General features: G+C 49.2%; 4 protein-coding genes and 1 pseudogene across 6 annotated transcripts; 1 reads left to right on the top strand and 4 right to left on the bottom strand.

Annotated features, from left to right (window-relative positions):
* Positions 1-9,713: 9,713 nt before the first annotated feature.
* LOC129041659 (nascent polypeptide-associated complex subunit alpha, muscle-specific form-like) lies at positions 9,714-16,067 on the top strand. Its single transcript, XM_063668473.1, is given in 5 exon segments — positions 9,714-11,521; positions 11,749-11,806; positions 11,899-13,358; positions 13,360-14,433; positions 15,752-16,067. Coding segments are annotated over 3 exon segments (1,608 nt in total). The 5' UTR covers positions 9,714-11,521; positions 11,749-11,806; positions 11,899-13,140.
* A 2,356-nt stretch (positions 16,068-18,423) lies between these two features.
* On the bottom strand, positions 18,424-20,598 carry LOC129041658 (protein capicua homolog; annotated as a pseudogene).
* A 4,086-nt stretch (positions 20,599-24,684) lies between these two features.
* LOC129040098 (small ubiquitin-related modifier 2) lies at positions 24,685-25,381 on the bottom strand. Its single transcript, XM_063667965.1, has one exon. It carries the CDS (start codon positions 25,249-25,251, stop codon positions 24,964-24,966), a length of 288 nt encoding a protein of 95 aa, XP_063524035.1. The 5' UTR covers positions 25,252-25,381; the 3' UTR covers positions 24,685-24,963.
* A 2,830-nt stretch (positions 25,382-28,211) lies between these two features.
* Positions 28,212-43,139, bottom strand: LOC129041657 (zinc finger protein 282-like). 2 transcript variants are annotated; one of them, XM_063667963.1, is made up of 6 exons: positions 43,074-43,139; positions 37,655-38,007; positions 35,551-35,654; positions 32,094-32,210; positions 30,666-31,205; positions 28,212-28,330 (listed from the first exon to the last, which is right to left on the bottom strand). In XM_063667963.1, the coding sequence occupies exons 2-6, from the start codon at positions 37,996-37,998 to the stop codon at positions 28,275-28,277; spliced, it is 1,161 nt and encodes a 386-aa protein (XP_063524033.1). In that variant the 5' UTR covers positions 37,999-38,007; positions 43,074-43,139; the 3' UTR covers positions 28,212-28,274. The 2 variants fall into 2 exon arrangements, with proteins under 2 accessions (XP_063524033.1, XP_063524032.1); XM_063667962.1 differs by lacking the exon at positions 43,074-43,139 and adding an exon at positions 40,043-40,269.
* Positions 40,550-68,421, bottom strand: ZNF783 (zinc finger protein 783). Of its 2 annotated transcripts, none has more exons than XM_054493980.2 (6): positions 67,514-68,421; positions 62,770-63,162; positions 62,555-62,681; positions 62,278-62,403; positions 46,314-46,442; positions 40,550-43,997 (listed from the first exon to the last, which is right to left on the bottom strand). In XM_054493980.2, the coding sequence occupies exons 1-6, from the start codon at positions 67,535-67,537 to the stop codon at positions 43,159-43,161; spliced, it is 1,638 nt and encodes a 545-aa protein (XP_054349955.1). In that variant the 5' UTR covers positions 67,538-68,421; the 3' UTR covers positions 40,550-43,158. The 2 variants fall into 2 exon arrangements, with proteins under 2 accessions (XP_054349955.1, XP_063524031.1); XM_063667961.1 differs by lacking the exon at positions 67,514-68,421 and adding an exon at positions 65,123-65,656 and having other exon boundaries at positions 40,552-43,997.
* Positions 68,422-69,781: the final 1,360 nt, after the last annotated feature.

The following is a 69,781-nucleotide window of genomic DNA, read 5'->3' as shown; positions in this document are numbered from 1 at the left end:
GAATAACACACACTCCCTAATCTCCACCCATTCATGGGAGGAGCACCTCACCTGCCATGCTCCTGAGAATCTGGGGAGTCAAAGAAGTCTTCCATGAGGAGGTGATGCCAAAGCGGACAAGTGACAGAGGAGTCAAAGCTAGCTAGGAAGAGAGTAGAGGTTTAAGGGGAAGCGTATTATAAGCAGAGGATGTCACCCACTTCAGAGACTCCCAGAGGAGAAAGAGTGTGCGTTCAAGGGGCAGATGAGGCTCAGTTGGACTCCACAGCAGATGAAATGGAGAGGAGCAAGCAGTGAGGCTGCCTTGCAAGGCAGGGCAGAGCAGGGGCTGTTAAGGAGTTTGGACTTAATCCCTGAGGCAAGGAGAAGTGATGTAAATGGGGGAGTAACATGATGAGATTCATGGATTAGAGACATGGCTCAGGCTGCTGTAGAGAAGGCACCAGGGAGAGCAGATGGCTCAATGGGTATGCAGGAGACCTCTCACTGAGTTTAGGGAGAGGTTTTTAAAACAGAAGAAGTTTGAGTAATTTAAATGATGATGGGAAGGAGCTAAAAGTGGGGGATAGGTTAAAGATACAGGAAAGTGGGAGGAAGAACTGAGGAAGAAGTGAGGTTCCGAGAGGGCAGGAGAAGAGGAGATTCCCATAGGGGGATTAACACTTTCTTTTCTTTTTTCTTTCTAAGACAGGGTCTCACTCTGTCGCCCAGGCTGGAGTGCAGTGGCACAATCTTGGCTCACTGTAGTGTAGACTTCCCAGGCTCAAGGGATTCTCCCACCCCAGACTCCCAAGTAGCTGGAACTACGGGTATGCACCACCACCACACCTGGCTAATGTTTCTTTTTTTGGTAGACACAGAGTCTCACTATTTTGCGCTGATTGGTCTCCAACTCCTGGCCTCAAGCGATCCTCCTGCCTAGGCTTCCCAAATTGCTGGGATTACAGGCATGAGCCACAATGCCTGGCCTCTGCTAGTTCTGTATTCTCTAGAGTTGTCTTTACTTTGTGCTAGTGTGTCCCTCATTGTGCTGATCCTCTGTAAAAATTAATACCTTTTTTTTTTTTCGAGATGGAGTTTCACTCTTGCTGCCCAGGCTGGAGTGCAATGGCGCTATCTCGGCTCAGCGCAACCTCCACCTGCCGGGTTCAAGCGATTCTCCTGCCTCAGCCTCCCGAGTAGTTGGGATTACAGGCATGTGCCATCATGCCCAGCTAATTTTGTATTTTTAGTAGAGATGGGGTTTCTCCATGCTGGTCAGGCTGGTCTCGAACTCCTGACCTCAGGTGATCTGTCTGCCTTGGCCTCCCAAAGTGCTGGGATTACAGGCATGAGCCATTGTGCCTGGCCAAAATTAATACTTTTTACATTAAATTTACATATATATACATTTTTTCTTTTTGATGCCGGGTCTCACACTGTCACCCAGGCTGGAGTACAGTGGCAGAACCTCTGCTCACTGCAGCCTCCACCTGCCAGGCTCAAGCAATTCTCCTGCCTCAGCCTCCCGAGTAGCTGGGATCACAGGTAAGTGCCACCACACCCAGCTGATGTTTGTGTTTTTTGTAGAGACGAGGTTTCGCCATGTTTCCCAGACTGTTCTCCAACTCCTGAGCTCAGAGCAGTCCACCCACCTTGGCCTCCCAAAGTGCTGGGATTACAGGTATGAGCCACCTTGCTCATTCTAGTTTAAACTTTTGAGTGGTTTGTGTCTCCTGATTGGACTCCTACAAATACAGAATTGATGCTAGGAAGGGTACCAGGAGATAGACGCACACAGATGGGATTTGGGAATAGGTTTGGTTATCCAAGGAGCAGTGCTGAGCTCCTTGCTAATGGGATATGGGACGCTGGTGATTTCCAGGAAGTGACCTCACAATGACTCAAGCTACCACATACTGTTGATTGTGACATGCCAGTTGAAGCATATGTCCTGCGAGCTTAGGGGTGCTACAAGTTGACCACTGCAAGCAGTAAAGATGACTCTGAAGAATGGCATGGGATGGATCCTTTCGAATGCGCTTGAGCAGCGGTCTCCAACCACAGGGCCACAGAGCTGGAGGTGAGCAGCAGGCGAGTGAAGGGAAACTTCATCTGTATTTCTAGCCCCTCCCGTCACTTGCATGACCACCTGAGCTCCATGTCCTGTCAGATCAGCAGCAGCATTAGATTCTCACAGGAACACAAACTCTGTTGTGAAGCGTGTGTGCGAGGGATCTAGGTTGTGTACTCCTTATGAGAATCTAATGCCTGATATTCCGTTACTGTCTCCCATCACCCCAGATGGACAGTCTAGTTGCAGGAAAACAAGCTCAGAGATCCCACTGAGTCTACGTTATAGTGAGTTGTAGAATCATTTCATTATATATCACTATGTAGTCATAATAGAAATAAAGTGCACAATATATGTAATGCACTTGAATCATCCTGAAATTATTCCCTCACTCCCAGTCTGTGGAAAACTTGTCTTCCACACATTCACTCTGTTTTTTGGTAGAGGCAGGGTCTTAATACATTGCCCAGGCTGATCTCAAACTCCTGGCCTCAAGTAATATACCTCTCTCAGCCTCCCAAAGTGCTGAGATTACAGGCATAAGCCACCAGTCTCAACCAAGACTTTCTTAAAGCAAATAAAAATTAAGTGAGATTACTTGAGCCCAGGTGGTCAAGGCTGCAGTGAGCCTGATTGCACCACTGCACTCCAGCCTAGGTGACAGAATGAGACTGTCTCAAAAAATGAAATAAAATAAAATACAAATTAACCCTTTATGACATTCCCAGTAACTTTCCCTCCTAAGTGTTCCCCACAAGTCTTTGAATTCTGTTTAATTTTCACATAACATTTAAGACGTTTAAGGACTTATGTCTGTCTGTGTCATCCCTTTATGTCAAAAGATGTCTTTTTGTCACTTCCAGCTGGATCTACCATGAAAGACTTCTGAATCCAGGAAGAGAGACTGACTGGGCAACATGTTATTCAGGTACAAAAAGATTTGGACTGTAACTCAAAAATGATCAAATAATGGTGCATGCATCAAGTGCAATGGGAAGCTCTTCTGGAGAGTGAGAGAAGCTTCCGGTTAAGGTGACATTGAAGCCAAGTCCCGAAAGATGAGGAAGAGTTGTATGAGAGTGGGGAGGGAAGGGGGAGGTGCAGGGATGGGGAATGGGCTGGGATGGGATGGAGCAAACTGCCCGGGAAGGGAAACCAGCACTGTACAGACCTGAACAACAAAGATGGCATATTTTGTTCAGGGAATGGTGAATTAAGTGTGGCAGGAATGCTTTGTAGAGACAGTAATTTGCTTGTATGGAATTTTGCCTGAGAGACCTCATTGCAGTTTCTGATTTTTTGATGTCATCATCCATCACTGTCCTTGTCAAATAGTTTGGAATAGGTATAATGATCACAATAAACCCAAGCATAATATTTCGTTAATTCTCACAGAATCACAGGTAGCTGCCACAGTTATCCCCATTTTATGAATGGAGTGATGAAGCCTTAGGAATAATGAATGATTTGCCCAAGCTCACCTGGATATTAAGACTGAGTCAAATGTTGGGTCTGGTCTGACTTTAATGTTTGCTTTGTTCATGAGCACCACGTATTGCCTCTCCTATGCAGTTAAGCAGGTAGACAGGTGACAGAAGAGCCCATGTTTGTCTCTACTCACACACTTCCGACTGAATGTATGTATGGAGTTTCTACACCAAAATCTTCAGTGCTCTGGATGTTAACTGGGTGTCCCATGACTTTATTCTGACACTACCTGGAGTTAGCACAGACCCCACAAGTTAGGGGCTCAGTCCCACGAGACCATCCTGACTTCACATGCCAATGGCAAGTCCTAAGTTGTCACCTATACTTTTGACCAACCTGTTACAAATCGGGGGTTCCCATAACTGTCTTCTTGGGTTTAATAGTTTGCTAGAACAGTTTACGGAACTCAGAAAAACAGTTTATTTTCTTTTTTTCTGAGAGAGAGGGTCTTATTTTGTTGCCCGGGCTGGTGTGCCATGGTGCAGTCATAGCTCATTGCAGCCTTGATTGTCTAGGCTCCAGTGGTTCTCCCACCTCAGCCTCCCTAGTAGCTGAGGCTACATGCCTGCACCACCACATCTGGCTAGTTTCTTTTATTTTTTGTATAGATGGGGTCTTGTTGTGTTGGCCAGGCTGGCCACAAATTCCTGGTCTCAAGTGATCCTCCCACCTCAGCCTCTAAAAGTGCTGGGATTACAGATGTGAGCCACCACATCTGGCCAGTTCATTTCCTATTACTGGTTCATTGTGAAGGATACATCTCAGAAACAGTCAATGAAAGAGACGTGCATGCTGGATGCAGTGGCTCATGCCTGTAATCTCAGCACTTTGGGAGGCCAAGGTGGGAGGATCGCTTAAACTCAGGAGTTTGAGACCAGCCTGGGCAACATGGTGAAAACCTGTCTCTATAAAAACTAAAAAAATAATAATAACCGGTGTGGTGTTGTGCACCTAGAGTTCCAACTACTGGGGAAGCTGAGATGAGAGGATGCCTTGAGCTGGGGACTGGGGAGGCTTAGGTTACAGTAAGCTGAGATTGTGCCACTGCACTCTAGCTTGGACAAAAGAGCCTGATCCTGTCTCAAAAAAAAGAAAGATACCCAGGGCAAGTTAAGTTCGGAGGGGCACAGAGCTCCCATGCCCTCTGTTGAACATGCAACCCTCCCAGCATCTCCTGTGTCCAGCAACCCTGAAAGCTCTGCAAACCCCGTTCAGGGTGTTTATGGAGGCTTTATTATGCAAGCATGATTGATAAAATCTTTGGCTGTTGTTGATTAAGTCAGTCTCCAGCCCCTCTTCCTCCTGGAGTTCAGTGCATGAGGCTGAAAGTTCCAAGCCTCTTACCATGTGGTTGCATGGTAATCAGCCCTCCTCTTGAAGAAATTTAGGAGCTTGCAGTCACCCAGTCATCTCAACAACATCCCCAAACGCATTCTTACCATGCTGGAGATCCCAAAGTTCTTAGAGGCTCTTGTGTTAGAAACCTGGGACCAAGACCAAATATTAAAACAAAAGATGTTCCTGTCACATCTATCACTGAGGTCTTTGTAAGAGCTTTAGAAGCTCTGTGCCAGGAACCAGGGACAGAGATTAAATATATATTTCTTTTCTTTTTTTTGAGACAGAATCTCCCTGTGTCATCCAGGCTGGAGTGCAGTGATGTGATCATAGCTCACTATAGCTTTGGCCTTCTGAGATCAAGCGATCCTCCCATCTCAACCTCCCAAGTAGCTAGGACTACATATGCATGTCACCCATGCCCAGCTCATTTTCGTAGAGTCAGAGCTTCACCATGGTGGCCAGGTTGGCCGTGTTGGCCAGATGGGGTCTTCTTTTGTTGCCCAGACTGGCCGCAAATTCCTGGGCTCAAGTGATCCTCCCACCTCGTCCTTGTAGAGATGGGATTTAGTTATGTCGTCCAGGCTGCTCTCAAACTCCTGGGCTAAATCGATTGTCTCACCTCAGCCTCTCAAGTAGCTGGGACTACAGGCGCATACCACCATGTCGGGCTAATATTTATTTTTATTTTTTTCTAGAGGTGGGGGTCTCACTATGTTGTTCATGCTAGTTTCAAACTTCGGGCCTCAAGTGTTCCTCCTGCCTTGACCTCCCAAAGTGTTGGGATTCTGGGTGGGAGCCACCATGCCCAGCAATCACAAGGGTCTTTATAAAAGAAAGAGAGTAGGAGATTCAGAATTGGAGCAGGAGATGTGGTGATGAAAGCAGAGGTAAGAGAGGGAGACTTGAAGATGCTTCACTTCTGGCTTTGAAGATGGAGTCAGGGGCCATGATCCAAGGAATGGGGGTGGCTTCTAGAAGCTGGAAAAGCCAAGGGAACACTTTAGAGTCTCCAGAAGGAATGCAGCCCTGCTGACACCTTGACTTTAGCCTGAATAGACCTAGTTTGGGTTTCTGGCCCCTAGAACCGTAAGATGGTAGATTTGTGGTGTTTTAAGCCACTAAATGTGGGAAACTGCAAACTACGTTGCAGCAGCAAGAAGAAATGAACATGAAGCCAGGCATGATGGTTCATGCCGGTAATCCCAGCACTTTAGGAATTTAGGCAGGAGGATCACTTGAGGCCAGGAGTTCAAGACCAGTGTGGGCAACATAGTAAGACCTTGTCTCTACAAAAAATGAAAGAATTGGCCAGGCATGGTGGCTCACGCCTGTAATCCCAGCACTTTGGGAGGCCGAAGCGGGCAGATTACTTGAGGTCAGGAGTTCGAGACCAGCCTGGCCAACATTGTGAAACCCTGGCTCTACTAAAAATACAAAAATTAGCTGGGCGTGGTGGCACGCACCTGTAATCCCAGCTACTTGGAAGGCTGAGGCAGGAGAATCACTTGAATCTGGGAGGTGGAGGTTGCAGTGAGCCGGGATCGCACCATTACACTACAGCCTGGGCAAGAAGAGTGAAAAACTCTGTCTCAAAATAAAATAAAATAAAATACTAAAAAATTTAGCCAGGCATGATGGCATGAACCTGGAGTCCCAGCTACTCGGGAGGCTGAGGTGGGACGATCGCTTGAGCCTGGAAATTTGAGGGTGCAGTGAGCTGTGATTGCGCCACTGCACTCCAGCCTTGGTGACAGTGAGATCTTGAAAAAAAGAAAGAAGAAAGTAAAGAAAGAAGAAATGAGCATGGTGGGCATGGGGACAGATGGCAATGTTAAATAGAATGGTCAGGGGTGGCCTCCTAAGTGAAAATTGAGTAAAGACTTGAAGGAGGGGAAGGAGCTGGCCAAGGTGCTGAGGGAAGAGGCCTGTAGGCAGAAACAATAGAATAAAGTGTCTGAGGTGTGTCTGAGGCTCTGGAAGGAGGCACATGGAGCAGACGGAGAGAGGGAGAGAATTAGGGGAGGGGGTCAGGGAGTTACTGGGTGGGGATCTGTACAGATCACATAAGCCCCGGGAGGTTATTGCTGGGGCTTTGGCTTTTACTCTGACTCAGATGGGAACTGCGGGAGGGTTCTGAGCAGAGAGGCGACGTGATCTGCCTCCTGATTTAAAAGCATTCTCTGGCTGCTGAGTTGAGAAAGACTATGGGAAGATGTGGGTAGAAGCATGGGGGCCAAGCTTTGGCAACATCCAGGCGGGAGATGATGGTGGTCCTGACCAGGTCATGTGGTGTTGAGAGATGGTCAGAGGGGAGAGGCAGGGGAGGAGGCCAGGGAGTTGCTGGGTGGGGATCTTTAGTACATGTCGAAGACAGTCAACAGGATTTCCTGACAGACTGGATATGGGGTGTGAGAGAAGGCAGGGGTCAAGGTTGAGTTTGATTGTTACTGAAATTATGAAGTAATTTTAAAAAACACTACTGCCTTTCCCAATCCTACCAAGTATGGGATGCTAGATTAAAGAAATCTCTTCGGGCTCATTGCAGTGGCTCATGCCTGTAGTCCCAGCTGTTTGGTAAGCCGAGGTGGGAGTATCTTTTAAGGGCAGATGTTCAAGACCAGCCTGGACAACACAGCAAGATCTGCTCTTTACAAAAATATTTTTCAAAATTAAATACATGTAGCTAGGCATGGTGATGTGTGCTTGTAGTTTCAGCTACTCAGGAGGCTGAAGTGGGCAGATCTCTTGAGGTCAGGAGTTTGAGGCCAGCTTGGGCAACACAGCAAGACCCCTCACTCTACAAAAAAATTTAAAAAATAACCAGGCATGGTGGCACTCAACTGTACTACCAGCTACTGGGGAGCTGAGGCAGGAAGATGGCTTGAGCCCAGGAGGTCGAGGCTGCAGTGAGCTGTAAGTGCACAGCTGCACTCCAGTCTGGGTGACAGAGCAGGACCTGTCTCACAATACAAATAAAAATACAAGTAAAATAATGAAAGCTCAAGTCAGAGCCTTTTGGCTCTGCAGCCCTTGCAACCCCTCAGCCGCGCAGTGGGGTTTGCGTCGCTGGGAATGAGGAGACCCCTGCCCGGTGTTGTTGCCTGACTAATCAGTGTTTTAAAACATATATTAATCGGGGTCGGTGCGGTGGCTCACACCTGTAATCCCAGCACTTAGGGAGACCCAGGCGGGTGGATCACCTGAGGTCAAGAGTTCACGACCAGCCTTGCCAACATGGCGAAACTCCTTCTCTACTAAGAAAATACAATAATTAGCTGGACATGGTAGTGGGCCCCTGTAATCCCAGCTACTTGGGAGGCTGAGGTAGGAGAATCACTTGAACCTGCGGGGCGGAGGTTGCAATGAGCTGAGATTGCACCACTTCACTCCAGCCTGGGCAAAAGAACAAGACTTTGTCTCAAAGAAAAAAAAAAAAGTATTATATCAACATGTAATGGTTTTATTATTAATATGTAATGAATATTAAATATTTTTAAAATCTTGTATTATATCAACATGTAATGGCTTTAATATGTGATGAATAATATTCAAAAACTTGTGTCTTATTTTCTAGTTTTAATATAATTATCTACAGAAAGAAATAGTCTTAGAGATCTTCAGTAAAGTTAAAAAATGTAAAGGGATGTTAGACCCCAAAAGATTGAGAATTTCTAGTTTAGAAATATTCAGAGTAAGCCACATACTACTTGCTACTTGAACTATTTTTTTTCTTTGTTTTTTATTTTAGGAGATGGGGTCTCACCCTGTCACCCAGGCTTGAGTACAGTAGTGCTATCACAGCTCGCTGCCGCCTTAAACTCCTGGGCTAAGGATCCTCCTACCTGAGCCTCCTGAGTAGCTGGGACTGTAGGTATACATGACGATACTTGGCTAATTTTTAAATTGTTTTGTAGACATGGGGTCTCACTTTGTTGGCCAGGCTGGTGTCAAACTCATGGCCTCAAGTGACCCTTCCACCCCTGCCTCCCATCCTAGAGGTATGTGCCACCACAGGGAGCACTTGTTCAATTTTCTAAAAAAAAAATTTCTAAAGTAAGGCTGTGGGATGATGGCAGGAAGATCAAAGAAAAACAGAAGAATAAGTTAAAATGACTTATTCACACATATTCTTTTGACAGCAAGAAGAACTTTTAGTATATACATTCCTCACAAACAAACAAAAGGCAGATAAACAATGTTGTATAGGAACTTCAACACACACCGTACAATATTCCCACTTTGCTGACATAAGTTACGGAAATTTCGTGGTTTACTTGAGTGTCGCTACCAGTATTTTGCTTCTCTGATGATTTTTATCAACTTCCTCGTCTGTTAACTTCTCTCCAAGGTATGTCATATCATGCCATACTGCTGCTGCACGAACATGGCCAGTGTCTTCCTGTTAAACATGTAGAATGCTTTCCTAATTTCTCTTTTTACCCTCTGTCTTTGTGTTTTGCATTTTTCTTACTTTTATTGTCAGAAACTCCAGAAAGTCAATCGTACTAATTTATCACCATTTGCTTTATTAATGTATACTTTGCTTATATGGAATTTTGCCCAACAGACCTCATTACAATTTCTAACCTGTTTTATTTTGGTTTTTTTTTCTGAGACAGGGTCTCCCTCTGTTGTCCAAGGCTGGAGTGTAGTAGTGCTATCACAGCTGACTGCTGCCTCAACCTTCCAGGCTGAAGCGATCCTCCCATCTCAACCTCCCACGTGGCTGAGACTATAGGTGCTTGCCACTATGCCCAACTAATATTTGGAATTTTCCTATACGTGGATTCCAGAGGGGTGACAGCGAAACGTGAGTAAGCATGGATTTTGGTATATGCAGAGATGGGGGGCTGGAGCTAATTCTGTATACTGAGGGACGACTGTATATGTTTTTACAATTATGCTGTAGGATACATACTGTTGCATAGCCTTGAAAATAATAATTTTTAATTGAGTGGAATAATAATAATATTGATAAAACTAGCAGCTGGCCAGGTGTGGTGGCTCACACTGGTAATCGCAACACTTTGGGAGGCTGAGGCAGGAGGATGGCTTGAGGCCAAGAGTTTGTGATAGGCTTTGGAAACAAAGGGAGTCACCATCCCTACAGAAAAATACATGAATTAGCCTAGTGTGGTGGCATGTTCCTGTAGTCCCAGCTACTTGGGAGGCTGAGGTGGGAGGATCACTTGAGCCCAGGGAGGCTGAGACTGCAGTGAGTCATGATCAGGCCTCTGCACTCCAGCCTGAGTGACAGAGTGAGACCCTGTGTCAAAACAACAAAAAAGTAGCAGCTAACATCAACTGACCTTTTACCAGGTGCCTATTAATACCATAGTTTAATTTCTTATAACTGTTTCTTATTTCACTGACCAACTCTGTCTTCAGTTACTCCCAGATGTTTACTGTGTTTGTACAGATGACCTTTTGTTTAGATTGAATTGTCTCCCCAGAAGTAAGATTACTGTGAGTCATGGTGAATGGACATTCTCATTACCCTTGATGTAAATTGACAAGGTTTTGGGTGCCTCCCAGCTATAATCTTAGCACTTTGGGAGGCTAAGACAGGAGGACTGCTTGAGGCCAAGAGTTGGAGGAGGCAGTATGGCAGTATGGTGAGACCCTGTCTCTATTATTTTAAAAAATTGACAAGCTTTACCCTGGAAGGCTTATACACAATTTAAACACCCCTCATAGTATAAGAAAGTGCCCACTTCACTGCACTTTTGCCAGCACAGGGTATTATAATTTAGTAAGTCATTTTTTGTTTGATTATTTTAAATAGATAAAAGACCTCATATTACTTTACTTGTCACATTTCAACACCTTTCCTTAGCTCATTAGCTGTATTTCTTTTCTGTCTGTAAATGGTTGTTGTTGTTTTGTTCTTTGAGACAGGGTCTTGCTCTGTCACCAGGCTGGACTGTAGTGGCATAATCATGCCTCACTGCAGCCTTGACCTCCCAGGCTCAAACTTCAGCATTCCGAGTAGCTGGGACTACAAGTGTGCACTACCACTCCCAGCTAATTTTTTTCTTTTCTTGGATAGAGACAGGGTCTCACTGTGTTGTCCAGACCGGTCTCTAGCTCCTGGCCTTAAGCAATCCTCCTGCATTAGCTTCTCAAATTGCTGGAATTTCAGGCATGAGCCACCATGCCTGGCCTGGGCTAGTCCTATATTCTCTAGAGTTCTCTTTACTTTGTGCTAGCCAATCTCTCATTATGCTATTCACCTGTTATAATGAATAATTCTCTGTATTAAATTTTACCACTTTAAACTTTTGAGTGGTTTATGCTTCCTGATTGGACTCTGACTAATATGCTAGGAAGGGTCCCAGGAGATAAACCCACACAGATGGGATTTGGGCATAGGTTTGGTTTCCCAGGGGGCAGTGCCGAGCTCTTTGCCAGTGAGAAATGGAATGCTGGTGATTTCCAGGAAGTGACCTCACAATGACTCAAGCTACCACTTACTGTTGATTGTGACAAAATGCCAGCTGAGGCACATGCCTTGGGAGCTAAGTGGTTGCTGCACTTGACCACTATGAAGACTGGTGTGGGAAGGGTTGTTCTGGATGCATTTGAGCAGGGGTCCCCAACCCCTGAGCCATGGAGCCGTAAGGAGCCACACAGCAGGAGGTGAGTGGTGTCGAGTGAGGGAGTGAGGGAAGCTTCGTCTGTATTTACAGCCACTCCCCTTTGCTCACATTCCCGCCTGAGCTCCACCTTCTCAGATCAGCAGCAGCATTAGATTCTCATAGGAGAACGCACCCTGTTGTGAACCGTGCATGTGAGGGATCTAGGTTGCGTTGTCCTTATGAGAATCTAATACCTATTGATCTGTCACTTTCTCCCATCACGCTCAGGTGGGACCATCTAGTTGCAGGAAAACAAGCTTAACACGCCCACTGATTCTACATTATGGTGAGTTCTATAATTATTTTATTATATATTATAGTGTAATAATGGAAATAAAGTGCCTAATAAATGTAACGTGCTTAAATCTTTTGGCCCAGCTCCTACCTCCTGGCAGCCTCTCCAGGCCCAGAACTTTCTCCAGTCAGCCTCTACAGACCAAGCTCATGACTCACAATGGCCTATTTAGGCCCATACCCTACCTCACGGCAGTCTCCGCAGATGAGGCTACTGCCTCACAACAGCCTCCACGGGCACAGCTCCATCGTTACAATGGCCTCTTTAGACCCAGCTCCTGCCTCCCAGCCTTCTCTCTAGGCCCTGAACTTTCTCAAGTCGACCTCACCAGGCCCAGCTCCTGCCACTCATTGGCCTCCCAAGGGCCAGCTTTTGCCTCACGGCCACCTTCCAAGACCCAGCTCCTGTTGTACAGTGGCCTCTCGAGGCCCATCTTGTGACTCCCGGCAGCCTGTACAGGCCCAGCTCCTGCCTTACAACAGCCTCTTTAGTCCCAGCTCCTGCCTCTTTGCAGGAGGCCCAAATGTCCTCAAGTCCAGGCCATAAAATCCAGGGCCAAAATGTCCACAAGTCGGCCTCTCAAGGCCCAGCTCCTGGCTTTTGTTGGCGTCTCCAGGCCCAGCTTCTGCCCCCACGTGGCCTCTACAGGCCGTGCTCTTTCTTCTGACTGTGTGTGGAGGTCCAACTCCTGCCTCAGAACAACCTCTTCTGGCTCAGCTCCCGCCCAGCTCCTAGTGGCCTTTGTAGGCCCCAAACTGCCTCAAGTCAAGCTTTCCAGGCCCACCTTCTGCCTCCCAATGGCCTGGACAGGCCCAGCTCCTGCGTGACAATGGCCTCTCCAGGCCCAGCTTTTGCCTCACAGAGGCCTTCCCCAAACAAGGTCCTACCTGCCTCCCAGCAGCCTCAACAGGCCCAGATCCTGCCTCACACTAATTTCATTAGGCTCAGCTCATGCCTCACGGTGGCCTCTTCAGGCCCAGCTCCTGCCCTCCGACAGGCTGTCCGTGCCCGAAACTTCCTCAAGTTGGCCTCTCCAGGCACAGCTCCTGCCTAACATTGGCCTCTTTAGGCACAGCTCATGCCTTGGTGACCTCTCCAGGCCCAGCTCCTGCATCCCAGCAGCTTCTCTAGACCGAGAACTTTCTCAAGTCTGCCATTCCAGGCCCAACTCGTGCCTTCCGTCAGCCTCTACAGGCTCAACCTCTGCCTCACAGCAGATTTTCCCGGCCCAGCACGTGCCTCACCGCAACCCCCTAGGCCAAGCTCCTGCCTTTCAGCAGCTGCTACAGGCCCCACTCCTACCTCGTGGCCTCTAGGGCAAGCTTATGCCTCACAGTGGCCATTGTGGCCCAGCTTTTGCCTTTTGGCAGCATCTCCAGACCCAGAACTTCCTCAAGTGGGCCTCTCCAGGCCCAGCTCTTCCTCCCGGCAGCCTCTGCAGGCCCAGACTGTCGTCAGGTTGGCCCGTCCAGGGTCAGCTCCTCCCTCCCGGCGGCCTCTGCAGGCCCAAGTCGTCCTCAAGTCGGCCTCCCCAGGCCCAGCTGCGGCCTCCCCGGGTGCAAAAGTTCCTCGAGTCAGCCTCTCCAGGCCCAGCTGCTCCTGCCTCCCAGTGGCGTCTTTCAGCCCAGCCCAGCTCATGCCTCCCGGTGGCCTTCCCAGGCCCCGCTTTTGACTTTCGGCGGCCTCTGCAGGCCCGAACTTGACCTCCAGTCGGCCTCTCCAGGCCCGGCCTCCTGCTTCCCGAAGGCCTGCACAGGCCCAGCCTCTGCCTCACAGTGGACTCTCCACACCCAGCTAGCTCTCGCCTCACTGCAGCCTCCCCAGTGCAAAGCTCCTGCCTCTCAGCCGCTTCGGCAGGCCCAGCTCCTGCCTGCCAATGGCCTCTTCAGGCCCATGGGGCTCATTCCTCACAATGGCCTTTCCAGGCCCAGTTTTTCCCTTCCGGCGGCCTCTCCAGGCCCAGAACCTCCTCAGGTTGGCCTCTCCAGACCCACTTGCAGCCTCCCGGCGTCCTCTCCGGGCCCAGATCTTCCTCCCGGCTGCGTCTCCAGGCCCGACTCCTGCCTCCCAACAACCTCTTTGGACTCAGCGCCTGCCCAGCTCCTGACGGGCCTGGTCGGCCCACAGCTTTCTCAGGCCAAGCTCCCCAGGCCCAGCTCAGGCCTCACGGTGGCCTCTCCAGGCTCAGCTCCTGCCCTCCGACGGTGTCTCCAGGCCCCAAATGGCGTCCGGTCGGTGGGCTCCTCCAGGCCCAGCTTGGGCCTCCCGGCGACCTCTGCAGGCCCAAGTCGTCCTGAAGTCGGCCTCTCCAGGCCCAGCTCTGGCCTCCCAGCAAGCAAGCTCTTTTGGCTCAGCTTCTGCCCAGCTCCCACCGGCCTTTGTAGGCCCCGAACTTTCTCCAGCCAAGCTCTTCAGGCCCACCTCCTGCCTCCCGGTGGCCTGAAGAGGACCAGCTCTGGCTGGAGAACAGCCTCTGCAGGCCCCGCTCTTGCCTCCCAGGGGCCTCTCCAGGCCCAGCTCTCGCCCCACAGCGGCCTCCCGGGGCCAAGTCCCTGCCTACCTCCCGGCAGCCCGCGAGCCGCCCAGCTCCTCCCTCACGGTGGCCTGTTGAGGCCCAACTCATGCCTCTGGCACCCTGCCTCACACTGGCCTCTCTCACGCTGAGAGGTCCTCCGTCACACTGGCCTGTTGAGGCCCAGCTCATGACTCTGGTGGCCTCTCCAGGCCCAGCCCTTGCCTCGCGGAGGCCCTCCGGAGGCCAAGCTCATGCGTCACGGCGGCCTCTCCCGGCCTGGCGTTTGCTCCTTTGCATGCGCTCCAGGCCCTGCACTTCCTCCAGTCGGCCTCTCCAGGCCCAGCTCTTCCTCCCGGCGGCCTCTGCAGGCCCACGTCGTCCTCAAGTCGGCCACCCCGGGCCTGCCCTGAGGCAGGAGCTGGCCCTGGACTGGCCGACTTGATGACAGTCTGGGCCTGCAGAGGCCACCGGGCAGAAGAGCTGGGCCTGGAGAGGCCGACTGGAGGAAGTGCAGGGCCTGGAGCGCATGCAAAGGAGCAAACGCCAGGCCGGGAGAGGCCGCCGTGACGCATGAGCTTGGCCTCCGGAGGGCCTCCGCGAGGCAAGGGCTGGGCCTGGAGAGGCCACCAGAGTCATGAGCTGGGCCTCAACAGGCCAGTGTGACGGAGGACCTCTCTCAGCGTGAGAGGCCAGTGTGAGGCAGGGGCTCACGCCTCTGGGCAGGGTGCCAGAGGCATGAGTTGTGCCTGAACAGTCCACCGTGAGGGAGGAGCTGGGCCGCATGCAGGCTGCCGGGAGGCAGGCAGGGACTTGGTCCCGGGAGGCTGCCGTGGGGCGAGAGCTGGGCCTGGAGAGGCCCCTGGGAGGCAAAAGCGGGGCCTGCAGAGGCTCTTCTCCAGCCATAGCTGGGCCTGTACAGGCCACCGGGAGGCAGGACGTGGGCCTGAAGAGCTTGGCTGCAGAAACTTCGGGGCCTACAAACGCCTGCGGGAGCTGAGCCAAAAGAGCTTGCTTGCTGGGAGGCAGGAGCTGGGCCGGGAGACACAGCCAGGAGGAACAGCTGGGCCTGCAGAGGCCGCCATGCGGGAGGCAGAGGCTGGGCCTGCAGAGGCCGCCATGCGGGAGGCAGAGGCTGGACCTCCTCAAGTCAGCCTCTCCAGACCCACTTGCGGCCTCCTGGCGTCCTGTCCGGGCCCAGTTCTTCCTCCCAGCTGCGTCACCAGGCCCGACTCCGGCCTCCCAACAACCTCTTTGGACTCAGCTCCCGCCCAGCTCCCGGCGGCCCTGGTAGGTCCACAACTTCCTGAAGCCAAGCTCCCCAGGCCCAGCTTAGGCCTCACGGTGGCCTCTCCAGGCTCAGCTCCTGCCCTCCAATGGCGTCTCCAGGCCCCAAACGGCCTCCGGTCGGTGGGCTCCTCTAGGCCCAGCTTAGGCCTCCCGGCGGCCTCTGCAGGCCCAAATCGTCCTGAAGTCGGCCTCTCCAGGCCCAGCTCCGGCCTCCTGGGGCCTCTCCAGGCGCAACGTGTCCTCGACGAGGGCCCCTCCGGGGCCAGCTCCTGCCTCCCGTCGGCCTCTAGAGGCCTGGCCTCTACCTCACAGTGGGCCCTCCAGGCCCACCACTTGCCTGGCACCATGGCCTCCTCGGGCCAGGTTTCCGCCTCTGGGCGGCCTCCGCAGGCCCAGCTCCTGCCTCCCGGAGGCCAAGCTGGGACGTCACGGCGGCGTTTCACAGCCTAGCGTTTGCTCCTTTGCATCCGCTCCAGGCCCTGGACTTCCTCCAGTCGGCCTCTCCAGGCCCAGCTCTTCCTCCTGGCGGCCTCTGCAGGCCCAGACTGCCCTTGAGTCGGTCTCTCCAGGGCCAGCTCCGGCCTCCCGGCGGCCTCTGCAGGCCCAAGTCGTCCTCAAGTTGGCCTGGAAGTGGGCCTGGAAGAGCTGCAAGTCAGCCTCCCCGGGCCCAGCTCCGTCCTCTCAGCGGCCTCTCCAGGTGCAAAACTTCCTCGGGTCAGCCTCTCCAGGCCCAGCTCCTCCTGCCTCCCAGTGGCCTCTTTCGGCCCAGCCCAGCTCATGGCTCTCGGCGGCCTTCCCAGGCCCTGCTTTTGACTTCCGGCGACCTCTTCAGGCCCAGAACTTGACCTCCAGTTGGCCTTTGCAGGCCCGGCCTCCTGCCTCCCGAAGGCCTGCATGGGCCTGGCCTCGGCCTCACAGCGGACTCTCCACGCCCAGCTAGCTCTCGCCTCACTGCAGCCTCCCCAGTCCAAAGCTCCTGCCTCTCGGCCGCTTCGGCAGGCCCAGCTCCCGCCTGCCAGTGGCCTCTTCAGGCCCATGGGGCTCATTCCTCACAATGGCCTTTCCAGGCCCCGTTTTTCCCTTCCGGCAGCCTCTTGGCCTCTAATTGTTTTTCTTTTTTGTATAAATCCCAAAATATGGAATTTTGAAATATTTCCACCATTATATAAATATTTTGGTAGGTAATTTATTTGGAGTGAGTTTCTGCACCAAGCCCGAATTTTTTATTTTATTTTCCTTATTATTTGGTGTTAAACAGGTTTAATGACGGTCATGGCAACTTTTTGGCACAATAAGAAATATCGCCCATGATCAGCGTGTTCTGTTCTGGGGAAGGGGGCAAAGGCAGGGTGAATCACTTTCTTAAAAAGTACAACTCAAGTTGGGAGTGCAGAGGGAATGGGGAGAAAACCCTCCCGCTGCCTGTGTCGAAGTGCAGGAGCCCCCACCCCCATACTCACCTGAGTCCAGCCCCTCTGGGGAAAGAAGGGGTGCATGAACTCCCCCTATTCCACAGGCACCTCCTCGTGGCCCAAGGCCCTCTTCACACTCCATCTTGTAGCCCCAGCAGGAGCTATTTTCAGAAAAGTGAAAAGCTCTGAAGGTCCCACACTTCATGGTATGTACAGGGGCTCGGAGGCGGGAAACTGCCCAGCTTTCCCCCGGCACAGCTGCAGGGGTGGGGGGTATATATAAGAGGAGCAGGCCTTGGCCAGGCGTGGTGGCTCAAGTCTGTAATCCCAGCACTTTGGGAGATGGAGGCAGGCGGATCACGATGTCAGGAGATCAAAATCAGCCTGGCCAAGATGGTGAAGCCCCGTCTGTACTAAAAATACAAAAATTAGCCGGACGTGGTAGCGTGCACCTGTAATCCCAGCTACCTGGAAGGCTGAGGCAGGAGAATGGCGTGAACCCGGCAGGAAGAGGTTGCAGTGAGCCAAGATCGCACCACTGCACTCCAGCCTGGGCGACAGAGCAAGACTCCGTCTCAAAAAAAAAATAAAAAAAGAGAAGCAGGCCTTATTCCGTCCCAAGCTGAAAGGATTAAATGGCTTTACCCGGGAGAAGATAACCATCCTGCCCTCCATTGCTACCCCCACATACTGTCCGTGTTCTCGGGGTACTGTGAGTCCTGGGATCTTCTTTGGGGTCGCCCACCTGCCTGTGGTAGTTATGGAGAGACCCAGGTGTTGAGGCAGGGCTGGGGTGTCCCCTTCCAGCCAGGCTGTGGAGGCCCCAACTCTGGGGCAGAGGCAGTGGCAGGGCAGCCAGGGTTGCGCCAGAGCCTGAGCAGGGTGAGGTGGGGTCAGGCAGGGCTGGGAGTCAGGGCAGGGGCAGCAGCAGTGGACCCGCTATGCACACATTTTCTTCTCCAAGGTTTGTGTGCAGAACATCCTGCCCATGCTGCCCCAGCAGCTTCAGTTGGCACCTGCCCCAGTCCAGCCTCTGGGACCCATGTAGCGGCTCCCAGCGGCCCTGCACCCACCAGCAGCATCCGTTTCACCTGCAGTTGAAGATCCGTGAGGTGCCCAGAAGATCATGCAGTCATCAGTCCCATGGAGCAGCCTGCGAGGCTGAGGCTCCTCCCACTGGACCGCCCCCCAACTGGCACCACTGCTGCCCATGCCCCTACTGTCAGCCTCACGTGACTCGGGCAGAGGCAGTGGTGGGGCAGCCAGGGCAGCGTCAGAGTCTGAGCCGGGTGAGGTGGGGTTAGGACCCCCGCAGGGCTGGGAGTCAGGGCAGGGGCAGAACAAACCTTGGAGGGGAAGATGCGTGCATAGTGGGCCTGGAGGGTGGCTGTGGCCTAGTGGACAGGAAGAAGCAGTGGGCCTGGAAGAGCTGCATGATCAGGGCCGGCACTGGTCCAGGGCGCGTGCAGTGAAGAGGACAGCGCCTTCTCGGTCTCCGGTTCCCTGAGCCCGTCCTCGGCTTCTCCACCTGTACAGGCAAAGGGGAAGCTGTCCCCATCACGCATGGCACACTTGGGGGTGTTGGGCTTTGGGCTGCAGCTGGAGCATCTTCTCATCTTGCATTTGGGCGTGGTGGGGTCCTCCAGTGTGGGATCCCTGTCCGTGGGGTTCCCTCTGCCCCGATCCACCAAAGCCCAGTTTCTCCTCTTCAGGCTCTGCCCCCCGGGTGGCTCAGCCCAGCTCCTGCCTAGGAAAGCCTTAGTGTTGGGAGGGACCGCTATGACTGAGGGGCGTGGTAGCTCCAGGTCGCCCACACTTTCAGGTCTCTTGCACCAGAAGGTGGCAGGATCCATTGGGAGGAAACAGGTCACCTTGGAAGGCGTGCCTGGGCCCCATCCCCAGGGGTAGGGGCCGTAGGGGGCCCGCTCTGCTGCCCTGACCAGACTCCTGGGCTTTGAAGGCTCCTGGGCCCAGTAAGAAGGAGGTGGGTGCCAAGGTTGAGAAGGAAGCATCCGAGTATGTGTAGGAGGAAGACGGGGTGGGACCATAGACTTTGCCAAAAACTGCAGGTGGATCGGGGGACCCTGGGGGCTCAGGATCCAGCAAGGGGTGGCAGGAGTAAAGGAGGAAGGAATGACAGGTGCAAATACCTTCCCACCAAAGCCCTTGTTGCCCTCTGGCTCCTCCCCAGAGCTGTCCCCACTCTCAGTGGGTCACCCACTCCTTGAATTTGAGATCAGTGTCAGTGGTGCTAAAGCTGTCATCAGCAATGACATCATCACCCCCTCCTCCTCATGGATGACCATGTGCTCCTCGTCACTCGCTATGTCCTCACTGGCCATGTGCTGGGAATGAGCAGCTCAGGTGGGCAGCAGCAAGGCTGCCCACTGGTCACCTCCCTCACCAGGGGCTGCAAAGTGGCCTGGAGCTCCATACTGAGTAGAAGACTTTGGGCCAGAGTAGGATGCAGTGCCAGACACCACCTGTGTCAGTTCCTGTAGTGCCTGACGGTCTATTTCCCTGCCGTCCAGGCTGTGTACCCCCCTGTGGGAGAAGGCTTGGGCCAGGCTGAGCCAGGTTCCCAGACTGTGTGCAGCCGTTCTGCCCCACAGATGCTGCTCCTTGGTATCCGATCTCTGGAGTGTCTGGGCTGCAACTGACAGGAGTTCAGAGGACACCCCAGGGGCAGTGGCAGTGCCCGTCTCTGATATGCTCCGCTCCCACGAGCCCTTGTACACTCCTGCTAGCCCCTGGCTTGTGGGCTTGGCCTCTGAGCTGGACTCCTTTCGGTCCTTGTTGCAAGTGGGCCACCTTCACCTGGAAGGCCAGGTCGTGGTACTTCTGCATCTCATTGGGCCCCAGGGTGTACCACCGCTCGCTCAGGATCTGGCTGACGGTCCGGTTATCCTGGTTGGGGTGACCCCGGTGCACCCTGCCAGGGCCTGGTGCCGCTTGCTGAAGATCATGACCGCCACTCATGGGCCACCGGATGTGGTCCTTGTCCCATTTGTTGGGGCTGCGTCCATCCTTCTCAGAAGATGAGTCCTGTTCCTTGCGCAGGGCGCCGAGGGACTGGGCCTGACATCATCTGAGTGGTAGAGGCAACTGGGTGTCAGGAGACATGACGGAGAGGAAAGCATCATCGTGGTCATTCTCTGTCTCACTATCCAGCAGGGAGTCCCCTGAGGGGCCCAGGGCTCCTCCTCCATGGTGGGAGGTGGGCTTTTACCAGGTTCCACCACCCCCAAAGTGTGTGGGGTTCTGGGCCCTGGGCTTTCAGGGCAGGTGGCTCCAGGGGGCCGCCCAGGGTCAGCACTCCCTGTCCCGCCTGGTGGACACTCGGGAGCAACAGCTGCTGACTTGGCAGGTTCTTTGCTCTGGTTGGAGGCCACTGAGTGACTGGCAGGTTGCTGGGCCTCTCGCGGCTGCAGGGAGGGATCAGGAAGGGGACAGAGTACCAGGAGAACACAGCCACAGAGCAAGGTTCCATGTTCCTCCACACAAACGTGCTGACGCCACCGGAGGCCTCGCTGGACGCAGACATCAGGGGCCTTGTGGGCCAAGTACATGGTGTGGGCAGGGGGTTCCTGGCAGGGGCTCACACCTCCTCAGCCCCCTCCTCAGCCAAGGCAGCTTGGACCCACCGAAGGGGGGATGGCAGGGGAGCACGAGGCCAGGCCTCGTTTTTTTTGGGTTTTTTTTTTTTTTTTTTTTTGAGACGCAGTTTGGCAGGCTGGAGTGTAGTGGTGCGATCTCAGCTCACTGAAACCTCCACTTCCTGGGTTCAAGCAATTCTCCGGCCTCAGCCTCCCAAGCATATGCACGTTTACTGCTGAATATTATATATTTTCTTATGCTTTCATGTGATTAATTAGCATTCTTTTTTTTTTTCTTTTTGAGACAGAGTGTTGCTCTGTCGCCCAGGCTGGAGGGCAGTGGTGTGATCTCGGCTCACTGCAACCTCCGCCTCCTGGTTTAATTGATTCTCCTGCCTCAGCCCCCTGAGTAGTTGGGATTACAGGCACCCGCCACCACACCTGGCTAATTTTTTGTATTTTTAGAAGGCGTGGGTTTTTGCCATGTTGGCCTGGCTGGTCTTGACCTCCTGACCTCAAGTGATCCACCCTCCTCGGCCTCCCAAAATGCTGGGATTACAGGCATGAGCCACCACACCCAGCTGCTTTCTTTCATTTTTACTTGAAAAACTCCGTTAAGCATTTCTTTTAAAGTAGACCTAGTGGTGGCTCATGCCTATAATCCCAGCACTCTGGGAGGCCAAGGTTTCAGGATCGCTTGAGCCCAGGAGTTCAAGACCAGCCTGGGTAACATAATGAGACACCATCTCTACAAAAAATGCAAAAATTAGCTGAGCATGGTGGCACGCACCTGTAGTCCCAGCTACCTGGGATGCTGAGGTGGGAGGATCACTTGAGCCCGGGAAGTCACAGCTGCAGTGAGCCATGATCGCACCACTGCACTCCAGCCTGAGCAACAGTGTGAGACCCTGTTTTTTATTTTTTATTTTTATTTATTTATGTTTTAAAGACATAGGTAGCTAGAGTAATACAGAGATGAAAGGGAGAGTATTCACACATGCTTCTTAAAACAGAAATTACTAAATTTTATTTTACTTAAAAAGTTAACAGAAAATGACATATTTGTGAAATTAAAGAATTTTTTTTTACTACTGGAGATATTAATTCCCAAAAGAGTCATTTAACATTAAGAAAAATGATTATGGTTATAAAAGCTACTAAATGGGCATATTTCACAGCACACACACAGACATACACACATAGCCACACACACACAACTCTAAGAGTGATTCTGTGTTTTCTAGGAGAGAAAATATATTTTATTTTCTTTCCCTCATAGGTTCTTAGGTGAAATAGCCTCCTAAAAATAAAAGTCAGCAGAAGTTTGGCTGGGTACTGTGGCTCATGCCTGTAATCCTAGCAATTTGGGAGGCTGAGACGGGTGAATCACCTGAGGTCAGGAGTTTGAGACCAGACTGGACAACATGGTGAAAACCCATCTCTACTAAAAATAGAGAAAGTAGCCAGGTGTGGTGGCAGGCGCCTGTAATCCCAGCTACTCAAGAGGCTGAGGCAGGAGAATCGCTTGGACCTGGGAGGCAGAGGTTGCAGTGAGCCAAGATCGTGCCTCTGCACTCCAGGCTGGGCAACAGAGCAAGACTCCATGTCAAAAAAAAACAGTTTATTGAGTCATTGCTGTACCCATCATACAGGAAAGGCTTCTCAGTTCAAGTGGATTTCTTTCTCAAGGCAGTGGCTTAGGGGCCTTGCTTAAATAGTATTTTAACAAAGACTCATAAATCCTATAGTGACAGGAGAGCATCTTCAGGTTTCCAAAAGGTGGGAAAATGTCGGAAGGTAAATCTACGGGAAGAGGAAAGTCTCTGGCGCTTTTGTCTATGAGCTTATAAGCAAACCCTGCAAATCCTGTCTTTAGGTGGGAAAGGCAGAGAGGAGGCAGGAAGACCTGTTGTCTTTGTAAATTGCCGTCCTGCCATCAGGCAAGCGGAGGGAAGGGTAGAGTGTCCCCTGCCCTTTCATCTTCTTCAGCTCCACAATCCCTAGTATATTACAGAAGAATATTTTGGTTTCTTTCCGTTTTAACCACATATTTCCACTTTTACAGCATCCATTGATATCCTGGTACATGGTAAAACTTTCTCTTTGATAGACTGCTGCAGATATCCAATTCCAAGAATGTGAGGACTTCATCACTGTTGCACTCTCTCCCACTGCTCCCTTTTGCTGTCCTCTTTATTATTATTGCTTAGAATTCTTTTTCTTTTTTGCTATGGCTCTGATGTGGCTGGAAGATGCACTGTCTTAGAAGAGGAGAAGGATAGCTTGAGAGTTGTCTCATAAGGCCAGTATCATACATATTGTATGAGTCTATTCTCATGCTGCTATGAAGAAATACCTGAGACTGGGCAATTTATAAAGGAAAGAAGTTTAATTGCCTCACAGTTCCACAGGGCCAGGGAGGCCTCAGGAAACCTACACTCATGGGAGAAGGGGAAGCAAACACGTCCTTCTTCACATGGCGGCAGCAAGGAGAAGTGCTGAGCAATGAGGGGAAAGCCCCTTATAAAACCGTCAGATCTCGTGAGAACCCACTCACTAGCACCAGAACAGCATGGAGATAACAACCCTCATGATTCAATTACCTCCCACCAGGTCCCTGCCACCACACGTCGGGATTATGGGAACTACCATTCAAGATGAGATTTGGGTGGGGACACAGCCAAAGCATATCACCAAACCATATCATATTCAGCGGGTTTGAGGGAAATGCTATACATATTTATAAGGGAATTGGGTAAACACATATGTCGGATACATCCCACATTTACTTTGAGACTGAGTTTTAGCATTAAAACGAGATGGAATTCGGCTCTTTACAACAAAAAGTGAACTACAGGATATACAGTTTGTGCAAATCCTCTATAAGCTGCTGAAACTGGCCAAAGGCCTGCAGTAGCTTATCAGAAAAGAATGTTTGTGAGGTCCGTCCTCTGTCCAATCAGTGTTGTAGTGGTCTGGGTTGTAAATCAGAATTGATACCTCCTATTGTTGGGGAGTTTAGCCAAAGGAATTTAGACATTTGCCATGCCAGCCAGGCCCTGAACCCTCTGCCCATAGGTAACTCCATTTCCTGAAGCTTTGAGTGCAACTTAGTCGATAAAGTGGTGTCTATTTTGGTCTCTCAGATCACAAACTTTCTTTTCTTTTTTTCTTTTCTATTTTTTTTTTTTTTTTTGAGATTACTCAGGGATTACAGGCCTAAGCCACCACACCTGGCTCCAGATCATACTTTCTTCCATGCCATTAATTTGCTTTCAGCCCTGTTTAGTCTGTTTCTTGTTGCATCTAGTTAATTTATTACATTTGTAATGTGGAGAAATATGAGTCAGTACAGAGAAGTAAGAAAGGAAGAAAAAGTAAAAATCAAAACCAAAAAAGCAGAACAAAGAGAAAGTCCAAAATGGTGACTATCTTCTGTCTGTGTATAAAAGACTGTGAAGTAGGGCACACCTCCATAAGAGAAGTCACAGGGAGCCACATCTACCCACCCATATTTATGTCCTTTGACTTGCTTTTTTCTTCTTTTGTGTTTATTCCTCCTCCGCAAGTAAGTCACTGCACTCAGGAGACCGTTGGATAGGAGGGGGGAACAGGTGTTGTTCCTCTGGTGATCTTGGACATCAGATTATTTTTTTGCAACCTACAAAACTATAAAGTGAAGTTTTGGCAGTTCCTCAGAAAGTTACCAGTGGAGTTTCTTTTTTTTTTTTTTTTAAACAAGAAGTTTATTTAAACAACAAGACACTTGACTTGAAGGGAAAACTATCTAGGATTCTTTTTTTTGTTTTAGAGTAATTTATCCCTACTTAAAGACAGATTGCCCTACATGTAACAGCTATGTACAAAAAAGTTATAGAATTATCCTTGGTTTTACAATGATAAATGAAAAACATTAAAATTCTGCAATTGAACAAGGTATGCAAGGATTTTTGTGTTGTTGTTTTTTGTTGTTGTTGTTAAAACAGTGAGAGCAAAATAACTTACTGGAATATAAAGGTAAGAGCTGAATGAGCATGCCACTAATGGAGAAAGGGGGTATTTTCACAGCATCAGTATTTTTCCCCATCCCGTCTCCACTTGATGTCAATCAAAACATACCATTGGCTGATTAGTTAAAAAAAAAATGCAATATGCTTATGCACATATACCAGCTACTTTATGTACAATAAAGGAATGGGGAAGGGGGAAATGAAAGAATAGAGAAAACTATATGATAGTAGTCAGGATGTGGTGGAACCAAATTGCAGTTTTCTAATTGAGAATGTCATCTTGGTCTTTAAAGAACAGAGTTCTGGAGTAAAGAAGCAGGTTCGCTTTTCAGTAGACACCTCCCGTCTGCTGTTGGAATACATCAATTGTATCTTCATCCTCCATTTCCAACTGTGCAGGTGTGTCTGTTTCATTGATTGGCTGCCCGTCGAATCGGAATCTGATCTGCCTCATTGACAATCCCTGTTGTTCACAATAGGCTTTCATTAGTTTACTAAGTGGTGTATGCCTCTTAATCTTAAACTGCACCACAGAACCATCCTGCCCCGCCACCTTCAAATTAATATGATCATTGTTCTCTGACTTGACTCCTTCCTTGGGCTTCTCGTCGGCCATGGCGAGCGCCGAAGTGTATGTTTTTCCTACCTCTGCTCGTTGTCATAGAGCATTTTAGTTGTTTACACCATTATTTGTACTTTCTAATATTATACGGAATAAATTGTGACTTACGAGCCATAGGAATTTGTTAGAAATGGACAAGGGAAGCACTACAGAATTTCACTTCATTCCATTCACATAATTTAATTTCAGCTTATGTATGTCTCCTAAATAATATTAACACGGGCCTAAAAATCAGCAAATAACTTACTTCAGTTTAGAACAGTAATTTCAAACTCGTTTATGTCTGATAAAATAGCATAATGTAACAGCAGTCTAATCTCATAAATTGTAGTGTCTCATTTCTATTTTGGTGGTGGGTTGGTGTCACTTAGAAATGAAAAAAAAAAAAAAAGAAGCCACTTGGGCTTTTTGGTGAATAATGTATACTGTGAAATTTCATCAAACGTTCCACCAGAAGAGTTCATGCCCACTATCTCAGGTGATACATGTGTTGAAAATGTAGTTTAAAAGGGATTTCTGGGGCCCAGCACAGAGGCTCATACCTGTAATCCCAGCACTTTGGGAGGATGAGGTGGCCGGATCACAAGGTCAGGAGTTCAAGACCAGCCTGACCAACATGGTGAAACCCCATCTCTACTAAAAATACAAAAAAAAATTAGCTGGGTGTGGTGGTGTGCGCCTGTAATCCCAGCTACTCAGGAGGCTGAGGCAGGGGAATTGGTTCAACCTGGGAGGCAGAGGTTGCAGTAAGCAAAGACTGTACCACTGCACTCCAGCCTGGTGACAGAGTGAGACTCTGTCTCAAAAAAAAAAAAAAAAGGGATTTCTGTGCATCTTCTGGGTAGAAGAGGTGGCAATGTTGTGGAAGTATTAAAATTGCGGTGACGCAATTTCAGTGCTGTAGGTCACAGTGAGATGAGACCTGAAATTTGTTCCAGAAAATATAAGTTGGGGTGATGGAGTTATCGTATTCTAAGGATAACTTAGTTATGCTTATTGCTTAGTTATGCTTATATGCATAGTTGTGCTAATTCTGTAGCCACTAGTCACATTTCAAGTGTACAATAGCTGCATGTAGCCAGTAGCTCCCTTATTGGACACACAGGCTATGAGACAATAGCAGTGTTGCAGAAAATTCTCTCACAGCTCGCTATGACTCTGATCGAGGGTCTTCATATTAGTGAACACTGCACACATCCATTTGGTTTCTATAAGTTGAAGCAATGAGTAAATAGGAGAACAGAAGAGAATAGATTCCTTTTGAGCGTAGTGATGGCGCATGTTGGAGAGTGAGTTGTTCACTGCACTTGCCATGTCACCCAGTTGTGTTCCTGAAGATCATCTGTGATTCAGCCTGTGCACTTCCCGACTGCCCCACCGATGAGGAATCGGTGAAAATGGCAGCCGTGTGCCCTTCTGTCTCCAGACGGTCAGCCAGAGGCTGTCGGGCTCCTCTGTCACCTACACAGTCCAGGAAATGAGAGAGTTATGTAATTGTTAAACCCTAAAATTGGAAAAGAGTTAATTCAGTCAAATTCAATGAACAAAATTCAGCCACTGCTTAGGTTTCTTCCCAGAAGGGCACCTCACTTTCTCCTGCCTTAGCTATCTGAAGTGGAATGAACCAAGTTGAAATCTGCTTCCCTGTAAGTCTAGTGCATTGGTCTGTTTCTGCTTGGAGACCTTACAGAATCAATATGTGGAAGAATATGCAAAGTGTTGTTCAGTCTTAAAATTCGTTATCTAAATTTTATTTTATTTTTCTTCTCTAGATCTGGATCTATAATGAAGAACATGAATTGGTTTTAAATAGTCTCCTTTGTCTGGATATGTCAGAGACTCGCTCATCAGACCCGCCACGGCTCATGAAATGCCACGGGTCAGGAGGATCGCAGCAGTGGACCTTTGGGGTGAGGAGTGCTGGGTGATGTTGGGAGAATGCGCAGAGGCCCACAAGATTGAGTGAGGGGGTGTGGCAGATGAACTCATTTTCTACCTTGGGGGTGGTCTTCTCAGTCTGCAGTACAGTGGTCCCCCCAGAAACCACAGGTAGTACAAACCCTGTATATACTGTATTTTTTTCTAGAGATATACCTGTGATAAAATTTATCAATTAGGCACAGTAAGAGGTTCACAACAATAACTCAAATGAAACGGAACAGTTAGAACAGCATACCGTGGTTGCGCAGTGGCTCCCGCCTGTAATCCCAGCATTGAGAAGGCTGATGTGGGTGGATCGCTGTAGCCCAACAGCCTGTTTGTTTTCTCTATAAAAACAAATCAATATACTATAATACAAATTGTGATTGCGGTCAGAAAATATCTTATTGTACTGTGCTGCAGATAACAAACAGCAGAAAACTAACCTTTGGATAAGAGGGGACTATTGTATCCCTTAATCTGAATTCTTAAATGCTCCATATCTCCTCTGGATTTCCATGTTTTGCCAGTAATTGGCAGTATTTTTTTCTTGCTACCTTTTTTTCAGAAAAACAATCGGCTATACCAGGTGTCGGCTGGACAGTGCCTGAGAGCAGTGGATCCCCTGGGTCAGAAGGGCTTTGTCGCCATGGCGATCTGCGATGGCTCCTCTTCACAGCAGTGGCATTTGGAAGGTTAAGGTGGATGCTGTGGCGGGAACGTTGCTTCATCAGGCGTTGCCTCCCATGTGGAGTTTGGGGCTTTAGGAAAGCCTGGGTTGGGTGGAGCAGAGCCATCTTGGAGAGGATGACAGTTCCCTGTCCTCCTGGAGATGCCTGGGTGTGTTAGCAGAGGTGACACGTGTCTGACAGAGATGGGAGCTCTGAGTGTCCACAGGTGAAGAAGTATGTTTCACCCAGACATTAAGGTCATTTTTGAGCTGCTGCTAAGGAATTTCTTGCTTATAGAGGCAAACCAGAGTATCATTTTAACCCTAGAATTGGGCTTGTACAGAAGGATAAAACCCAGGAAAATGGATATTTCTATTCAGATTTATTTGTGCCTCTTTTTAATCCCCTTTAATGATGCAGTGGTTTTTATCTGATCAGGAACTTGTCATGATTTCCTCTCGTAGACTTCATAGGAGATAGTGCTTTAAAAAAAAAAAAAAAAACTTCTATTATTTGTTTAGTATGTTGTAAGTAGATCATTTTAAAAAACGGAATCTATATTATGTTTAACTTCAGAAGGCATCATTTATAAGACAGTATGGCAGTTAACTATTATAAAATTATTTTGATGAATTATGATACAATCTACATAATGAATACTTTTGATTATTTAGGATATTTTGTCTTGTATTGGGGCCTCTGGTCTGAGGTGTGTTGCATGCTCTTGGATTCAGGTGATGACCCAGTAGGCTCGGTAGAGTCCTCTGCCTCTCAAGACGCATCCCAGTTTCTTAGCTTGAGCTGTGTGACCTTAGATACTGGACATCGAAGTTGCCTGTGCAGCACCCAGGGAGAGCTGCTCAACCGGCAGTTGGATACAGAGGTCAGACTCTTGGAAGACGTAGCTCAATTAGAGAGAATACATTTGGGAATCACCTGCATATACTAAAAATTCTGAAATATAAAGTGAATTTTCCTCCCAAACCACATCTTAAGAGGAGAGATGGTCTCATATTGCAGGGGATGCACTCAGATATTTTATCTGAACCACAAAATAGTTTAAGCACCACATCCTAAATATTTTATCTGTCATTTGACTTCAAAGGCCAGGATGGTACATATGGAAAACAAGAGCAGCAAGATGGTAGATTGAAATCCAACAGTGTCAATAATCACATTAAGTGTAATGAACGTAAATGCCACAGTTAAAAGGCAGATTAGATAAAAATGCAAGATCCAACTATATGCTGCCTATAAGAAACTTACTTTATGAATACATTAAAAATAGAAGCACGGGAAGGTATATGAAAGACATCTGAACAGATAAAGTAGATTTCAGCACAGAGAATATTACTACAGATGATATAGAGGGTCATTTCATGAATAAAAGGTTCAACTTAATCAATAAGAAATAACCCCAGTTTATCAGTTTTTGTGGCCTTTATTTTGAAGTTCTGTTACAACTGCAAGAAGTACACCCATCCACAATTGTAGTAAGAGATTTCAACACACCTCTCAATAATTGATAGAACAAGTAGACAGAAAAACAACCATCTTGGCCTAATTGACACTACCCAGCAACACAATACTTGGAACATTTACCAAGATAGATCATATTCTGGGATATTGAGCGAGGTGTGATATATGTATAGAAATTCAAGTCATGCAAAGTAGAATAGAAATCAATAACAGACACTTGGAAAAATCTCCAAATATTATAAAAAACTAGCACACTTCCCAATACCTTATGGGTCAGAGAAAAAAATCAAAAGCCTATTTTGAACTGATCAAAAATGAAAATACAAGTGTGTGGCATGCAGCTAAAGTAGTACTTGGATGTATTGGGGCCTTCAAAGCACTGAGTAATTACGTCCCCTAACTTGGACCTTTGTCTCTGAAAATCACTCCCCTAATAGAACAAGGCAAAGCCAGCCACTCCTGCGCACCCCATCTCCGAACCCAGGCCTTCCCCTCAGTGAGGCTCAGGTGTTTGGGACTGGCCTCTATTCCAGCCGCCTCCCTGCCTCCTTGCATGCCTCCCTGCAACGAGAAGCCCCATGGGCAATCTCAGTGCCTGGGAGAACAGCCCTCCCCCGGGAAGCCAAGACCATGGCCAGAATACTTTGACCTGGCCAAGAAGTGCCCCCCAGGAGAGGTTGCTTGGATTTAACAGGCACCAACTGCCCCTTCGCCCTCAGAGCTCCTTTAGGGAGCTCTCTGGGTGCTACCCACATTCTCCATCTTCACACGAGAAAGAGAACTGGGCAAGGGACCCCCACCCAAGACTTTCCTGATCACCACTGCTCGGCTGCCTGTCCCCAGGGCACCTCCTGAGGCCCAGCTCTGTACCGGTGCCCTCAAATCTGAGTGCGGCAGAAGGATCACTAGGGGTGCTCCCCCACACTGCACCCCTGAGGCCCGTGGGCGGCTCATCGGTCGGGGAGTCCCTCTCACAAACCAGGCAAGATGGAGAGGCCTGGCTAGCATGGCTGTCCTGGTGACGCACGAGCCAGGAGGGACAGGTGAAACTCTCGCCACAAGGGCTGCAAGGATAGTGCTTCTCCTGCGAGTGGCCACACAGATGACGCAGGAAGCCGGGCTTCTGCGTGAATCTCCTGCCGCACTGGGCGCACTAGAAGGAGCGCTCGCCCGAGTGCACCCTCTGGTGCACGGTCAGGTTGGCCAGACGCGTGAAATGCTTGTCGCACTGCGCACACTGGAAGGGCTTCTCACTGATGTGTGTGTGCCGGTGCTCCAGCAGCGTGGACAGGCGGCTGAAGCAGCAGCCACATTGCGCGCCCTGGAAGGACTGCTCACCCGTGTGCGTGTGCCAGTGCTCCAGCAGCGTGGACAGGCGGCCGAAGCTCTTGGCGCACTCGGCGCACTCGTAGGGCTTCTCCCCGATGTGCGCGCTGTAGTGGGTGTGAGCGTCGACTGGTGGACGAAGGTCTTGTCGCACTGGGCGCAGGTGTAGGTGCGCTCGGCCACGTGCGCCGGACGGTGGCTGGTGGGGGGTGGCCCGCTGCGGGAAGCTCTTGGGACACTGAGCACCAGCAAAAGGCGGGGGGCCATGATGCGCGCGCTGGTGCGGTGCACTGAGCTCCTTCTGTCCCAAGCTCTGGCCACACTGGGCGCAAGGTGGGCACTGCTCCGTGCCCCTAGCGGCTGGCTCAGCCTGGCTCGGGGGGCCTGGAGGGAGGGAGGCCACCTCTCGCTCCCTGGGGTCAGGAAGCAGACCCCCACAGGTGCTTCCCCCAGAGCCCTCCTTGCCAGGCCCCCCTCCAGCAGCCCAAACTGGCTCCTGGCCCTCGGACCCTCCCTCCAGACTCCTCTCCTCTTTGCGGCCCGGACAGGTCTCTGCAGGCAAAGGACACAGAAGGGTACGGTGAGTGAGGCCTGCCTGCCACAGGCTCTGCAGCCAAGCCACCCGCCCTTGGCTCTCCTGGAGTCTGAAGCCTGGGACTCGAGCATCACTGAAGGCCCCACTCTGGCCTAGCCTCCATCAGCTCCCACTGTCCTCTGCCGGGTTCCACCCTGTGCTGTTCCACCTAAGGCTCCCCCGTTCATCCACCTCTGAGCCTTGGCCCGAGGGTCCTCTCCACCCAGAACGTCTCTGGCCTCCTCTTTGCCTCTCACCCAGGATCTAAGACCCTCTCAAGTCCCACCTCCCTCTCACGGAGCCTCCCAAGACCAGCGTGGTGACATTTTCCCCAGCAGCACCTTCATCTGGGCCGCCTGTGGCCACCAAGACACCTCTTTTACTATAGCTGAAAGAACACCTTCAGCTGTTTGCACATCGTAAGCATATGTGCTTTTTCTTAGAATACTGGCCATCTTTTGGGTCAGATTCTGAAAGGGCTCTCTGGCTGTAGACACGGCAGTGCCCCTTCCCACTGTGTACTGTGTCTGTGTTTGTCTTCTCTCTCCTGAGTGGAATCTGTGTCTCACGCATTAATGAGCCACTGCAGCACCCAGCACCATGCTGCCTACAGACCAGTTCATGAAATGAACAGGAAACAGGATCAGGAATAAAAGAATGATTTCGTGCAACTGCTTGGGAGGACACCACGCAGCAAGCACACAAGATTCTGCAGAGACACAGCCAAGGCTGCACACTGCCTTCCCTCAGGAGCCTGGTGCAGGAGAAGGCCCCCGCTAGAGGCGCTGTGAGGCCCCCCAGGGGAGGCCATGTCTCCCAAGGCCCAGGGATACAGGCCTGGGGAGACATGGCCCAGCATGCCTTACCTGAGCACAGGTGTGCCCCAGTGGTCTCCTGTGGGCCCTGCTGGCTCCTCCCACTTGCCCCTTCCTCTTGCTTGATCCAGGACAGAATGCCTGGGGATGTTTCCAGCTGGCCTGCATCTAAGGGAAAGAGGAAGAGGCCCTGAGGGCAGCAGGTGTCATGGGACATCTTTCCTCTCACAGCCTCAGTTGGGACCATGACACCAAAGAGACTCCCAACAGAATTGTAGGTCCCAGCAAAGGCACAGCACATCCTGGGGACGTGTGACATGGCAGCGAGTCAAGCCAGGGGAGCTTGGTCTGTGAATGATGGGCTGTGAGCTGTGATGGGGATGACCAGCCATCTTCCAATGCCATCCACCCCACTTCAACACTAACAGAGCACTTGGTGTCTTGCTGGGCATGTGGCCACCTAGACTCCAGACCTTGTTGCTGGGCCTCCCTGCAAGTAGATGTGCCCTGTGGCTGGTCTGACTAATGGATGTGAGGGGCGCTGCCTCCTCCAGCTATGGGACCTTTGACAGTGGATTCGGCCTCTCTGTGCCTCAGTTTCTTCATCTATGATATGAGGAAACTGAGAGTTGGAATAAGCTTAAATGGGTCAATGTTTATAAAGTGCACAGTAAGTACTAAATGTACAAGAAACCAATGTGTTTGGTTAAAGGGAAAGGCATCAACTAAGAGAAAAGGGAAAGGGCACCCCAACCCCCAGCGCGTCCCCTTGCTTCCTTCAACAGGACCGCGGGCATGGCGATGGGCCATCTAGAACCACAGCAACAAGGCCTGGCCCCAGGAATGGTGGAGCGATAGGCTGGAAGGAGCCTGGGCCTGTAAGCTGCCAAACAAGCTCTGTCGGGAGGGAGACCAACCCCTGCCGTGTGGAAGCTGCGGTTTTGGTTTGTTGTTTTGTTTTCTTCAGTCTCTGCTACAGCAGCCAAATACAGATCCCACAGTGCCCTCAGGTGGGTGTCCTTCAAGGACTGGGTGACCTCACCAATGTGCCCACTTCTAAGGCCTATCTTAAGATCAGGGAATAATTACTGCTCCTCTTCCTGCTCCAGGCTTGACACAGGGTAGGCACATTTTTTGTTAAATGAATGAATGGAGAACATTCCAAGCCACCCATATCTAACTGCTGTCCAGTTGCTCAACGCTGCCAGATTTTATAGCCAGGGCACAGCTCACTTCTTTCAGTCACACATGAGGCACTTCTGACACAGCTACTCTGAAGACACCAGCCCAACCTGGCTGCCACACAGCAGGCTGGCTCCAGGATTTACCAGGGCCCTGGAAACCGTTTCAGAGAGGAAATTAATCAAAATGTATCAACACGAAAAGATCCTTAAGACATATTGTTGAGTGAAAACAGCAAACTGCAGAAGACATGTAGAGTATATCTGTGTGTATTTAACCCCTGTATTTTTCTACAGTACACACAAGTATGTATTTGCATGAGAAAATAGCCTGAAAGGTTATGCAGCAAAATGGTAACAGTGGCTACCCTGGAAGGGGCCTAGGGTTGGGCGGGTGGCCAGCAGAGAGCCGCTTAGCTGTGCCCATGACCTCCACATTGCTTAGTAAGAACATATTCATGCAAGAATCCATTTGCATAATCAAAACACAGACACTTTCAATGGCTAGAGGCGGGTCACTTTCTGTTCAGAGGGATCTCTGAGCCATGATTTTCAAACTAACGGCACCAGAATCACGGGAGGAAAGTGTTGAAAGTCCAGTGCCCAGACCCTGCCCGTACCTAATGAATGAGCGGCCCGTTTACACTGCTTCTAGAATTCTGGCAGCAACAGTCCGCCTGTGGAAACATCCAACAGATAAAGCAGTCACGCACCCACACTGTCTGGGGCCTGCAGGATTTCTTGCACCCACACTGGCTGGGGCCTGCACGCAAAGGGTTTAGAAGCAGCTTTTAGGAGTGAGGCACAGTCCTGGGGGGTAAACAAAGCTCTCTCCTGGAGAAATCTGGAAAAGTTTACAGAGAATGGAAAACAAGAAGTAACTGCTAGAATGGCAAGGACTACCCAGACTGCAGGGCAACCCTAATCCCCTGAGCAGGCCTCATTCCTCCACCCACCATGCTTCCTCGAGCTGCCTTCAGGTGCAAGCCCAGCCTCATGGCAGAGCCATGCCTGGGGCTCTTTGGCCAGGCCCTGGCTGCTGCTTTGCATCCCCCTAGGAGCTGCTCAGCCCTGGGGACTGTGCCACCAGCCACAGCCTCTGAACATGCCCCAGTCCTGCCCACACCTGCTGCAGGGGGCCAGCCCAAGACTGGGGTGGCTGCAGTGCCTGGGCTCAGCTCCCCTCCCTGCACCACAGGGGAGGAGCTGTTGGCCAGGCTGCTGCTGTAACAGCGCTCAGTGACACCACAAGAGCCACGCTCCACCCAGCTGGCCTCTCGCTCAGGGTTCCCCAGCTCGGGCTATGTGACCTGCATCCTGTCACACCCCACCCCTTACTCAACCCTGTTCTCTCTCTGGTGCCCCCGCCTCCTGCAGGTGCCTGGAAATGCCACTTTTAGCCTTGGACCTATATGCCAGCCACTCAGTACCCTTGTCAACCCCCACCTTCTTCCCTACTCTGGGCTCACCGTGACTTAATTTACCTACTCATAGAGTCTGTTTCACAGGGGAGCCTTCCGCCCCAAATCTAAGAATCTAGAAAGCAAGCAGCAGTATCTTGGCATAATCCACTGTGTTCTGAGCAACCAGCTCCAAGGTTCCTGTCCTTCAACTAGAATGGTCCCACTGTCCCCCATGTTATATGTTTCTGGTTGTCACTGGAATAAAGGGTTCTCACCTTAAAAAAAAAAAAAAAAAAAAAAAACAACTGCATTCTGATCCAATGCTAATTATTTGAAAAATGGAGGAAACTGAGTTCCTATTCTGGTTCACTGTTCATTTAATAATTATTTATTATTTATAATCTCAGTACATGCCAGACAATGTGTAAGGTGCTGGAGGAGGGGGATATCACAGCAAGACTCAGTCCCTTCACCCAAGGAGAGTGAAGACTGGAGAGGAAGCAGGGATTAGGCTGCAAAGTGAGGAGGACCCGCACGCAGGCACCAAGGGCCCTGGGAGCAGACGCAGTGTCAGGGCAGGTCTCACGGAGGCCGCCAGCCCGTCGCTCCTCCCAGAACCTTGCATGCACTACAACAGCCTGTCTCAGTTTCCTGGTAACTGCTATGCCCTCTGCCCTTCCCCTCAAGCCTCCAGACTGGTCTCAGGCCAAGCGATGGCTCCAAAGGGACATGGAGTATGGGAAATGGCCCAGGCCCTGTCTGGGTGTCAGAACACCCGGGTCTGGCCCTGACCGCCAGCTGTGAGGCCCAGCAGTTCACTTCCCCCCACCTCTGCCTCTCTTTCTCCAGGGGGGGCCTCCTGACACCAGATGCCCTTACCAGATGCAGGTGGAGAGGCCCAGGCCCACACCCTGAGGGACTCACCAGTGCCCGGGCTCTGGCCCCTCTCTGTACTGGGCAGGCTGCAGTTGCCTGCCTGTCTCCTTTCTCCACTGGCACCAGAAGATCTGGCTTGGTGGTGGCCCAGCCTGTGGGGAGGAAAAGTGCAGTGGCAGGGCTGTCCTCTGCAGGCCTGGAAAGGGAGGGTGTTCTGCCAGGCCTGGAGCAGCCTCTTCAAGGCGTGTGTTGAGGAGCACGGAGAGTAGGGCGGGCAAGGCCTCTCAGTTTTCGTGGGCTAGAAGTGAGTGTCATGAGGCCAAGAGGAAGGGTTCCCATCCACTGCCCACACGGACAAGTCACCTAGTCTAGACAGATGAGGAAACAGGCCCAAGAGTGGGGCTGGCCATTCATGGCAGTCAGGCTCAGGCTTCCTGCTGCCCTTCCTTCCACGTGCTTCTCCTTCCTCGCCTGAGGCCAGACAGCCTCCTCACCCAGCCTCCCAAAGCACACTGGGACCCTTTTCTGCAGGAGGAACCTCTGCAGCCAGGCAAAGAGAGGGAAGGCACTGTGTTCTGGGCCTCAGCCTCCCAACAAGAGGAGAGACTGGACAAAAAGCCAACTGCTCACCTGCCCAAAGCAGTGAGAATTCCAGGTTCACGCAGGAGAGCTTCGGAGTGGGGTAGCTACAAAAACCTAGGTCTGATCAAGTCTCACACGAAGACGCACACCTGCCTGAAGGAGCCAACTTCCCAGGGCTGGCCCTCATTTTCTGGACCTGGGGCATCCTTAAAAGCAGGCCTGGCCAAGCACAGTGGCTCATTCCTGTAATCCCAGCACTTTGGGAGACCGAGACGGGTGGATCGCCTGAGGTTGGGAGTTCGCGGCCAGCCTGACCAACATAGAGAAACCCCGTCTCTACTAAAAATACAAAATGAGCCGGGCGTGGTGGCCCATGCCTGTAGTCCCAGCTACTCAGGAAGCTGAGGCAGGAGAATCACTTGAACCTGGGAGGTGGAGGGTGTGGTGAGCTGAGATCACCCATTGCACTCCAGCCTGGGAAACAAGAGCAAAACTCCATCTCAAAAAAAAAAAAAAAAAAAAAGCAGGCCTACAATTCATCCTTCTTTGCTCCGCAGGAATCTCCTGAGAACTCAGTGTGCAGAGTGCAGTGTGGGAGTCCTAGAGATGCAGGTGTAAACCAGGGGAGGCCCCAGCTCCCCAGGAGCAGACAGGCTGGCGAGCCACAGGTGTGCACGCAGGAGCTGCCTCTGGCACCACGCAAAGGGCAGGAGAGTGAGGAGCAGATTCCAGTTTATTTACTCCATGAGACCTGGAACAAGTCACATAACCTCTGCATTTCATTACATAAAACCTCAAAATGAGAATGACAGATACCTTCTACCTGCCTGAAAACAGAGGGCTGAAGAAATGATCTCCACATGCTTCCTGCTCTGAGATTCAGGAGTCTCATGTGATTGAATAAAGGAGTAAAACCAAGGTGTGGAGGCCCCCAGAGGCCATCCTCTTACCCAGGAAGCTCAGGGTCTCACAGCTCCCCTTCACAACACATTTGCAGAGCTCCTTCTATGAGTCCTCCAGGCCGCCACCCTGCTGCTCTGAAAAATACCCGACCGTGTCTTCAGGAGTCACGGGCACCTGGAAGTACAGGTTGCCTGCACCCACCATGAATAACAACCATTTCACGGAGCAGCCAAAACCACCTCCAGTCTCCTCTCCCTTCCCCCGAAGCAGAGGGCATCGCAGGCCAAACTCAACTCCATCACACTGCCTTCAGCTGAAGGGCAGAACCAGTGACTAATGGGATCCAGGATCGGGGCTCCTGGGTTCTCCTCCCCTCTCCCAGGCACACATATCTCCTACTTGTGCCAGTCCTCACTCTCAGAGATCATGTACAACCACCGCTGCACAACCATATCTCTCCCAACAAACCCCATTCCATCTTCCAAAGCAGACATTTTTCTGTGTCACAATTTTCTTCTGACATTTTTCAAGCCCTTTAAAGTCAACTAGTGACTGCCTCGGACGCCCAGAGGTCAGGCTTCAGCAGCCAAAGGGCTCCTTCCGCTATGCATATGGCAACCCTACAGAGTCCAGGCAGGGCCTCTCCACCCACACCCAGCTCCTGTACCTTGGGGGCCTCCCCCTTGCTGCCCGGGGGCAGCCGCAGGATCCAGAAGTTCCTGTTGCACAGCAGGTTCTCCACGTTCCCCAGCCACCTCTGCAGCAGCCCGTACTCCTGCAGCAGGGTCCCCAGCATGGCTCACTTGCCTCCAGCTGGTTCCGGAACTCCACAGCCACCTTCTCGCAGTCGGCCAGCTTCTTCTTGGCTGTCCGTGTGCTTCCCTCCAGGATCTGTAGCCAGGCAGCCTGGGGTTCCATCTTCTTCTCCACCACCTGAACAGCAGCCATGACAGCCAGAAGGGAGCTCTCTGCAGATAGGATCTGGGCCTCTCCCTGGAATTCAGTCTGCATATGCCAGTCCTGCAACCAGACACAAGTTCGCGAGTCAGCCACCAGAAGGAGAGCAGCCCAGAGCCATTCCCAAATACAAGAAGGTCAGGATTCTCCGGAATGGGGGAGACGTCTTCTGAGTGCCAGGCGGCCTCACTGGTCAGACCCCCAAACAGACCCCACCTAATAGTCAAAGACAGCAGACACTGGACCACACAAAGCCCCCATGAGAAGAATCCTGAACCAAGACCCGGGGCAATGGAAAATGACATAACCAACATTACCATCATAAATGAACAGAGAGTGGATCCCAGCTCCACCACTCACTGGCTCTATTTACTCAGCCAATTACTCAACCAACTAGGGAACAGGGCCAGCAGCACGAGCCAAGAAACGGTGAGAAGCCCAAGTCCAGAACACCTGCCAGGGGACCTGGGGTCCAGTGCACACCCAGGCAGCAATCTGACTCCTCACCTTTTTCTAGAACAAGCCCACACCCCTTAGTGGGCTCAAGGGGAGAAAGGCCTGTTGTTCTGCCTTGGTGATCTCTAAGGCCCATCCACCCTGACATCTACTGGTGTGACTTCCTGCCCTGCCTGATACCACATCCCCATGATTCAGGTGCCTTGTCAACCAGCCCCAGGGTGGTCTCCACCCTCCTAGCTGCCAGGCAACAGGGGCCAGAGAAAGTTGAAAGCAGAAAAGGAAAGAACAAGGAAACATTACAAGGAATACCCTGTTCACAGGAGGTGGAAAATGTATTGTGTATTGCTGGAAATAAAATTTAAAATCCAGGAATGCCTCAGCGGGGAACAGATGAGGTATAAAGTGAGCACTCCTGGAAATGGAACTCACCTAGAACTTGACTCAATGCCTCTCCTGCCGTCTGAATCCTGCACAACCTGAGGTCAAGCCACATTACTTATCCAAGTTTCTATTTTCTCACTTATGGGGACATCCTAACTTCCTTCACTCCTAAGGTGGCTGTGTGGATGAAATGCACTGAAGATATGAAAAAGCACTCATGGTGTATGACATTAGCACCTGTTATATTCTTAAAAACAAATATAAAGGCTATAGACCAGTGATCTGAATGTGTTATGAACCAAAGACTGTGATTAATCCAATTCTGTGCAACTGAGTTTCTCAGAGACCTCCCCGATAAACGTACTCAGCAAAATGTCCCACACATACCAGGTACCAGACACCAGATACCCAGCCCTTTCCATCCCCTCACAGCATGGCTCTCCATCCTCAAGTCTTGCCTCTGTCTGATACAATGAAGTGGAGCCCAGAGGAGACAGCACCGTCTTCACAGATTAGGGGCAAACATCCTCGCCTCCCTGCAATGCCCTGCCACAAATGTGCCACCCGGGAATGGATCCAAAACCACTGCAGAGCTATTTATACTAAGAGATGGCCCCTCTACCTTTAAAAACCTATGAAAATCTCAACAGTTCTTATGCAGGCCAGCAATGGCCTAGGTCAAGCCTGAGCCTGAAGCCCCTAACCAAAAGTCCTCACAATGCAGATCCCCTCAGCAGCAGCCAGAAGGACTTGTCAGGGAATTTTAGAAAGAGTGGGCAGGCATCAGAATCCTCCTGACTGTAATCAGAGCTCAAGTCTAGAGCCCACCCACCAGACTGTAGCAGACATCCCTCCCCAGGCCATGGCACTGGTCTCAGCTTGGAGGGAGGGGAGATCTTTGAGATGGTCGACTAGGGGGCGGTGCCAAAAGGCGGGTCCAGAAAGAGGAACCTTGGAGAGTCTGGAATGAAGACGTCCACAGTCCACTGTCCCCCAGAGCCGGGTCCAGTGGATATCAGGGCTGGAGGGAACCTCCAAATCTTGTGTTTGCCAATCACCTTATTCCACAGGCAAGGAAACGGAGAGCGAGAAGGGCGTTTATCGTGTGGCCTTAGGAGTCCTTGTCCTCCTCCTGCCACCCGGGCTGAGCCCTTCCCAGTTCCAGGAGGTCGCCGGGGATGGTGGGGGGTGGGACATCCTCCTGGCGAATTCAGGACTCGGCTCCACGTCCCCAAGCCTCCATGAGGGTCGCCCTTACCGGAGGCGCAGCCGCCTCGGCCATGGCCCTGTGCTGGCCGGCCTGGGCAGGGAGTCGCCGCTGCCGTTACGCGCGGCCCCACATAAGCCCGGCTGCGCAGTCCTCTCCGCAGACGGCGTCAGCCCTGCTTTCCCCGCACGGACAGAGCTCGCGGGGCCGCCAGGACTGGGGACACGCGGAAAACGCGTCCGAGCGGCAGCTGTGCAGAGACTCAACGGGTTGCGACCGGGTGGACCCCGCCCACATCCCAAAGCCAGATCCCCATTGGCCAGTGGTGGAAGCTCCGCCCCCACCTGGCTGGGGACTCCGACCCAGTGCCAGCTTCTCATTGGCCAGCCCGGGAGGCCCCGCCCCCACAGCGTACGCCGGGCCTTTGTGCAGGCCCGACAGGTGTGAACGCCCACCCCCGGCTGGTGCCCAACAGCCCGCAGGTATCGCCAGCTGCCACCGCCCCACACGGCCACTCACCTCCCAGAGAGCAGAAACCAGATCACGCGCACGCACTCGTTTATGCCAAGTTTATTGAGCACCAATTAGGGCAAGGGACTACCACCTTCACAGTTCTCTTGGGCTTATTAACGTCATGGCCCACCCATTTATTTCACAAATGAGGAAACCGAGGACCCCGCTGGGGGAGTTTGGGGCCCAACCAGGGCTCCCACCGAGTCTGGGACACCCTCAGCTCCTGCACCACAAAGCTTCGGTTGACTTGTTTCAATGTAAAGAACGTTACTTAAACACGTCTGAGTGCTAGGCAAACTCACAAGACCTAGCTCAAAGTTTGAGCACATTGCTATGAAAAAAAGAAAAAAGGAGAATCAGCACCTTGTGATATTTAAGCAGGGGCATTTGGCACTAGCCAAACAAGCCCAGAAAGTCGGCAAAATTCTTAGCCTGAGGTATCCCCAGAACACCTGAAACTAGCTCCTGCAGCTGAGGGTCAAACTCGTGCACCTGCACTTGCACCACATCCTATCTGAGCTCTTGCTGACAGCCCATCTCTGGTTTGTGAAGCTCATGGCAAGGGTCGGGGGACTCCAGAGCAGACAAGCAGGATCCACAGCACAGAAGGGCAGTGCCTCTTCCCAAACCCAAGGGAGCCTGGCTGAACTGTCACTGACTTGTATACTCACCCTCCTCCAAGAGATGATAGCAATGCTACCATTGGCCCCCAACTCTGCTCAAGACTTTGGAAGAAGTGTGAGGGTCAGAAGGGCAAGGAAATGGCACATCCAGGGACCAAGGCCCCCAGAAGCAGCCCTGAAGGGTGGCCACAGTGCCAGACAAGGCGGTAAAAAACAAGGATAGCTGGGGTCCCATCACTCCAGCTTCAGAGTCACCCACACCAAGGCTGCTCTACAGGCAGAACCCGCAGTGGTGTGATGAGAGACACCAGAAGCCAGCTGACCTCCAGACTGCCCCATGAGGCCTCATATTATTGCCTGAACTTCTACAGTCCGAATCTCATGCTTTGGTAAGAATTTGTTCACCAAAATACAAAGGACTACTGGGGAACAGAGCCCCGTGGGCGAGTCTTTCACTGAACCCAGTGGATTTGCCACTCACTCCAGAAGATAAAGGTCCTTCCTGAAGGATTCTGACAGGAAAAAAAGGCTGGAATGGAGTAGAAAGGAGGCCCTGAATTTGAAAGGAAGCACAAAGCTAGGCTTCATATTTGTCCCAGTGCCTGTTAATTTGACCCTGACAACTCTGAGGTAGGACACACTAGGGCCGTGACCCCCTTTGACAGAAGAGGAACATGAGACTAGCTGGGACTAAAGGATTCACCCAGATCTCCTAGCCCAATTCTGCCCCAGAGCCCAAAGTGCTCAAAGGAGAACTCCTTTGAGAGGAGACTGCCCCGCCTTTAATGTGAAAAGCAGGCCTGGAGGCCCAGGGTGGAAGTGGCCCTCAGCTAGACCAAGGGCCTCCTCTAGTGGAGGGGCTTCCTGGGCTCTCTCTGCACTGCCCCTCAGGGTGCTTTCTGGGGTCCAGTCAATGGATCTTACACACCCATGAACACTGAGCCCTTGGGGAGAAGTGTCCAGGCTTCAGTTTCCCCTCCCAGCTGACAACAAAAGTAAATAATGGATGTGACTATCCCGTGGGGAAGGACTAGGAATACTGGGAGTCACTCTGGGCCAAGAAACACACACATGGGGAGACACTGTGCTTCCAAGACAGCAGCCAAGACATCCCCATCAAAACCCACAGGCTGGGCCAAGAGTGGTGGCTCACGCCTGTAATCTCAGCACTTCAGGAGGCCGAGCTGTGCGGGTCACCTGACATCAGGAGTTCGAGACCAGTCTGGACAACATGATGAAACACTGTCTCTACTAAAAATACAAAAATTAGCCCGAAGTGGTGGCACGCGCCTGTAATCCCAGCTACTCAGGAGGCTGAGGCAGGAGAATCACTTGAACCCGAGAGGCAGAGGTTGCAGTGAGCGGAGATTGTATCATTGCATTCCAGCCTGGGCAACAAGAGTGAAACTCCATCTTAAAAAAAAAAAAAAAAGACCCACAGGCTGGTGGATGTAGCTCCCCTTCCAGCTCTGCAAGCCCCACATGGAAAAGCCGGCTCTTTCCGACTTTGCAAAAGGCAAAGTTCCATTAGCAACTACACACATTTACAAAAGCACTTGAAAGTCTCTATAACAAGGGAAAAAAAGTTTCAAAATAGCAAAGTAGAACACTTTCCAGGGCCCTTTCTTCAGGCCACCCATCCACTCCACTGTTTCTCATGGTGACAGCAGGCAGGAGATCTCTGCACAAAACAAAAATCCCAGGTCCCCGATGTCTCTATCGCCCCCATACTGGAAGGGCCATGATCTCTGGTCCTCTTGGCTGTGGTACCTACCACAGGCCCTATCAAAAATAAGGCATCCCTTAAGCCTTAAGGAATCTTTTACAAGTCAGGAATGCAGAAAAGGCAGCGAAGAGTGCAAACAGGAAACAGAAAGCACCCGGTCACACACACTGTCACCAGAAGGGCGGCTACCTTCCCATTTGAATGGGTAAAAACAACAAACCTCTCTCCATCCCAGGAAGAGGAAGAACCTGCGTCAGGCACAGGGGAGAGACCGCGCCAGAGGTCCTCTGTGGGCTCCTGCCTGGTCAGCCCTCCTCCTTCCGGCTGGGCCAGGGCAGGGGCAGGCTCCCGTGGCGGGCAGGGGCGGCAGGCAAGTGTGGGCCCACCTGGCCTCGGACGTGGGTCTGCATGTGCACAGCCAGGTGGTGGTTCCGGTTGAAGGTCCGGCCACACTGGGGGCACTGGTAGGGCCGCTCACCGGTGTGGATGCGCTGGTGCCGGAAGAGGTCCGAGGGCCGGCGGAAGGCCTTGCCGCAGTAGGGGCAGGCGGGCCAGCCCTGGCCGTTCCCGGTGTGCAGGCGCTGGTGCAGCAGCAGGCTCTTGCGCTGCTGGAAGAAGCGCAGGCACTCACTGCAGTGGTACATCTTGCTGGCTGCAGGCCGCCGCCCCACCAATGCACGGCCCCCTGCCACGGAGCGGCGACCCTCAGGCTCCTCGGGGAGCCAGTGGATGACAGGGCCGGGCACCACCACCTCCCCCGGCTCCAGCATGGCCTGGCTGTCCCCGCAGCTGGTGGGCGAGCGGCCGGGGGCCTCCTGCCGCCCCTCCTCCACGTGGGTCCGCTGATGAATCGTCAGATTGATCTTCAGGCGGAAGCTCTGCCCGCAGTCGGGGCAGGGGAATGCCCGCTGCCGCCGGCGGGAGAGGACTCGGGGCGTCTCCCCGCCGGCCCCCGGTGGCCGTGGCTCCCCTGCCCGCACCCTGGGCACGCCCTGGGCCTGATGACGGCTGGGTCCCCCAGGCCTGTTCCTGGGCCCTCGGGGGATTCTACATTCGGTCTGGCCTCGGGACACCCCCAGAAAGAGCCGCTCAGGCGTCATCTCGTCTTCAGACTGTGCCTCAGTCTTGATGGCCACACCACCACCTGGCAAAAGGAGTCTATGTTGGTTTCCAAGTGGACCTCACCACCCTGTCCCCCAGGTCACTCGGCCCAGTCCTGGCTTCCAGCCTCAGCCTGGGCCCTATCTCCCCACAGTGCTCACAGCACATTGCAGGGGTCCTGCTCACTGAGCCCCGCCACACAGGCACTACCTCGCACGGTCACTCAGTCCTGATTGTTGTCATCTGCCTCATTCCTGGAGGCCAAGCTAAGGACATCAGGGGAGGGGAGATCAAACTGCAAGGCCAGGAGCCAGGGAGCCCGGAGGTCAGGGGTCAGCTGGAGTGGGACACATAAGCAGAGACCCTGGGCACAGCAGAGAGGGTGGCAGGACCCCACCCCCAAGAGTTCTGGTGACACTAGTTACCATCTGTGAAAGACAATGAGCCCCAGGGGCCCTGGATGCCCCCAGACCACCCTAAGAGGCCTCTGTGGACTAGAGGTGGTGAGTGCTGCATCCATGCTCAGCTGCTCATCCACATGACAAATCCGCACAGAGCGTCCGTGACCTGCCTGCCACTACACTCACTGGTGACAGAGAGGAGGCACTGGGACCTGAGATTCCTGCCTGGGTCTGTGTGAGTCTCACTCAACTCCCAGGTTGGGTGGAGCCAAGGAGCTGCTGGGACAGCAGTGACAAGGACAACCAAGGCAGTGGCAGGTGATCACAGCAATGTGCCGGAGACATGAGACCCCAGGTCTCAGCACCCAGCTCTCAGGGGTCCCTAATGTGAGGGAGGGTCCTGGTACCCTGCCCTCTCAGGGAAGCACAGACTCTAGGCAGAGGGACACAGACTGTGGACACGGGGGGCTGGGAGCCCAGCCACGCCAAGACCACGTGAACAGCTTTTCCATCATCATCAGACCACATGCCTGGGATCTGATGCCTGGGTTTTCATGCAGTGCCTTTCCAGCCAGGCCAGACCAGACCACAATGGGGAAAGACCAGGAAGGACCCCAGACTGATCTGGGTCCCCACAGTCCCCAGGGAGATAGAAGCTGGAGAGGGAGGGAGGGAACCCTCAGGAGGAAGCCCCTCACCAGGTCTCACAACCCACTCCACTCCCAAAAGGCCCCCACGCTCCTATGGGGCTCTGCTGCAGCCACAGGTGCCTCCGCCCTTCTTCCCCAGGCCCCATGCCTGGCAGGATGTCCCTGGTGGGGGAGGTTGGAGACTCCCCATCTAAAGACTCTCCTTCTGGTTTAATCAAGGATAAAATGCTGGTGCTGGCTGGGGGCCACGTGAGAAAGACTCGGCGAGGGCCTCTCCCAACACCAGCTACAGGACACCCGCAGCTTGCAGCGTGCACAGCCATCTCCCCAGCAGCCCTGGACATGTGCAAGTCCCTGTCAGGGAAAGGAGGCCTAGGGCTTCTGTCCAGAGGGCTTCAGAGGTGAGACAAGAGCTACGAAGGCCATGTCCCCAATACTCCTGCAGGCCAGTGCTAATGACTTGTCCCTCAGCAACTGTCACCCTGATGAGCCTCAAAAGAACAGAGGGTTGGGAGGCTCCCGGACACCGTTCCAGGTCTTCAATGGGACAGGAACATTGCCTTCCCACCTAAGAGGGTCCCATCTCTCCAACTCCATGAGCAGAGCCCAGACTTAGACACTGGCTGGAAAGAGAAACCCAGGGAAGGGAGGATGATCCAGTGGGGAAGATACCCAGAAATCACCGCAGGGAAAGCAACCAGAGACTGAAAGTCGGGCCAGCAGCAGGACCAGGCGGAGGAGCCAGCCCCGCAGAGGAACACTCGACAGAGAACAGAGCTCTGGACTGTTTGCCAAGTGTTCCACTAAATACCCTGATATACATTTTTGTGAAAGGACAGGCAGGGACTGCCTTTAAATAAAAGCAGACAAAGAAGTCTGGAAGGATGACTAAAGCCAGAGTTCCCAGTAGGTCTTCAGAAAGAGGGCGTTTACTGAGAAACACCATGCTGGCGCCGCGCTAGGCACAGGACACACATTGCCCCATGGATGGGACCCTCGTAAAAACCCTGGGGAGGCACAACACACCCATCTACCCCCTCCCCTCACTCCACCGGACCCGTGTGCCCAGGCCCCCAACACGCAGAGGAACCCACCCTTCTATACAGACTGTTTTCTCATGCTGAAAATGCCAAAACCTACCTTCTTTTAGGCCTGTCTCAGGGGCCTCTTTCCCAGAAAGCCTGTCCAGCCCAGCCCAACCAGTCTCCCAGCCCTCTCTCCCAGCCCCACGCTTCCAGCACCATCGCTTGGTGATCGCGTGCTGCCTCGGGACACTGTTCATCCTGCCGCCTCGCTGTCCTCACTCACCTGCTTCTGGCCCAACTGGGGCCACTCTCGCCTCTGAGTCCTGCTGCTGCTTGGGGGCCTGCCCTTCTTTCAGCTTCTCCTGGGCAGGGCTGAGTGGGCTGGTGAGGTGCTCTGGATATGGAGGGAGGCCTGGAGAATGTAAATCAGTGACACTGAGCACAACATGGAGGTCTCCTGCCCAGATGACCAGGGACCCTCTGAGGAAAGGCAGAGTCACTGCGATCCTGGGCTCCAGCACAGGGCATCATAGTGAGGTGGACCCCACCGAATACCTGGCAGCTAGATTCCAGTCTAAAGCCTCATGTCCCAGAGAAGGAAACTGCAGCACAGGAATTCAGCAGACAGGAATTCATGGTAATGATCACTAGGCAGGTCATGACAGAATCTGGCATTTTAAGGCAGGAAAGAGAAACACCATGCCTGTCCCACCAGCCAGTAGGGTGGCCACCACCTCCCGCAGTCGGGCCGCCTCCTCGTCCTCCTCCAAGCTGCTCTTATGGCATAAGGGACCCAAGGCAAGGCAGAAACACAACTGAAGATATGGCGTTAGGAGCGTCAAGGTTTTCCCCTCAGAAGTTGTCTTTCAAGATAACTCCATCCCTACGCCTACTTCTTAGAACCCATGTCTATATACATGTTTAATCAGCACCTGCCTCCCAGAGTGATCGTAACCAACCCAGCTGTCAGCAAGACTTTCAAATGGTAAAGCCCCGAAACGAGCACTTGTCCTCTCACAGAAGATATCAAACTCTGATTTTTTTTTTTTTGAAGTTTTTTTTTTTTTTTTTTTTTTGAGGTGGAGTCTCGCTGTGTCGCCCAGGCTGGAGTGCAGTGGCGCAATCTTGGCTCACTGCAAACTCCGACTCCCAGGTTCAAGCAATTCTCTGCCTCAGCCTCCCGAGTAGTAGGGATTACAGACGCCCATTACCACACCCGGCTAATTTTTGTATTTTTTAAGTAGAGACAGGATTCCACCATCTTGGCCAGGCTGGTCTTGAACTCCTGACCTTATGATCCACCCTCTTGGCCTCCGAAAGTGCTGGGATTACAGGAGTGAGCCACTGCGCCCGGCCAAAGCTCTGATTTTTTAAGCAAAAAAAGATGATGAGAAAAAAACTATGATGAGCAAAAGGCTGACAGTAAGAGAGCTGACAGAATGCTACCATCAGAGATAAAATCAGCAAATGGCTCACATCATTTGTCCACTTGATGCTAAGAGGAATTTGAAATTGGATGGGCATCAGATCAGAAGGGAACAGACAAGAAACCCAGAATCATGGAAAAAGTGGCTCTACCTCCAAAGCTGGGTTGGAATTTACCACGCTGGATCTTCCTAAACTTAAGCATCCAGAGAACAATGCCTTGTCAAAGATAAAGAACAACCAGACTGGGCGCGGTGGCTCACGCCTGTAATCCCAGCACTTTGGGAGGCCAAGGCGGGCAGATCACAAGGTCAGGAGATCGAGACCATCCTGGCTAACACGGTGAAACCCCGTCTCTACTAAAAATACAAAAAATTAGCCGGGCGTGGTGGCAGGCACCTGTAGTCCCAGCTACTTGGGAGGCTGAGGCAGGAGAATGGCGTGAACCCAGGAGGCGGAGCTTGCAGTGAGCTGAGATTGTGCCACTGCACTCCAGCCTAGGTGACAGAGCGAGACTCCGTCTCAAAAAAAAAAAAAAAAAAAAAGAACAACCAAAAGCCGAGTATGGTGGCACATGACTGCAGCCCCTGCTAGTTGGGAGGCTGAGGCAGGAGGATGGCTTGAGCTCAGGAGTATGAGGCTGCAGTGAGCCATGTTTGTACCACTTGCATTCCAACCTGGGCAACGGGGCCAGACCCTGTCTCAAATAAATAAATAAATAAATAAAAAGTAACCCAAGTGGGTCCTGTCCACTCTACCTCAACTGAGGTTCTCTTCTAAGAGAAGAGGTAAAACCAGCTAGAAGGTTATCAAAAGGTGAAACAGTGATGAAAAATAATAATCCAATTGAGTCTGTGCCTGCTAACACTGCTACCGATTCTCCTTTACGTACGGGAGAGTTATAAACCAACGGGTTACACTGCCCCTAAAAATGTTACTTTCATGACAAGCCTAAAGACGGTTGCTTCATCAGCAGATCCTAAAAATTTCAGTGGATCATCCTCTGAAGTTTCATCTTTGGATCCTTCCTACAACAAAGAGAAACACATCATCCATCCTACTAAACAGTCCCAAGCATCACAAGGCAGTGACTGAGCAGGATGAAGCCTCAAAAAAGAATGAGAAACAGAACAGTCTAAGTGAAAATATGAATCCTGACTGTTCGTGAGCCACTAAACATTGAAAATAAGGATGGGCGTAGTGGCTCCTGCCTGTAATCCCAACACTTTGGGAGGCCAAGATGGGAGAACTGCTTGAGCTCAGGAGTTTGAAACCAGTGTAGGCAACATGGTGAAACCCCACCTCTACAAAAAAATACAAAAATGAGCTGGGTGTGGTGGCATACGCCTGTAGTTCCAGCTACTCAGGGGGCTGAGGTGGGAGGATCACCTGAGCCCGGGAAGTTGAGGCTGCAGTAAGCTATGATTGCACCACTCCAGCCTGAGTGACAGACCAAGACCCTGCCAAAAAAAAAAAAAAATTAAGAATAATTTTTTAAATATTGGGAAGAAGAGCCAGATTCCACTGCAGTTGGATTTGGGGGACAGCACTGGCAAAGGGGCAGCACCCCCAGGATCAAGCAGCCTGCAAGCCAGCGGTGCTCCTAGCTGGGGCAGTCCCAGGCCTCTCCAAAAATGCCACTTCCATCAGTTCCATCAGGTGAAGACTCCACGCAGCTCCTTGCCCTCCAGTGCCCCCAGATGAATAAAGGGAAGTACAGGCCAAGAAGGCAACCTCACTGAAGATGATTTTGAAAGAACGGCAGGAGAGGGCCAGGCGCAGTGGCTCACGCCTATAATCCCAGCACTTTGGGAGGCCAAGGCGGGCAGATCACAAGGTCAGGAAATCGAGACCATCCTGGCTAACACAGTGAAACCCTGTCTCTACTAAAAATACACAAAATTAGCCAGGCGTGGTGGCGGGTGCCTGTAATCCCAGCACTTTGGGAGGCAGAGGCAGGCGGATCAACTTGAGGCCAGGAGTTTGAGGCTGGCCTGGCCAACATGGCGAAACCTCATCTCTACTAAAAATACAAAAATTAGCTGGGTGCGGTAGTGGGCACCTGTAACCCCAGATACTTGGGAGACTGAGGCGGGAGAATCACTTGAGTCCGGGAAGCGGAGTTTGCAGTGAGCCGAGATCAACCCACTACACTCCAGCCTGGGCAACAGTGAAAAACTCTGTACACACACACACACACACACAAAACCTTTACTCAAACATGGGTAACAGAGAGTTTTCCAAACCTAAAGATATACCAATATTCAAGTACAAGAAGGTTAGAAAACACCAAGCAGAGTTAACCAAAATAAGACTACCACAAGACATTTAGTAATCAGACTCCCAGAGGTGAAGGATATTAAAAAAGGATCCTAAAAGCAGCAAAAGAAAAGACACAAATGACATACAATAGAGCTCCAATACGTCTGACAGCAGACTTTTCAGTGGAAATGTGACAAGTTTTCGAGAGAGTGGCATGACTTTTTTTTTTTTTTTTTGAGACTGTGTCTCACTCTGTCGGCTAGGCTGGAGTGCAGTGGTGCAATCTCGGCTCACTGCAAGCTCCACCTCCTGGGTTCAGGCCATTCTCCTGCCTCAGCATCCCGAGTAGCTGGGACTGCAGGTGCCCACCACCACGCCCGGCTAATTTTTTGTATTTTTAGTAGAGACGGGGTTTCACCGTGTTAGCCAGGATGGTCTCGATCTTCTGACCTCGTAATCCACCCGCCTTGGCCTCCCAAAGTGCTGGGATTACAGGCGTGAGCCATTGCACCCGGGAGAGTGGCATGACATAAAGTCCTGAAGGGCCAGGCGTGGTGGCACATGCCTGTAATCCTAGCACTTTGGAAGGCTGAGGTGGGCGGACTGCCAGAGCTCAGAAGTTTGAGACCAGTTTGGCCAATATGGCGAAACCCCGTCTCTACTAAAAATACAAAAAATTAGGCAAATCTGGTGGCACATGCTAGTAGTCACAGCTACTTGGAAGGCTGAGGCACAAGAATCACTTGAACCTGGGAGGCAGAGGTTGCAGTGAGCCAAGATTGTGCCACTTCACTCCAGCCTGGGCAACAGAGGGACTCTGTCTCCAAAACACTAAAAATAAAAGTGCTGAAGGCAAAAAGCTTTTATCCTAGAATAATATATCCAGCAAAAATATCCTTCAAACATAAAGGAAAAATAAAGATTTTCTCAGAAAAACAAAAGCTGAGAGATTTCATCAACACCAGTCATGTCCTACAAGAAATGCTAAAGGGAGTACTTCAATCAGAAATAGAAGGACATTAATAAGCAATAAAAAAAAAAAATCTGAAGGTACAAAACTCACTGGTAATAGTAAGTACACGAACACAGAATATTATAATACTGTAATTGTACTGTGTAATGTGTAAGCTACTCATATCTTGAGTAGAAAGTCTAAAGATGAACCAATTTTTTTTTTTTTGAGACAGAGTCTCAGTGCAATGGTGCAATCTTGGCTCACTGCAACCTCCACTTCCCAGGACTATATGCCAATAAATTGAAAAACCTAGAAGAAATGGATAAATTCCTAGACATATACAACCTACCAAGATTCAACCATGAAGAAATCCAAAACCTCACCAGACCAATAATAAAATCATGCATGCTAAATGAACCAATTTTTAAAAACTACAACTTTTCAAGACATAGTACAATAAGATATAAATAGAAACAACAAAAAGTTAAAAAGCAGGGGGTTGTAGTTAGAGTTTTTATTAGTTTTTTTCTTTACTTGTTTTTTTTTTTTTTTTTGCAGTTTGTTTCGTTTTAATCCGTGTTAAGCTATCATCAGTGTAAAATAATGGGTTATAAGATATTATCTGCAAACTTCATGGTAACCTAAAACAGATACACAAAAAATAAAAAGGAAGAAATTGAATGGACAGATGGATAGAAAGACCACGAAACATCTAGAAAACAAATAACAAAATGGCAGAAGAGAATTCTTACTTATCAATAAAAACACTGAATGTAAAGGGTCTAAACTCCAATCAAAAGGCACAGAGTGTCTGAATAAATAATAAAACAAGACCAAACGATCTGTTGCCTAAAGAAATGCACTTTACCTATAAAGACACACGTGCACTGAAAGTAAAGGGATAGCAAACTACTGTATGCAAACGGAAACCAAAAAAGAGTAGGAGTACCTAGACTTAGACCAAATAGATTTTCAGACAAAACTATAAAAAGAGACAAAGAAGTTCATTATATAATGCTAAAGGGGTAAATTCAGCAAGAGGATATATTAATAACATTATAAATATATGTGCACCCAACTCTGGAGCACCTAGATATATAAAGCAATTACTATTAGAGCTAAAAAGAGAAATAGACCCCAATACAATAATAACTGGCATCTCTGACACCCCACTTTCAGCACTGGACAGATCATTCAGAAAGAAAACCAACAGAGAAACACCGGACTTAATCTGCACTATAGACCAAATGAACCTAAAGATATTCACAGAACATTACATCCAATGGCTGCAGAATACACTTTTTTCTTCTCAGCACATGGATCATTCTCATGGATAGACCGTATGTTAGGCCACAAAACAAGTTCTTAAAAATTCAAAAAATCGAAATCATACCAGGTATCTTCTCTGACTACAATGGAATAAAGCTAGAAATCAATAACAAGCGGAACTTTGGAAACTATATAAACACATGGAAATTAAATAATATGTTCCTGAATTGCCAATGCGTCAATAAAGAAATTAAGGAGGATATTAAGAAATTTTTTGAGGCCAGCTTACGCCTGTAATCCCAGCACTTTGGGAGGGCAAGGTGGGGGAACCGTTTGCATCCAGGAGTTTGAGACTACCCTAGGCAACATAGCAAGACCCCATCTCTACAAAAAAATAAAAAATTAGCCAGGTATGGTGGCACACACCTTTAGTCCCAGCTATTTGGGAGGCTAAGGTAGGAGGATTGCTTGAGCCTAGGAGGACAAGGCTGCAGTAAGCTGTGATCACACCACTGCACTCAGCCTGGGCAACAGAGCAAGACCCTGTCTGGAAAAAAAAAAAAAAAAAAAGAGAAAGAAAGAAAAAAATTTTTTGAAAGAAATGAAAATAGAAACATGACATATCAAATTGACCTATGGTACTTATGAGATACAGCAAAGCAATACTAAGACAAAAGTTTACAGCAATAAGTGCCTCTATTAAAGAAGTAGAAAAACTTCAAATAAACAACCTAATCATGCATGCTAAAAAAACAGAAAAGTAAGAGCAAACCAAACTCCAAATTAGTGGAAAAACAATAAAGATCAGAACATAAATAAATAAAATTGAAACAAAAAACAATACAAAAGATCAATGAAATGAAAAGCTAGTTTTCTGAAAAGATAAAATCGACAAATCTTTAGTCAGACTAAGATAAAGAGGACCCAAATAAATCAGAGATAAAAAAGAGATATTACAACTAATACTGCAGAAAGTCAAAGGATCATTAGAGACTATTATGAACAACTATATGGCAATAAATTGAAAAACCTAGAAGAAATGGATAAATTCCTAGACATATACAACCTACCAAGATTCAACCATGAAGAAATCCAAAACCTCAACAGACCAATAACAAGTAATGAGATCAAAGTTGCAATAAAGAGCCTTCCAGCAACGAAAAGCCAGGGACGTAATGGCTTCACTGCTGAATTTCACCAAACATTTAAAGAGGAATTCATACCAAGGCTATTCAAACTATTTTGAAAAATAGAGGAGGGAATATTTCCAAACTCATTCTATGAGGCCAGTATTACCCTGACACCAAAACCAAACAAAGACACATCTAAAAAAGAAAGCTACAGGCCAATATCCTGATGAACATTGATGCAAAAATCCTCAACAAAATGCTAGCAAACCAAATTCAACAACACATTAAAAAGATCTTTCATCATGACCAAGTGGGATTTATCCCAGGCAGGGATGGAAGAATCATTCAACCTCTGCAAATCAATAGATGTGATACATCTTACCAACAGAACGAAGAACAAAACCACAGGATCATTTCAATTGATGCTAAAAAAAACATTTGATAAAATTCAACGTACTTTCATGATTTAAAAAATCCAAAAAATGGGTAAAGAAGGAATATACTTCAACACCATAAAAGCCATATACAACAGATGCACAGTCAGTATCATATTGAAAGGGGAAAAACTGAAAGCCTTTCCTCTAAGATCTGGAACAAGATAAGGATGAACAAGATAAGGATGCACTTTCCCCACTGTTATTCAACATAATCCTGGAAGTCCTAGCTACAGCAGACAAGATAAAGAAATAAAAAGCATCCACACTGGAAAGGAAGAAGTTAAATTATCCTTGTTTGCAGATTATATGATCTTATATTTAGAAAAACCTATGCCAGGCGCAGTGGTTCACGCCTGTAATCCCAGCACTTTGGGAGGCCGAGGCGGGCAGATCACCTGAGGTCAGGAGATTGAGACCATCCTGGCTAACATGGTGAAACCCCGTCTCTACTTAAAAAAAGAACACAAAAAATTAGCCGGGCATGGTCGCAGGCGCCTGTAGTCCCAGCTACTCGGGAGGCTGAGGCAGGAGAATGGCGTGAGCCCGGGAGGCGGAGCTTGCAGTGAGCCAAGATCGCGCCACTGCACTCCAGCCTGGGCAACAGAGCGAAACTCCGTCTAAAAAAAAAAAAAAAGAAAGAAAGAAAAACCTAAAGCCTCCATCAAAAAAACCTATTAGAACTGATAAATTTAGCAAAGTCGCAGCATACAGAATCAATATACAAAATCAGTAGCCTTTTTATATGCCAACAGTGAACAGTCTGAAAAAGAAATCAAGAAAATAATCCCATTTACAATAGCTATAAATAAAATAAAATACCTAGGAAAAAACTTAACAAAGGAAGTAAAAGATGTCTAGAATGAAAATTATGAAACATTAATGCAAGAAATTGAAGAGGACACCAAAAAATGGAAAGATATTCCATGTTCATAGATTGGAAGAATGAATTAGTTATAATGTCCACATTACACAAAGCAATCTACAGACTCAATGCAATCCCTATCAAAATATCAAAGACATTCTTCACAGAAATAGAAAAAATAATCCTAAAGTGTATACAGAACCATGAAAAACCTGAAATAGCCGAAGGCATCCTAAGCAAAAAGAACAAAACTGGAGGAATCTATTACCTGACTTCAAATTATAATACCGATCTACAGTAATCAAAACAGCATGGTAATGGCATAAAAACAGACAAATAGAACAATAGAATAGAAGAGGGAACCCAGAAATAAACCCATACATCTACAGCTAACTCATTTTAAACAAAGGTGTCAAGAACACATTATTAGGCCAGGTGCGGTGGCTCATGCCTGTAATCCCAACACTTTGGGCGGCCAAAGTGGGTGGATCACCTGAGGTCAGGAGTTCAAAACCAGCCTGACCAATATGGTGAAACCCCGTCTCTACTAAAAATACAAAAATTAGCCGGGAGTGGTGGCAGGCGCCTGTAGTCTCAGCTACTCAGGAGGCTGAGACAGGAAAATTGCTTGAGCCCGCGAGGCGGAGGTTGCAGTGAGCCAACATTGTGCCACCACACTCCAGCCTGGGTGACAGAGTGAGACTCCGTCTCAAAAAAGAAAAAAAAAAGAAAAGAAAAAAAAAAGAACATATATTGGAATAAGGACGGTTATTTCAATAAATGGTGTCAGGAAAACTGAATATCCATATGCAGAAAAATAAAACTAAACTCCTATCTCTCATCATATACAGAAATCAAATCAAAATAGATTAAAAACTTAAATATAAGACCTCAAACTATCAAACTACTACAAGAAAACATTGGGGAAACTCTCCAGGACACTGTTCTGGGCAAAGATTTGAGTAATACCCTAAAGCACAGACAACCAAAGCAAAAAATGAACAAACAGGATCACATCAAGTTAAAAAGCTTCTGCACAGCAAAGGAATCAATCAACAAAGTGAAAAGACACCCCACAGAACGGGAAAAAATATTTGCAAATTATCCATCTGACAAGGGATTCATAACCATAATATCTAAGGGGCTCAAACAAATCTATAGGAAAAAAATCTAATTACCCAATTAAAAGATAATCTGATTAAAAATGGGCAAAAGATCTGAATAGATATTTCTCAAAAGATGGCATACAGCTTGGGCATGGTGGCCCATGCCTGTAATCTTAGTGCTTTGGAAGACTGCGGCAGGAAGAATGCTCGAGTCCAGAAGTTCAAGACCAGCCTGGACAACATAGCAAAACTCCATCTCTACAAGAAATACAAAAATTAGCTGGGCGTGGTGACATATGCCTCTAGTCCCAGCTACTTGGGAGGCTGAGGTGGGAGAATGGCTTGAACCCAGGAGATTGGGGTGCAGTGAGCTCTGATTGTGCCACTGCACTCCCGTCACATCTGGGCAACAGAGTGAGACCCTGTCTCAAAAAAAAAAAAAAAAGTACAAATGGCAAACAGGTATATGAAAAGGTGCTCAACATAATCGATCATCAGAGAAATGCAAATCAAAACTACAATGACATATCATCTCATCCCAGTTAAGATGTCTTTTATCCAAAAGACAGGCAATAACACATGCTGGCGAGGATGTGGAGAAAAGGGAACCCTCGTACACTGTTGGTGGGAATGTAAATTAGTGCAACCACTATGGAGAACAGTATGGAGGTGCCTCAAAGAAACTAAAAGCAGAACTACCACGTGACCCAGAAACCCCATTGCTAAGTAATACCCAAAAGAAAGGAAATCAGTGTATCAAAGAGGTATCTGCACTCCCGTGTTTATTGCAGCATTATTCACAATAGTCACGATTTGGAATCAACCTAAGTGTCCATCAGCAGACAAATGGACAGAGAAAATGTGGTACATACACACAATAGAGTAATATTCAGCTATAAAAAAAGAATGAGATCCTGTCATCTGCAACAACATGGGTGGAAGTGGAGGACATCATGTTAAGTGAAATAAGCCAGGCACAGAAAGACAAACTTTGCATGTTCTCATTCATTTGTGGGAGCTAAAAAGTAAAACAATTGAACTCATGGAGACAGAGAAGTTGAATGATGGTTACCGAAGGCTGGGAAGGGTTGGGGGAAGGTGCGAGGGAGGAAGTAGAGATGGTTAATGGGTAAAAAATATAGTTAAACAGAATGAATAAGATCTAGTATGTGATAGCATAACAGGGTGACTACAGTCAACAATAATTTAATTGTACATTTTATAATAACTAAAAGAGTATAATTGGAATGTTTATAATACAAAGAAATAATAAATGCTTGAGGTAATGAATATCCCATTTACCCTGATGTCATTATTACACATTGTATGCCTGTATCAAAATATCTCATGTACCCCATAAATATGCACATCTACTATGTACCCATAAAAATTAGAGATTAAAATAGAAAGAGTTCTAAAGGAAAAAAAAAAACTCATCCACACTCAGTAAGAGAGGTGCCATTAAAACTACACTGACACACTTCTTACTATTACACTGAAAAGAATCCTACAAGTTTGCCCACATCCTCTGTTGGCATGAGAACGTTTTTCACAACACAGATGAGAATGCAAGTGATACGAGCCCTATGGAGGGGAATTTGGAGATAAATTCTCCCCAAATAACATATTCATTTACCTTTTGACCCAGAAATCCAACTTCCAGGATTACATCTCAAAAATACATTGGGGCTGGGCACAGTGGCTCATATATAATCTCAACACTTTGGGAGGCTGAGGAGGGTGGATCACTTGAGGTCAGGAGTTAGAGACCAGCCTGGCCAACATGATGAAACCCCGTCTCTGCTAATACGAAAATTAGCCAGGCGTGGTGGCACACACCTGTGGTCCCAGCTACTCCAGAGGCTGAGGCTCGAGAATCATTTGAACCCAGGAGTCAGGGATTACAGTGAGACGAGATTGTGCCACTGCACTCCAGCCTGGGCAACAGAGTGAGTGAGACTCCTTCTTACAAAAAATAAATTTAAAAAAAAGAAGATACATTGGCAAAAACATGAACTGATTTATGCACAATGTACTCCCTGCAGCATTATTTATATCAGCAAAATACTGGAAATACCCTAAATGTCCAAGGTACAGACTGTTAAATAAACTATCATACCACAGAACATTCTGAATCCACAGAAGAACTGAGGAAGATCTGTACATAATCATATGAGGTGACCTCCACAACCTACTGAATAAGACAGGGGTGGGAATACAAATATATCTCTGTGTTATTGATATTTCCAAAAGAAACATGGTCATATAAATAAGAAAGGAATAAAGATGATTATCTACAGTGAGAGGGCACAAGGATGGAAATGAGACTTCCTTGAACGTACCCTGTTAAATCATTTTGACTTCGCAAACATAAAATATCTTACATATTCAAAAAATTAAGTTAAATCAAAAACCAAAAAGAATAATCTATAAAAAATCTAAAAATAAACAAATGAATGCAACTGTATACCAAGTTGGTGACATAAGTACATAGAGAAAATATTTCAAGTGACTTTAAAAGGCATTATTTTGCCCGTAAGTCCTGCACAGAATGTATTCAGAGGACAAAAAGAGCTGCAAAGAAATCCTGCATTTCAATGGAAGTCTAATTGTTAGTAGTATTATGGCTTGACTGTTTTGAAATTGTAAGATAAATTACAGGATAATGAAGTGCTAGGATTGGATATAAGATCATTTAAGAAATTATGCAAATTTAGTTGAGAATTTAAGATTTCCACGTAAAAGGAAAGTGATAAACAATATAAAATCAAAGAACCAGGCTGGGCGCTGTGGCTCACGCCTGTAATCCCAGCACTTTGGAAGGTCGAGGCAGGCAGATCATGAGGTCAGGAAATCGAGACCATCTTGGCTAACACGGTGAAACCCCGTCTCTACCAAAAATACAAAAAATTAGCCAGGCGTGGTGGCGGGCACCTGTAGTCCCAGCTACTCAGGAGGCTGAGGCAGGAGAATGGCGTGAACCCGGGAGGTGGAGCTTGCAGTGAGCTGAGCTCGCACTCCAGCCTGGGCGACAGAGCGAGACTCCGTCTCAAGGAAAAAAACCAAAGAACATTAAATTTGAATTAGAAATATCAATGTATAAACTCATGATTTCTTTTTTCTTTCCAAAAATATGTATTTTCTGAACAGGCCTAGAAGTAGTGCCAAAAATCAGCAAGAATTAACACTCACATTGTAATCTCTAAATACCACTCCTCACCAATAGAAATCAAAAATCCGGAGACATTTTGATTCCAGGTCTGGAGCAGGAAGCACATACATAAATCTGGCACATCTTATGGTGTCTGAAAGCCACTGAGGCCACATCAGAATAATCTATGGGCCAACTTAAAAAAGAGGCTCCCACTAGCTAAAGATGGGACAGTTTAAGCAGGAAAATCATGGCTGCAAAGGCCTAGCACATATGAAATATCCAATCCTCTGTGAAGTCACAATAACACTCAGGAAAAAAAAGAAGCCCAAGTCATGGGCCACCTTTGGAGGCTACTAAGGCAGCAACTCTTCATTCATTCTGAAACTGATAAAGGAAAGAATTAAGCATCCATTCTGCCTTTTCAGTGCAGACTGAATTTCAGGGTAACTAAAAAAGCTGACTAGCATTTTGGGAGACTAAAGTAGGTGGACTGCTTGAGCCCAAGAGTTTGAGACCAGCCTGGGCAATATAGTGAAACTCTGTCTTTACGAAAAAATACAAAAATTAGCCGGATATGGTGGCATGCACCTGTAGTCTGACTAAAAAAAAAAAAGCAGTGGTGAAAAGACTCCCTTCCCTATTCAATAAATGTTGCTGGGGTAAGCCATCCCATTACTGGCTATATACTCAAAGGATTATAAATCATGCTGCTATAAAGACACATGCACATGTATGTTTATTGCAGCACTATTCACAATAGCAAAGACTTGGAACCAACCCAAATGTCCAACGATGATAGACTGGATTAAGAAAATGTGGCACATATACACCATGGAATACTACGCAGCCATAAAAAATGATGAGTTCATGTCCTTTGTATGGACACGGATGAAGCTGGAAACCATCATTCTCAGTAAACTATCGCAAGGACAAAAAACCAAACACCGCATGTTCTCACTCATAGGTGGGAATTGAACAATGAGAACACATGGACACAGGAAGGGGAACATCACACACCGGGGACTGTTGTGGGGTGGGGGGAGGGGGGAGGGATAGCATCAGGAGATACACCTAATGTTAAATGAGGAGTTAATGGGTGCAGCACACCAACATGGCACATGTACACATATGTAACAAACCTGCATGCTGTGCACATGCACCCTAAAACTTGAAGTATAATAATAATAAAATTTTTAAAAAAATGTTGCTAGGGTAACTAGCTAGACATGTGCAGAAGAATGAAGCTAGACCCTTACCTTTCACCATATACAAAAAGTAACTCAAGATGGATTAAAGATTTAAATAAAGACCTCAAATTATAAAAATTCTAGAATAAAACCGAGGAAATACCCTCCTCGATATTGCCCTTGGCAAAGAATTTTTGGCAAAGTCCTCAAAAGCAACTGCAACAAAAACAAAAATTGACAAGTGGGACCTAATTAAACTAAAGAGCTTCTGCAGAGCAAAAGAAACTACCAACAGAGTAAACTGAAAACCTACAGAACAGGAGAAAATATCTGGAAACTATGCATCTGACAAAGGTCTAACATCCAGCATCTATAAGGAACTTAAATCAACAAGCAAAAAATGGGCAAAGGACATGAACAGACATTTCTTAAAAGAAGACATGCAAGTGGCCAACAAACATGAAAGAATGCTCACCATCACTAATCATCAGAGAAATGTAAATCAAAACCACAATGAAATACCATCTCACACCAGTCAGAATGGCGATTATTAAAAACTCAAAAACCATCAGATGCTGGCGAGGCTGCAGAGAAAAGGGGATGCCTATACATTGTTGATGGGAATGTAAGTTAGTTCAGCCACTGTGGAAAGCAGTTTGAAGATTTCTCAAGGGACTTAAAACAGAGCTACCATTTGACCCAGCAATCCTGTTATTGAGTATATACCCAAAGGAAAATAGATCATTATACCAAAAATATACATGCACACATATGTTCATCACAATGTTGTTCACAATAGCAGAGACATGGAATCAACCTGGGTGTCCACCAGTGGTGGACTGAATAAAGAAAATGTGGTACATATACACCATGGAATACTACATAGCCATAAAAACGAATGAAATCATGTCCTTTGCAGCAAAATGAAGCTGAAGGCCATAATCCTTAGTGAACTAATGCAAGAACAGAAAACCAAATATTGCATGTTCTCACTTATAACTGGGACCTAAACAATGAGCACACATTGACATAAACCTGGGAAAAATAGACACTGTGGACTACTACAGGGGGAAGGGAAAGAGGGGAGAATGGATTGAAAAACTTGGGTACTATGCTCACTACCTGGGCACAATATACCCATGTAACAAACCCGCAGGTGTATGCCTATATACAAATTAAAAGTTGAAATTTTTTTAAAAAGTACTCAATTGTACACTTTAACAGGTGAACTATATAGTATATGAATTATATCTCAATAAAGCTGTTGAAAAAGACTGGGGGGATTTTCATAAGTTTTTTTTTATATACTTCAGAGACATAAACCAAATGTAAAATGTGGACTTCGATGTATTACAATTAGGATCCAAAGACCTATAGAAAACATTTTTGAGACAACTGGGGAAAACAAAACAAAGGCTAGGTATTAGATGGTATTAGATGATATTCTGATACTCTGTGGGTGTGATCATGGTATGTGGTCATTGTTCAGGAAAAGGGAAAAAACAGATGGATGAAGCGAATGTGGCAAAACCCAGCAGAGTGTTGAGTTTTGGTGACGATCATTAGGAGATTCACTGTGCTATTCTACTTTATTAAAATTTAATTGAAAAAAAAAGCCCCCCAGAGGATTGTGATGTGCAGTCCCCTTTAGAACCACTGTCCTATATACCAGCTACGAGGACAGGGCATGCCTGGCCCTCCTACCAAGGGCCATGTACACAAATGGAAGCCAGCACATGACAGGCCTTCCTGCCACAGGCTGGGGTTGTGGGACTGCAATGGGGGCACAAGCAATAGCGGGCACATGGACACACCTGAAGATGCCAGGAGGCAGCAGTGCTGCTGGTGGAGGTATTACTAAGTCCCCATTATTATTATTTTTTTTTAGATGAAGTCTCGCTCTGTCACCCAGGCTAGAGGGCAGTGGCGCAATCTTGGCTCACTGCAAACTCCGCCTCCCAGGTTCACACCATTCTCCTGCCTCAGCCTCCCGAGTAGCTGGGACTACAGGCGCCCGCCACCATGCCCGGCTAATTTTTTGTATTTTCACTAGAGACGGGGTTTCACCGTGTTAACCAGGATGTTCTCGATCTCCTGACCTCATGATCCGCCCGCCTCAGCCTCCCAAAGTGCTGGGATTACAGGCATGAGCCACTGCGCCTGGCCAGTCCCCACTATTATAAAGTGATCAGTATGTACATGCTTAACATTTATCACTCGGTCATCACAACCACATAAGGTGAGTGTGATGTTCCACCTCAGACGGATATAGAAACCCTATGGCTCTAAGCCTACCGCCCACTACTGCCCAGGGTGGCCTTGTACAGAGTGGTCCCACTTTGGGGTAATGGTCTATGCTCCCTTCCTGCCCTCCCTGATTGTCTGGGAAGCCCGAGAGGGTAGGCGATGGTGCAGCTAGCCCCTGGCGGCCCCACCACCACATCTTGCTCCTATACTTACCTGTGCCCATCATCCTTGGACGCCCCACCTCTACTTCATTCCCCTTCTCCTGGCCCCACCGGTCAAGACAAGGCTCCTCTCCCCTCTCTATCCGGGTGAGGATGTCTGGTTTGGAGATGGCATAATCTGTGCACAGAACAAGAAATGAGGAAGAGTTGGACCCCAGATGCCCACAGAGATGCAGAGATGCCCAAAATACCAAAAGCCAAAGCAAAGCCACAGACTGTCCACAGACAACCTGTGGGCAGAGGCCCAGATCCTCCCTCCATGGCCTTACCCAGGGAGACCAGCGTCTCGTAGTTGCCCCTCATCACGTGCTTGTAGAGCTCCTTCTGCCAGTCCTCCAGCTTGCCCCACTCCAGCTCAGAGAAATACACGGCCACATCATCGAAGGTCACGGGCACCTGGAACCATAAGTGTCGCACTCACTCACCCACACGCTCACAGGCTCAGCCCCTCGAGCTCCCCCACCCCAGCGTGTTCCGGTGCTACCTTGGGGGCCTCCCCCTTGCTGCCCGGGGGCAGCCGCAAGATCCAGAAGTTCCTGTTGCGCAGCAAGTTCTCCACATTCTCCAGCCGCCTCTGCAGCAGCCCATACTCCTGCAGCAAGGTCCCCAGCACGGCCCACTTGCCCTCCAGCTGGTTCCCGAACTCCACAGCTGTCTTCTCGCAGTCGGCCAGCTTCTTCTCGGCTGTCCCCGTGCGCCCCTCCAGAGTCAGCAAGCGGGTCAGGCAGGAATCCACCTTCTTCTCCAAGGCCTGAATGGCGGCCACCACCGTCCACAGTGTGATTTCCGTGGAGTAGAGGTACGAGTTCTCAGCAGCTGGCTGGGGAAAGGGTGTTGAAGGACTCTGGTCCTCTGTGTGCTTGTCTGTCTCTGGGGCCTGCTCACAAGAAGAGAAAAGAGAGATGTTATGAGAATTATACAATCAAAACTTACACCTCAAAAACACACTTCAGAAATGACACCTGCCATGGTGAAGTCCCATCTGGGCTCCTGAGTTAGCAGCAGACTGGGGGGAGAGGGAGAGGCTAGGGTATCAGTTAGGAATCCAGCCTAACTGATACAAGAGATAGTGGCTGGACCAACGTGTCAGCAAGTGGGAAAGTGGAAGAAAAACAGCCCCGGCTCCTGTCCTACATGCTAGCTATGGAGACGGGGCATGCCCCACAGGCTTGAGCAACCACATGCAGTCTCAAACGAGTGACTCCCCTTCTTGGGTCTCAGTTTCCTCTTCTAAAAATGAAGCGAAAAGGCTTTGTGGCACAGAGAACATGACTCTCCAGTGGACAGCCCAGGTGCAACTCAGCTCTGCCACTTACAAGCTGGCCAACTGTCGGCAAGGTGTTTTCAACAGCTTCCAACTTCCCTTCCCTATCTAGAAAATGGAGATAATAATAGTACCTATACAATAGCACTGAGAGAATTAAGAAAAATCTGTGTACAAAGCACTTAGTGCAATGTGTAGCACAGCACAGATAATAAACATGAGCCCCATGTTGCAGGGCTAAGATGACGATGACTGCTATGGAATGAATGTTTGTGTCTCCCTCAATATCCATCTGCTGAAGCATTAATCCCCAATATGCTGGTATTCGGAGGTGGAGCTTCTGGGAGGCAATTAGGCCATGAGGGCAGAGCCCTCATAAATAGGATTAGTGCCCTTGTAAGAGGAGACACAAGGGAGATGATCTTGCTGTATGCCATGTGAGGATACAATGAGAAGGCAGCCGCCTGCAAACCAAGAAAAGAGCCCTGCCGGGAACCAAGTAAGGCAGCCTGAGCAGACTGAGACAATGACAGTGACTATGGTGATGGTTCCGGCTCAGGGATATGGTATAAATAGTTCATATGGCCTTTTTTTTAACCTCCACCTCTTTTATTCCGTTGTCATTCAGTGCCTTGGAAAAAGCTTCTCAAGTGCCTCAGCTTACCCTGGTATCTGATTCACAATCCCTCATTGTGCATGTGCAATGGGCACAGTCCTGGCTGGTGCTGCTAAAAGCCTTGTTGGAGAGACAAAGCAACATCTCACTCCTCAATTTCACTCATCCTTCATGGTTAAATCACCATCGGGTCCTAACTTCCAAAATTACGTCAAATCCATCCATGTTTCTTCTTCTCCACTGCCAGTGTCTAGTCCAAGTTCCCATCACCTTGCCTGGCCTGGGCCACTGCGGTCCTGCCCACCTGATTTCCCCACTTTCAGCCTTCTCCCCCACTTCCAGCCTTCTCCCCGACTTCCAGCCTTCTCCCCCACTTCCAGCCTTCTCCCCGACTTCCAGCCTTCTCCCCCACTTCCAGCCTTCTCCCCCACTTCCAGCCTTCTCTCCCACTTCCAGTCTTCTTCCCCACTTCCAGTCTTCTCCCCCACTTCCAGCCTTCTCCCCCACTTCCAGCCTTCTCCTCTACTTCCAGGCTTCTCCCCGACAATACACTTTCCACAGAGTAATTGTTAATCTTTTTTTTTTTTTTTTTTTTGAGACAGAGTCTTGCTTTGTCGCCCAGGCTGGGGTACAGTGGTGCAATCTCAGCTCACTGCAACCTCCACCTCCCAAGTTCAAGCGATTCTCCTGCCTCAGCCTCCCGAGTAGCTGGGACTACAGACGCCCACCACCACACCCAGCTGATTTTTATATTTTCAGTAGAGACAGGCTTTCACCATATTGGCCAGGCTGGTCTCAAACTCCTGACCTTGTAATCTGCCCACCTCAGCCTCCCAAAGTGCTGGGATTACAGGCGTGAGTCAATGAGTCACCGCTCCCGGCCCGGTAATCTTTTAAAAACACAAATAGATCATTTCAATCCCCTGCTTAAAACTCTTCAATAGCTTCCCAGTGTACCTGGCATGGCCCAGCCGACCTCTCTTGACCTTGAGCCATCCAGTTCCTGCCGTGCTGCAGCCATGCCAGCCTCCTGTGGATTCCAAGGACCCACCCGGCCCTCCTCCAACTTCACATCAGCATTCGATATGCATCCTCTGTATGCCTGGGTCTCTCTCGTTTTTAAGATTCTAGCTTAGACAACGCATCCGAGAGACTTTCACTGCCCCTCCTCCTTAGCACTAGTAATCTATAATTGCTTCATTCATTCAGTAACAATTACTGAACACCTGTCATAGTAAATGTACAATGAACATAAAGAAAAAACTGATGTGGTTCTTCCTTCTCCAGGAGAAAAATTCTGTATAGGAATACTTATAAACAACAACAGTGTGATAGGATGGGCTAACAAGAATCCAGGGCAAATCTGTCCCTTTTGGGGAGTTTTTTGGGATCTCAAGTGCTGCAAGAAGGGAGGAGCAGGTGGACAAGAGTGATCTGAAGGGTAGTGAAGCAGTGAGCCCCAGGCTAGAGGGAGTGGATGATGTCACCTTCTAGGGCCCCCTCTTCCCTGGGAACAGGGCTATAAACCTGCAGAATCCCCAACACTTTTTCTCTCCCTTGCATTCACGGAACCCAAAAAGAAGCTCAGCACACTCACTAAAGAGGAGGGAGAGGAAGTTCTACTTTAATAAAAGTATCCAGAAAAATCAAGGTTTCAAAACCTTCACTGAGGTGTATTAATAATAGTAGGTATCATCTATTGAGCTCTTTACAAGCGTTTTCCAGTATGTCAAAAATGGCCAAAGGATTATAATCTCCCAATTGGACATACTGCACTATATCAAACCAAGATTCTAAAATTTGCTAAACTGGCCTAGCTTATATAGATGAAGATGCCAAAAAAACTGATGTGATTCTTTCTTCTCCAGGAGAAAAATTCTGTATAGAAATACTTATAAATATAGTTTATTCTTATGAATAAACTTATTCATATAGATATATATCTGGACAGATAGATAGTTAGATAGATATAAATGAGACAGGCACCTGCGCCTGTAATCCCAGCTACTTGGGGTTGGGAGGCTGAGGGAGGAGAATACCTTGAACCCGGGAGGCAGAGGCAGAGGTTGCAGTGAGATGAGATCCCGCCACTACACTCCACCCTGGGTGAGAGTGAGACCCTGTCTAAAAATATAGATATATATTAAAAATATATATAAAATATATATAAAATATATATAAAATATATATAATATATAAAATATATATAAAATATATATAATATATAATAGATAATATATAAAAATATATATAATATATATAATATATACAATATAATATATATAATATATATAATATATAATTAATATATATAATATATTATATATTATATATATAATATATATAATATATAATTAATATATATAATATAATATATAATATATTATATATATAATATATATAATATATATAATATAATATATATATACGCACACATATATACACATATATATATGAAATTTTTTAATTAAAAAATTTTAAAATGGCCGGGCGCGGTGGCCCTCGTCTGTAATCCCAGCACTTTGGGAGGCCGGGGCGGGCAGATCACGAGGTCAGGCGTTCGAGACCAGCCTGGCCAACATAGTGAAACCCAGTCTCTACCAAAAATAGAAAAATTAGCCAGGCGTGGTAGCAGGCGCCTGTAGTCCCAGCTACTTGGGAGGCTGAGGCAGGAGAATCCCTTGAAGTCAGGAGGCGGAGCTTGCAGTGAGCCGCGATCGTGCCACTGCACTGCAGCATGCGCAACAGAGCGAGACACCCTCTCAAAAAAAAAATTAAATAAAATCTGCTACAGTAATCTTTTTTAAAAAAATCTACAATCTCTCTTGTAAACGACATAATCTTTCTCTTTGGCAAAAGTAGAATATGAGGCGTTTTAAAGTGTCTAATTCCAAAATCCCTGCCCCGGCGTGAGGCTCCCGCCTCTAATAGATGCGTGACCCTGGGCCTCTCTCTTCCCATCTCAGCCTCCGCTACTGTCCCGTGGGGCTGGCGGCCCCTGCCCGCCCAGCCTGCTGTGGGGGGAGCCGCGAGGCCTCAAATGGGACAATGCTTCTAAGGCGCGGCCTCCTCGTCCCCGAGCGTGCCTCTGGGGCCCTGCCTGGCAGAGGCCGCAGATGGGCCGGATCGTCAGCCGCTGACGTCGGGGCCCCGCCCACCGGGCCTGGCATTTGGGCCGCCCGGTCAATGCCTTCGACGCGGGCCGGGCGATGGGCCTGGGGCAACGAGCGCGGAGGCTGCGCGCAAGGCCCTCTCACCCGGCGGCCCCGCGCGGCCAGAGCCCCTCGCGCGGGCTCACGCGGCGGCGGCCTGGGCCTTCCGGGCGTCCGCGGGGCCGAGGGCGCTTACCCGGGCAGGCGCCGCTTCGGCCATGGCTGCCCCCGTCCCTCGCTGGGTTGCAGTCCCTGGACCCGGCCTGTCGGGCCCGGGGCGGCGCGGCGGCGACGGCGGAAGCGTAGCGGGACCCGCCTAACCTGAGCTACTGCCGGGCGGCCGCGAACTGCGTTCCGAGCCACGTGCCCCGCTGGCCCTTTAAAAAAGAGCTGCGCTCGGCGGCCGAGCTTGAGGACGCGCACAGCGCCCCCTGCAGCCCGTAGGACCGCACGCCCGTGGCCGCCGCCTCGCGCCCGCCAGAGGCCTTCAGCGCCCGCGGCGTCCGGGACCCAGGCGCGGCCACCCACCCTCACCCGGGGCGCGGGAGTTGACGCCAGGGCGGGCGTGCCACGGCCGCCAGCCGGGCTGCGTCAGGCATAAGCCACTCCCGGGCCAGCGCGGCGCCCAACCTCTCTCTGCGTCCCACGCGGGAGCCGGGAGGGCTGGGGGAAGGAACCGCGCTAGAAAGTGCGAAACCTCGCGAGGGAAAGCTGCGTGGGGAACGGGGGCGGCCCTCGCCGAGGCTCCAGTGCGGACCGAGACTCTCTTGCAGCGCCTCCCACGCCCCACAGAACTGAGTTGGGGAAAGTAAAAAGGATACGTGTGTACCCAGGGAGAAGCCAGGGAAACTTAGATGAACGTTTTTAAAGTCTCTTTTAAATTTGACAGAACAAACGTAAAGATTGTAGGATTTTTTTTTTCTTTTTTTTTTTTTGCTAAGCCTGCCCTCCCCTCCTGGGGACTCTGGGGTCCCTTCCTCCTCCCGGGGCCCGCCTGGTGAAAGTCCTCAGCCACCCACGAGGACCCTTCTGTAGCTTTGGTCCAGGCTGAGATCACAGCAAGTGTGAATCAGTCCATCCCTCATTTAGGCCCTGAAGCATCTTGAATAAACCGCAGGACCCATTTTCCTCGGCCTGTGCTGAGGCATATTGAACTAAATGTGCTGTATGCAGTTGAAGCTTTGTTTTCTGTCTTTTCTGCATTTCCCATTCATCTAACAGTCTTTGTCCAACAAGCTGGCAAACTCTTCCCGCTAGAAATCTGCAGTTTTGTATCTTTCTGTGTTTGGGTTTGTTTGGGGTTTTATGGTTTTGGTTTTGGTTTTAGTTTTTTCTTTTTTTGGGGGTGAGGGTGAGAAGTTATTTTCACAAATATTTGAGCCAAGCAAAAGCGTGGTCAACTATCAGAAAAAACACAAACTGATATCCTAAGTAAGGTGAACCCCAAAATTTGCGGAAATGTTAGGACGTGTTACTTTTAGGTAACAAGTCAAACAAATATTTGGCATTATTCATTTTGGAAATTCTTCTTGAACTATCCCAACCTAAGACACAAACTGCAAATATGCACTAAAGACATTAAGAACATCCTTAGGATCTTATCAGGGATCAGTCCAATCTATTCAGGATTATAAAATACCAGTAAATGGTGACGTTATAGAATAACCGTTAAGGTCCAATGCAAACAGAAAGGGTCAGGAAAATGGGCCAGGAGCCGTGGCTCATGCCTGTAATCCCAGCACTTTGGGAGGCTGAGGCGGATGGATCACCTGAGGTCAGGAGTTCGAGACCAGCCTAGCCAACATCTCTACTAATACAAAAAATTAGCCGGGTGTGGTGGTGAGGTACTCTGGAGGCTGAGGCAGGATAATTGCTTGAACCCGGGAGGCAGAGGTTGCAGTGAGCCGAGATCATGCCATTACACTCCAGCCTGGGCAACAAGAGCAAAATCCCATCTCAAAAAAAAAAAAAAAAGAAAGAAAGGGTCAGGAAAATGGGCTGCAGACAAAAATGCTAGGATTTAATGAGCTCTGTTGAGGAAAGAGTGCTATAATGTTTAACAGCTAGTCTTCGTTTTTTAGAAAAAAAGTTTCTCTAAGTCAGTGGTACTCAAACTTGAGTGTGCATCATGTTCACTGAGGGTTCTTGTTAAAAATACAGGATGCTAGGCACAAACCTCAACATTTCTAGGTCTGAAGCAGGAGGGGATGAAAGTGATGCGAATTTGCAATTCTAACTAGTTCCCAAGAAATGCTGATTCTATTGGTCTGGTGATCACAGTTCGAAAACCTTGACACTATCAGGGTCCCACAGCTACCTCCCATTCCCATGCTCAGATTTTATAAATATATTTAATAAACGAACACTTGGCACGATAATGTGGTTTCTAAGCAGACCAGCCGGGGTGTCAAGCCAGCTCTGATATAAATTAAAACTACATGGTGGCTTTTTTTTAAGACGGAGT

This window comes from Pongo pygmaeus, chromosome 6, assembly GCF_028885625.2.
Source record: "Pongo pygmaeus isolate AG05252 chromosome 6, NHGRI_mPonPyg2-v2.0_pri, whole genome shotgun sequence".
NCBI classification, from domain to species: Eukaryota; Metazoa; Chordata; class Mammalia; order Primates; family Hominidae; genus Pongo; species Pongo pygmaeus.
This window is presented reverse-complemented; position numbering and strand designations above follow the sequence as displayed.

Excerpts from the sequence above, each read along its gene's own strand:
- LOC129040098 (XM_063667965.1), bottom strand. The coding sequence starts at position 25,251 with ATGGCCGACGAGAAGCCCAAGGAAGGAGTCAAGTCAGAGAACAATGAT.
- LOC129041657 (XM_063667962.1), bottom strand. The coding sequence starts at position 40,066 with ATGGCCGAGGCGGCTGCGCCTCCG. Across the intron at positions 35,655-37,654 it reads GCAAGGGGGAGGCCCCCAAG|GCTGGGCCACCACCAAGCCA; the intron begins GTACAGGAGCTG and ends TCCTCCCCACAG. Across the intron at positions 32,211-35,550 it reads GGGCCAGAGCCCGGGCACTG|ATGCAGGCCAGCTGGAAACA; the intron begins GTGAGTCCCTCA and ends TCTTTCCCTTAG.
- ZNF783 (XM_063667961.1), bottom strand. The coding sequence starts at position 65,161 with ATGGCTCAAGGTCAAGAGAGGTCGGCTGGGCCATGCCAG. Across the intron at positions 63,163-65,122 it reads GGTCGGCTGGGCCATGCCAG|GCCCCAGAGACAGACAAGCA; the intron begins GTACACTGGGAA and ends TCTTGTGAGCAG. Across the intron at positions 62,404-62,554 it reads CGAGACGCTGGTCTCCCTGG|ATTATGCCATCTCCAAACCA; the intron begins GTAAGGCCATGG and ends TTCTGTGCACAG.